This window comes from Chenopodium quinoa, unplaced genomic scaffold (assembly GCF_001683475.1).
Source record: "Chenopodium quinoa cultivar QQ74 unplaced genomic scaffold, ASM168347v1, whole genome shotgun sequence".
NCBI lineage: Eukaryota > Viridiplantae > Streptophyta > Magnoliopsida > Caryophyllales > Amaranthaceae > Chenopodium > Chenopodium quinoa.
Window position 1 is genome coordinate 662,978 of NW_018743649.1, and position 72,089 is coordinate 735,066.

The following is a 72,089-nucleotide window of genomic DNA, read 5'->3' on the forward strand; positions in this document are numbered from 1 at the left end:
TGATTATGATAAATATGATTATTTTATGATGATTATTATTATTACAATTATTATAATTGTTATAATTATTATAATGATTATGTTGCTTGATTATATATTGTTATTGCTTGATCACACCTTTTATGCATGTTTAATGGGAATTGGTACTTATAATAACGCTTAATAAGATAATTCATAATCTTGTTTAGGGTTAATTTGATTATAATTCAAGTGATCGCCAATAATAGTTTTATTTGTGCATTAATATTCAACCAACATAGATAAACAAGTTTAGGGTTAATCCTATTGATTGCATGTTAGTCAAAAAGCGCACATGAATACGATCAGAATAAAGTAGAGGCCTATTATTAGGGCAGATTCAATCTCTTTTAGGTTGGATTTGTACCTTCGTCCCCGAACTACCAATCATGGTTCCAGACCTATTAGAGTTAACGATCACTTGGATCGTTAAGGAGTGTAACCTTCACCTCGTCAACGGTTTACAAGTTCCTAAAACTTGTTGGCGACACTTTTTCTCTATCTTCTTTCCCTTTGGACGCCATCGTACTTTAGTGTATGATCACAGTGGGGTTCAAGCTAGGGATAATGCTTGAAATATTTCCTACAAGTACACGTACATGTTCGCAATTATTACGTTTCACATGCCCCTACTACATAAGTATACATGTTGCGTGCAGCGTCGCGGTTATAGTATATATATGTAGTGCATTCACCTATACACGTACGTGTATATGTGGTATACGTTAATAGAAATATGTAATATAAATTCAAGTTTATCCGAGACATGCATGTTATTGATTTTGTTACGGTGATAAAATATAAGTTACTGTTCTCATTCTCATTTGAATGACCACCACCACTAATATATTCTGGTAAGTACCACTTTTTCTTGTGGATAGTGCCTACATATTGTAAATTAGCAAAAGCCTTGTACGCTATTGGATATATCCACGTAGTTTATATATTCCCCTGCCCGCCCACCCAATCACATAGACCAATTTTTTGTTGGTGATGTACAAGTGTTTATGTGGCAATCACCGATTACAAAAGTTAATGCTCATCATCTTCTTCAACTTATTCGACCATCGTCACGACAATCTCTGAACCAAAAGTTCAATAAATACAAATAAAGTGACTCCATCATCACGACAATCTCCGTGGATGACTTCTTGAAATGGGATTTTTAAAAGAGAGAGAGAGGTAAAACAAACCCTAAAAAGAGAGATTCCATAAATTCGTCGGTGACTCCATGAGTACATACTCCATGTTCTCCGTTTATTGATGTGTCCAATTTATATAGTGTTTTACCCCCGTCTCTTGGTCATAATCAGTAGTGTTTTTAGCTCTTTAGAGCCACTTTTATTACTAATTGGTATTTTCTAGTGTTTTTGTAGTTTTGCTTGAGTTTTGTAGGAAATTGCACATTTGGAGCGTTTTCCAGGTTTTTCATGAAGCACGAACATTAAGAGGACACGACCATCTTTGAAGCCCAGGACCGGTTAGAGCCGGTGATTAAGGGCTCGATGTTTGATACCGGGGCATTTGGACCAAGTATTCAAGACCCGAAGAGGAAACCCGGATTGGGCCGAAGAATCAAGCCCAATCGAAGTCCAAGCCTCAAGGAGAAGACCGGGCCCGATCAGGCAAGCTTGCGCCCGATCAGGCGGGCGCGCAGAAGAGGGCACCAGCAAAAGGCGCGCCCGATCGGGTGAGCATTAGCTCGATCGGGCGCGGCTTCCCAGGAAGGCTATGAAGAAAATGGTGGGCCCGATCAGGCGCGTGTTTTTGGAGGCACCTGATTGCCGAGATTTCAGTTTTCAATTAGGATTTCTTTTAGGGATGTTTAAGTACGATTTTTGTACGTTAGTTTGATTACCTTCTCTTTTAGACTTTTTCTCTCTACCTAGAATATTTTCTCTCTCTAAAATTCTCTCAACTTTGTTCTTAATTCCATTCCTTAATCCAGATTACTTTTTGTAACAATTTCTTCTCTTTTAATTTCAGTTATTTTCTTTAATTCTTTCATCATGTCTTTTTTTTTATTAGTTTAGATTTAATTATGCGTGAGTAATTTAATTTCTAGGGTTTATGGGGATCCAATAAATAATATGAAGGGGTAATTTGTGATTGTTGATTATCAATGCTTGATTATTTTCCTATTGATTGATTTAATGCTATGCAATTAGGTTTGGCCAGATTTAATTGTATGAGTTTAGCAATATTGATTCGGGATTCGAGAGATAAGAATTGATGTTTAGGCTTAATTTCAATAGGCGAACTAATTTATAAATGGTTAAGTCGGGATTCGAGAGATGAGATTTAATACCGGTAAATTAACTCTGTGACTGTAATACGTAGCGAAAGCCCTTTATAATTTGATTAATTGATGCATTGTTGATTGCGTATTATGATTTACCCTGGAATATTGTTTATTGGTGAACCTATGCCCTAGGTTTTTCCTTCATTGATTTATCTCTTATTTTACTCCCTTCCTACTCTTACCTTTAGTAGTTTAATTACCTTTTTACAATAATTTGGTTACTTGATAATTTAGATTGCTTTTAATTAATTAGGAATAAATTGACTTGTTTCCCTGTGGTTCGACCCTTCTTCCCTATCTACATAGTTAGTGGATTTAGGTTTTATTTTTGATTAGGTGAATACGACTTGAGCCTGACAAATTTTGGCGCCGTTGCCGGGGAAACGGTTTTATTTTTATTTTTTGATTATTTTTTTGTAGTCTAGATTATCCCCTCTTGTCTTAGAGAACGTTATTTCTTTGAGGCAATTCTCATATTTGTCTTTTAGTTCCTTGTTTATGCCCAGGTGTTCCAGATCAGGTTACATTCAATTCGATCCTGAGATCGAGTGCTCGTTCCATAGGCAAAGGAATCTTTATAGACAAATCCTGGCGGGTTCTGAGGAAGACAATAATCGAAGAGACCCTCCAACTGATTCAAGTGACTCAGAAATTCCTTCATATCCAGAATCAGAGATGACGGCACAAAAGAAGCTCAGTGACTACTCGCACCCGAAGCTCACAGATTTCCCGCACCTTACTCCCACTCTGGCCCTTGATGGAGTGCAATTTGAAATCAAGCCCTAATTTATCACCATGATAGATAGAAAGCAATTTAGTGGAGCTAAGGGTGAAGATCCTAATCTTCACATTGCAGATTTCTGCCAATATTGCAACACCATTAGACAGGCCGGGGTCACGCAGGACCAAATCAGGGAGATTCTTTTTCCCTTTTCATTATGTGACAAAGCTAAAGTATGGTTTAATGGTTTGAATAGAACTACACTTGGTATTACTGACTGGGAAACTCTTGCCTTGAACTTTTATAATAAATATTACCCTGCAAAGAGAACAGTTGTACTAAGGAGTGCTACTCAGAACTTTGGTCAGAAGGCCGATGAAACTTGACATGAGGCTTGGGAGAGGTTCAAGGATCTACACAGAGAATGCCCCCACCATAATCTGGCACAATGACAATTGATCCAAGCTTTCTACAATGGACATGGAAATTCATCTAGATCAGTTCTAGATTCTACAGCTAGTGGAAGATTCATGAATTTTAAATGTGGACGATGCAGGACAGGTTATCGAAGATATGGCAATACACAATTCCCAATACGGGAATCCGAGGGGGTTTGCAAATAAAGGAAAACACAATGTTGATTCCGTATCCTTTTTGCAAGCTCAGTTAACATCTATTTGTCAGAAATTAGATAATCTTACTGCTACTCCTAACTCTGTAGCTAATGTTTCTACTGTTGCTAACAATGAATCTTTTTGTGAAAATTGTGAATTGTAGGGCATTGGGAGCAAGATTGTAGGAGTTCCATGGAACAAGTTAATGCCTTCCAAACCTATAGGTAAAATAACCCATATTCCAACTCTTATAATCCTAGTTACCGGAACCATCCATATCTTTCTTACCAGAGTACCAATGTACAAAAACCTCCACCTTCACAACAACCACAACAGTAACCTCCACCACAGCAGAAATATTACCATCCTAATTCTGGCAAGAAAAACCAAGCAGAACCCTCATCATCTTCTGACCCTGCTATGACAGAAATTAGAGCAATTCTTACCAACATGCAAAAGCATATGGAGAGTAGGGATGCGCAAATTGATTCAATTTTAGCTCATAATAAAATCATGGATAATCAAATTGCACAACTTTCATCCACCCTACAAACCCGTCAGCAGGGAGCTCTGCCATCACAACCAATCCATCCCACAGATCATGCCAATGCAATCACTCTAAGGAGTAGTTCACATTATGATGGACCTCCTATGCCAAAGGAAGATGGAACAGTTCCTGCTCCAGATTCCTCTATACCAAACGTTAATCCTGCTAACCTTGCAGGGCTACAAAAAGATACTAACCCTTCGAATGTTTTTTTGCAGGGTAAATCTCAGGATAAGGGAGGAGATGTGTAGAGCCCAGTTATCAAACTATCGTTCCCTAATAGACAATTGAAGAGTAAGTTTGATAAACAATTCGGTAAGTTCTTGAAGGTTATGAAAAACTTGCAGGTAACAGTTCCTTTCACTGATTTAATCACTCGGGTTCCTGCATATGCTAAATTTATGAAAGACATTCTGACTAGGAAAAGGGCCTTTAATGAGGTAGAAACTTTAGCTTTTTACAGAGGAATGTAGTGCCTTATTGCAAAATAAATCCCCTCCTAAATTAAAGGATCCTGGTAGTTTTTCTATCCCTTGTCATATAGGGAATGTTTTTATTGATAAAGCTTTGTGTGATTTGGGTGCCAGTGTCAGTGTTATGCCATCGTCTGTCTGTGCTAAACTTAATATGGGTGATTTAAAAGTTACTAATATAACTTTGCAAATGGCAGATCGTTCTGTAAAATACCCTCTAGGTATTTTAGAGGATGTCCCTGTCAGAGTTGGTAAATTTTTTATCCCTGTTGATTTTGTAGTTTTAAACATGGCTGAGGATACCTAAATTCCCATTATATTAGGTAGGCCTTTTTCCATACTGCAGGAGCCATTATTGATGTTAAAAATGGTAAACTAACCCTTTCTGTTGGTGATGATAATGTTACTTTTAATTTAGGGAAAGTTTTGAAAGGACCTATGCTAGAGGAAAATTGTTGTTTTATTGATATTATTGATATAATGGATGATATTTGTGTTGATAGCTTGCCACAGGTTCTTGTAAGGGATCCCCTGGAGGAAATTCTTTGTGGGAATTTATCTGCAGATAATGCAAGCGTCTGGGGTAATGAAGTACATGATATTGAAAGAGCTCTTTCCCTAAAAGAGTTAGACCCCAAGGAGACAATGAAGGTAGTAAATTTAGTTCAGGAATCGAAACCTGTGGAGGTCAAGAAACCTGAACTAAAACCTTTCCCTTCTCACTTAAAATATATTTTTCTAGGTGAGCAGGAGCTATACCCCGTGATCATCAATACTGCACTTGATGACCTACAAACTTCCCAACTTTTAGAGGTTCTTCAAACCCATAAGAGAGCAATTGGGTATAGTATTGATGATCTCAAGGGTATTAGCCCGGATTTTTGTATGCACAGGATACATCTAGAGGATAACTATAAGCCCTGCATTCAGCCCCACAGAAAAGAGGTTATGAAATTACGCGATGCATGTATTATCTATCCTATTTCTGACTCCAAGTGGGTAAGTCCTTTGCAGGTAGTGCCTAAAAAAGGTGGGATGACTATGATTACTAATGATAAAAATAAATTAATCCCCAATAGAACTGTTACAGGGTGGCGTATGTACATTGATTATCATAGATTAAATATCGCCACTAAAAAGGACCACTTCCCCTTCCCCTTTATAGATCAATTGATTGAGAGGTTAGCTAACCATAAGTTCTTTTGCTATTTGGATGGGTATTCGGGATTTTTCCAAATTCCAATTCACCCTAAAGATCAGGAAAAGACTACCTTTACATGCCCTTATAGTACTTTTGCATATCGTAGGATGCCCTTTGGTTTATGTAATGCCCCCGCTACCTTTCAACGTTGCATGATGAGCATTTTTTCTGACTTCATAGAGTCTATTATGGAAGTCTTTATGGATGATTTTAGCGTGTGTGGTTCTTCATTTGATGCATGCTTAATAAATCTCGCTAAAATTTTGAAAAGATGTGAGGAATGCAATTTGGTACTAAACTGGGAGAAATCTTTATGGTGACAGAGGGAGTAGTTCTAGGTCACATTGTATCTGATAAGGACATACAAGTAGATAAAGCTAAGATTTCAGTGATTGAGCAATTACCTCCCCCAGTTAATGTTAAGGGAGTCAGAAGTTTCTTAGGTCATGCGGGGTTTTATCGTCGCTTTATCAAAGACTTTTGTAAAATTGCTAAACCACTGACTCAGCTTTTACTCAAGGATGCCCCTTTCATTTTTACTGACGAGTGTCTTGAGGCTTTCAACAGGATTAAGCAGGCTTTGATATCGGCACCCATAATATGTGCTCCCGATTGGAATCTACCTTTCGAGATTACGTGTGATGCAAGTGACTTTGCACTAGGAGTCGTGCTCGGACAGAGAAAGAACAAAGTTTTGCATGCTATTTTTTATGCAAGAAAAACTTTGGATGAAGCCCAAGTCAACTATGCCACTATGGAGAAGGAGTTTCTTGTTGTCATATATGCTTTAGAAAAATTTGGATCATATCTTGTTGGTTCTAAAGTCATTGTTTTTACTGACCATGTAGCTTTGAAATACTTGATAGCCAAGGCGGAATCAAAGCCTAGGCTACTCCGTTGGGTTCTTTTGCTCCAAGATTTCAATATTGAGATAAAAGATAAAAAGGGGGCAGAGAACGTAGTGGCAGACCACTTGTCACGTATCAGGTATGATGAGGGTAAGGATTCTCTCCCTATAGATGATTATTTCCCTGATGACAACTTATATGCAGTTGTAGAGCAACACCCTTGGTATACTAACTTTGCTAATTATTTAGTGGGTGGTACTCTACCTCATGACTTGTCCAACCAACAAAAAAAAGAAATTCCTTTCTGATGTTAAACATTATTTTTGGGATGATCCTTTTTTGTTTCGTGAGTGTGCAGATGGATTATTTTGCAGGTGTGTTCCCGAATGGGGAGTCCACAGTGTGCTTACTAGTTGTCACACCTCACCATATAGAGGACATCATGGCCCCACCAAAACGGTGTCCAAGATTAATGAGTCAGGTTTCTATTGGCCTACCATGTTTAAGGATGCTAACATTTTTGTGCAGGCTTGTGATTCTTGCCAGAGGACTGGCAACATCTCGCGGCGGCATGAGATGCCCCAAATTGGAATCTTGGAAGTTGAAATTTTAGACGTTTGGGCGTTGATTACATGGGACCGTTCCCTTCTTCGAACGGGAACTGCTATATACTTGTCGCCGTTGATTATGTATCCAAGTGGGTTGAGGCCATTGCTACTCCTACTAATGATGCCAAGGTGGTCACAGACTTTTCAAGAATACTATCTTTCCAAGATTTGGAGTGCCTAGAGCTATAATCAGTGACGGAGGATCTCACTTTCATGAGCGAAAGTTAGACACCCTCCTCAAAAAGTATGGTGTCTACCGTAGGACAGGTTTAGCCTACCATCCCCAAACTAGTGGCCAAGTTGAAGTTTCCAACCGTGAGATCAAGGCCATTCTAGAAAAGGTGGTGGCAAAATCAAGGAAAGATTGGAGCGCTAAGTGTGATGACACCCTTTGGGCATACAGAACTGTGTTTAAGACCCCAATAGGTACTACTCCATATAGACTCGTGTACGGTAAAGCATGTCATCTTCCGGTGGAATTAGAATATAAGGAATATTGGGCTATTAAGGAGCTCAATTTGGATGCTAAATTAGAGGGAGAAAAGAGGTTACTTCAACTTAACCAACTCGATGAGTTTAGGTTGACGGCCTATGATAGTGCTCGTGTCTACAAGGAGAAGACAAAGAGATGGCACGACAAGATGATCCTTCCGAGAGAATTCAAAGAAGGTGATAAAGTGTTGTTGTTCAACTCTAGACTTAAACTTTTCCCAGGAAAGTTGAAGTCAAGGTGGTCAGGTCCTTTTACTGTCAAGAGGGCTAACAAATTTGGTTCTGTGGAGGTATTCGATGAACACGGTAATGAGTTCAAGGTTAATAGCCAGAGACTCAAGCTATATCATGAGGGGGCTACTATTGGTGCGGTTGAACTACTTCACCTAGCGGTTCCGGTTCATTTTGAGCTTCAATGTGGTAAGAGGGTCGTGCAGGACCTAGATAAACCAGCGCTTTGCGGGAGGCAACCCGTATTTCTTGCTTTCTAGACTAGCTTTTCCTTTATTTTATTTTTATTTTTATTTTTATTAGAGAGGTGAGGAGAGTGAAATTTTACCTTTCATAAGTGTTTTTGTACAGGTATTAGATCACAAAGTAAGGAGTTTTAAAGAGAAAAAGTTCGAAGAAAAGAACCATCCGATTTGGGTACGGGCCCGATCGGGCGCGCACCTAGGGGTCAAATTTGAGCCTGTCATTTATAAAGGCTATGGAGATGTTCAGCACGGCCGTTTCCGGGAAGCAGTGATAGGTCGATACAAGATTCCGGTTACCGTGAGAAGACAGATTAAGAGGAGAGAGAAATGGCGTTAAGCAAACCCTAAGAGAGAGAATATTTAGCATTACTCACCTTAATTTACTTAACTAATATGTAACAATTTTTAATCAATCTATTTTCTGATTTTCAGAAATTCTATTTTCTGATTTTTCTGAATTATAGAAATTAATTTTCTAATTTTCTAAAATGATTTAAATGATTTTTGGAAAAAAAAATAAGGTGGACCCACATTTTTTAATGGGTGGCTCATATGAAGCCATGCCATATGGCTTAAGGTGATCAAAAACTATTTGATCACCTTAGAATTTTCATTGACTCGGATCCCAAACTTCCAATGCGAACCCTTTTGACCTTGAAATATGTGCCTCTACTCGAACACATACCTATACAAACCAAGAAAACCGAGAGAAATTGGGATAAAAACTAAAATAATAAAATAAAACAAAGTAGAAGTAAAACGTATAAAACAAAATAAAGGACTTAATTAAAACAAATAAGAAAATGAGAAAAACTAGGAAATTATTAAATAACAAGAACTAAAAACTTAAAACATAAACATAGAAAATAAGAGAATTTAAATAAATTACGAAAATAAGCTAAAAACTATTAAAATACTACTAATTAAGAGGTAAATAAGGAAAGAGAGAAATAAAGCCTAAAACTAGGAAAATTATTAGAAAATAAACCAAAAAAATAAGCATAAAAGTACCCTTAAAGTGACATAAAAGTCACTTATCATGTAACTTTGATGTTGTCAAACATCATGCCATGAAAGGGGACAATAAAGGCAACACTCGGGTTGTGCTAAAAGTTAAGTGGGAGTTTTGGGTGCCACAAGATTGAATAGGTCCTCCTATATTAGATAGGATGGGTATCTTGGCCTTGAAGAGTAAGAATTGAAAATGCATGGTCGTGCTCAAATGGATCATAAGATGATCATTTGCTTAGCAATTCAAACTCGGATTTCAAGAAATAATTTGAAGGCTACTATGGATAACATAGAGATGTAATAATACTATCAAATTAGACACTACGAGACTTAAGAAATTTGAATATTGCAAACTTGTCTCGGACAAGTGGAGATTGAAGGAAATATGTCCTCGACTCTAGTGCAATTACTAAGTATAATTATGGATCGTATTATGGAGATAGTAATTCGTTTATTCGGATCGTCTATGCGTCTTGCTAGAGAATGTTATAGAAATTTGGATTAGTGAGTAACAAACCCGAAGCCTACCTAAACGGATCCTACAGGGTTACACATCAAGTTTGGATCAGTAAAGAAACCCGAGGCCCAAAGTGGGCCTTATGGTGACCGGCAAAGAAGGGAGAAGGGGAGAGGAAACCCTAACCTAATTAATGATAATGAAATTAGATTAATTAGAGGCTTAAGAAAATAAAATATACAACATTTAGTTTTCTAAAAACTACATAACTTTTTCCTCTCCGTAATTTCTCTCTAAACCAGTTCTATAACTCCAAGAAAGGTGAATGGTTTTCCAGTCCCACTAGCATTGATGGAGCATTAGTCCAAGCCGGTGGGCCAAATAGAGGAGTCGTGCTTGAGTCTTTTTATATCCCCTTGAGAAGAAGATTGCTAAGAGGATTCACGCTTCAAAGGTTAATTCTAAACTATTACTCGTATGTGATCTTTATTTGTATATGCGTAATATCCTGTGTTAGGTGCATATAAATGATATCCATGACATTCCGCTTCGAGTACTTAAACCCTACATCTAATATTTGAGTCTTTGAACATCCGATCCGTGAACAGGCATACATAATTATAATATTAATCAATCTGAGACCATTTCATTTATTGGAACCTGTGCATTCGCTTAGTCTGCACTAGGTAAGGATTGAGCCAGGCTCGGCAGCGATTAGACATTTTTACTCACACTTATGTTAAATTGTTGAAGTAGTAATATTTTTTTTTATTTATGTATACAGTAAAATAATGTCCAGATATGGACATTTGTAATTTTTTTTTAGGCAAATTACAGTAATGGCCCTGCTTTAGAGTATGTGATCGTCTGATTGACGTGGTTGGCGTGGAAATTCAAGTAATACAAATAATTGACATAGGTGATATAAGTCATGACGCATATCAGTATATCACCAAAATCTTTCAGGTTGGCACTAATCATAGAGCCAGCAGAAACTGTTAATCAATAATCTTAATTTATAGTTCATTCTTCTTTTGTTAAGAAAACTGATGTCCTACTCCTACATGTATAGCACTCCTTTGATCATATGAAAAACCGAAATGCTAGCAACGAAATTATATTGTGTACAATAATTAGGAAAAATTTACGGCAACAGCTCAATTATATGGCCGATCTTGTTTAAAAGATTTCAATTATTGATCAATTCAAGGCGATCCTAACTCCATAGAGTTCTTCTCAAAATGGTCTCGCTCTAATATATTTATAACCGATCAAATAGTGCTACGTGTTTTCTTTTCGTTAGTTGTAAAAAAAAAAAAAAAATTGATAATTACCACTAGTAGGCAAAATTGGAATTATCACCTTAATTTTTTTTAAAAAAATTACCACCTAGTTTTTTCCAAAACTTTTTAAACTCCCACCTGTTTGACGAATGACGTCATCATGGGGCTCAATTTCGCGTTTTCCCTCTCTCCTCCCTCGAATTCCCCTGTTTTCTTGCCTTCCTTCTCCCTTTTTCGAATCCTTCTTTGAAATTCGATTTCAATTACTCAAATTAGGTTTACATTTCTGCAATCTTACCTATTTCGAATTGAATTGTATTGAATAGTGTAATTAAGGTTTGGGGTAATCAATTTGGGGGTTTTGCTAAAATTGAAAAATTAGGGTTTATGAAATGAAAATTGGACAATTAAACAAGTAATTGGGATGAAAACACAATTAAATCATGTAATTTGGGCAAAGAAAACAGGGTAATTTGAGGTAGGAGAGAGGGAAAGAGAGGGAAAAAAAGATAAACGCGAAATTAGGGCCCATGATGACATCATTCGTCAAACAGGTGGGAGTTTAAAAAGTTTTGGAAAAAACTAGGTGGTAAAAAAAATTGAGGTGGTAATTCCAATTTTGCCTACTAAAATTTTCCAAAAACAAAAAAAAAAAAAAAAAATCCTCATCCACCCTAAACATCAATCCCTCTCTTTGGGCCTTGTTCACTTCACAATAAAACAATAACATTCAGTAAAATGAACCACTAAATATTCAATATTTGGCAAATTTAACATGTTTATCTATTGATAATATATTGGGAGCTATTTTAAGAAAGACCAAAAAGTTGAATAGTTATGAGTTAATCTATACTGGGAATCTTTGAAAGTAGAATGTCCACAACTCTACAATTAGGACTGGTACGTAGTGTCAATTTTCTTAATAATTATTGTACATCGGTTGTACATTTACCATACCTTAAATTATTAAATGTTACTACGATATAAATAAAGCTAGAGAATTCCCGAGCTATGGCTGTATTTTTAAATTAATAGAAACTTCCATTATAAAATTGAAGTGTCTAGAAAAATATGCATAACAATAAATAATAAAATAATAAAGTTCCTACACAAATTAATAAGTTTGTAAAAATCTTATATATATATAAAAAAAAAAAAAAAAAAAAAAAAAAGAAAGAAAGAAAGTAAAGTAGAGTTGGGAGGGAAAATTTCCTCCAAAAAAAATCTCTTCTTCAGTATAGGTATATAGATATACCTTTTTTTGATGCTACGTTTATAAAACTCATTTCATAAAATCAAATCTAGTTGTGGAAAGGTAATCAATAATCATATGTCCTTTATAAAACTTATTTTATGACCTATTTACATTAAAATTATATGAGGTAAAAAGTTACCATGAACTAAAGTGACAGTTACTTAAATTAATTAAATTATAAGTTACCTTAATTTGTTCGATTTACACTCGGAGTACAATTTTTTTTTTTGCAAGAATTAATGATAGTTATATAATATGCCATGCAATCAGTAGTGATTATTAATATCACATGTCATTTGTACAAGGTGACAAGCAAGGGCAGCCATAGACATTGACATGGCAGGCTGGCTTGTTGAGTTGGCTAACTGTCCAGTTGTCATTGATTTGATCACAGTTGTGCTATTTTCGTAATTACATTACAAAATAGGGTTATTTAAGTATTTAATTGTCTATATGTTTCTTAATATTTCTATTGGCAGTTGGCTAATTCCAATTGCTATCATGCATTCAAGTCTCTGATTTTGATTGGATATTCATATTCCAAAGGTAGTTTGATAAATTAAAGAGTGTTGTATTTGTGTTACATCTTGTAAGTCTCATCAAGTGTTGTGTTTGTTTTCTCTAGCTCCTTCTCTTTTTTCTCCATCCATCATTTGGTTCAGGTATAACTTTTATATTATCTTTATTTTTTACAAAGTTTTGTTCTTCATGTTTCATTTAATTATTATATGGTGTATAGAAAGCAGCGAATCAAACAAAGATGTAAGCCAAATTTAATAGTGTATTACTGTATAAAATCGGGTTTGATTCGTCATGGTAAATTTGTACTCCATGTGTATATAAAGAGTTGTTAAACAACATGCTTTAAAGGTATATTACTTACAATTCTTCTCATGTGTGTTTTGTCCGATTGGAAATTATTTGTTCATCACGAGGGGAATTTTGTTAGCTAAAAAGGTAAAAAATTAAGGGAGTATTTCCTGCTGTTAATGGGTTCTAATAGTTTGAAAATACGTTAATTGCTGGTAGAATTTAGAAACTTGGGATTCAACTTAGCATGTTACTCGCACATATATATACTCCCAAAAAATGACCAAATAAGATAATTGATAAGATAAGCTACTATGTTACATCATATTTTAGAAAATAAGCTACTTCATAAATCATAAGTTTTCTAACAAAAGGTTTGATTAGGAAGATAAGCTAATATGTTATATCATGCTTTAGAAAATAAGCTACATATTTCATACGTTTCGTAAGAAATTTAGGGAGGTCGACAATCACCTAACTTTATATACTGGGCACATGCTTCAGAAAATCGGTCAACGTACATATATAAGCTTTGGTTTCTTTTTAAAAATATAATGATGAAAAGTTATATTCGTTCTATTTTTTTATTTTCATTCCAATAATCATACAAGATAACTTTTATAGTATAGTTTTAATATAGGCTTTAATTTATAAGTTTGAGAATCAAAGTTACATCATGTTTTTACTAAGGATTTGGTCTTGTATGGACCCCGGTGTACAATAAATTATTGTAGATCCAAAATTTGACACTTTCAAATGATATAATCATATTCTGGATGATATAATCACTTTTTTTAGACGATATAATTATCTTTTTGTGAGTCATATTTTGAATTATATAATCTCATATTAAGCCATTTAATGAGATTATATAATTATTTTGAATGATGTAATTTACTATTTGATACTTTTATAATGATAAATTTACTTTTTGAGTGATACATTTGCATAACAGTTTCAGGATGATATAATCATTTTTGTAGTAATATAATCACATTTCGTATGATATAATCCCATTCGTATGGTATACTAAAAGGTTGGGTCTACAATAAGTTATTATAGACCGGGTCTATTCTAGTCTTTTATTTTACGCAATTGTTTCATATGTTTCTTAAAATTTAAAGTTGGAGCAATAAGAAGAAATAAGCTACTTTATACTATACTTTAAAGACAAGCTTTACATGTTAGTAATTTGATTTAAATACTTTGATTTTTTTTTCAAAATATATTGATAAATATTATACGAATAATGTTTATTTTTTCATTTCAAAATTTATACAAATATAACTTTTGTCTAATACATATAGAATAATTAAGAAAAGGAACTAGAAATGGAGGAAAGTTAAGCATTTACAAATGCATAACAAGGGGTATTCATGTAATTATACATATGTACAAACAAATTCATATTCTGATATCATTGGATAATCAAATGGTACCACTGAATATACAGTGTAACTATATATGCACATAATGGTATTATATATGCATTCAGTTGTACAAAATTTATGCAAAAATGGTACCACTGAGGATTCAATGGTAACATATAAACTTTCAGTGGAACAATCAACATGTGGTCCCCTATCACGTGATACAATCCGACCAAAAAAATAGGTAGGGTCCACCTACAGACCTCTCTTCCTATCTCTCTCCTCTTTTCTCTCTCTATCATGTATTTTAATAATATTTTAATCAATGTTATGCATTTACAAATGCCTAACTTTCCTCCCTTTAAAATTCCTCTTATAAGAATTAAAATGAGAGAGAGAGAGAGATGGTATATTACTCTTTTGACCTGTCATGTTAGAATACGAAACTTCCGTCAAAATTACACTACCAATGGTATCATCTATTGACACTAGAAGAAACAAAGTTCACTTTGAGAATTTCATTGTTGCTTATTAATCGTAATTATGTTGATTTGACTTGTAGGTTATATTAACGGATAAACATGGGATACTGGAAAACAAAGGTTCTTCCACAGATTAAGAAGGTTTTTGGAGTAGATGTGGCAAAAAAAGCTGCTGCTGTTGAAGCATGCAAGTCCTTTGATGACTCTAAGGTACCAATTTTAATTTATGCATGCATGCCTATTTCAACAAAAGTTTAGAAAGGAAAAAAAAATGATTATTATGAATAAAGAAATTTTAAATGGTTATCGTTAGTTATGATTTATTCATGTCGATAAAAGCATGATCATTTTTTTTTTTTGAAATAAAAAAGCATTATCATAATTAACAATAGGAAAAATTGATTCTAATAATCCCATCTTTAACCAGTTCGCTTTTAATAATCACGTCTTTCGATTATTATCTTATAATCCCACCTTTGGGGTGCATTCTCTTTTAATGGTCCCTAACCTGTTGGTAACCGGTATAATAAGTTAACATGCCATGTGGCACTTTGTAATTCGCCGAAATACATTTTTGTCATTTATTTTTTTTATCTTTAAATTTTTTGTCCCCCTTTCCTTTCTTCCTTGTCCTTTTCCCATCCTTCATCCATTATTCCCGACCCTGCAACCAGCCACCCACATCCACGACCCCGAAACACCAAATCCCAGCCATGCCCACCCTTGAAACTGTTGAATAATTTTGAGAATTGGAGACATAATTCATGTTAATTAATTATATTACTTAGGCAAAGGTGTTGTGTATAATTAATAAAGAATATTATAGCAATTAATCCATTGAAGGAAGCTTAGAGTTCTCAGCAACGAGAAACTCTGTTTATGGAAGACAAAGCTGCTGCCCCTGTTTTGTTGCCCGGTCAGCCGCCCGCTCAGGGTGGTGCTCGCCCGACCGGGCGCGAGGGTGGCTGAAAAATCTTCTTCTCCGCCGCCCGATCGAGCAGCCACCGCCAGATCGGGCGCGAGAATGATGAAATTCGTATTTTGGATTTTGGAGCAGCCGCCCGATCGGGCGCGAGAGGACTTGAAATCTGACGATCTAGTTTGCCCGATCGGGCGCGTGTCAGACCTGCTTGTATGGCTAACGGTTTTTCTTCCCTTCCTTGTTTTTGACGGTTACCATGTGGCTGTTGGAGTATTTTTTTGCTTCAATATATATATATGTTCTTGGAACATATGTTGATAGATACTTGAGAAAAATCAGAAATCTATTCTTGAAACCTTTTTGCAACTAATTATCATCATCATAAATCCAAAGGCTTATCTACATTGAATTGTAATCATCCTACTTGTGATTGCAATTGTTTCTTCGTTGTATCTCCTAAGTAAATTTCCGTGAAACCCGGTTGTAGTATAGGGTTGGAATTATACTTTTGGGAAAGTGATTCCGTTCACGCCTCGAAGTTTTTCCGTTCTAATTTGTTTGCTATTTTTTGTGACCCTTGTTCATACACAAATTCCCCAACAATCCAAAAGTATAATTGACAAAGATGGCAAATGTTAAGGAATTGATGGCCAACATTCAAAAGTTGGACAAATTCGAAGGTGTTGATTTCCGAAGGTGGCAGAGGAAGATGCATTTCTTCTTGACTACAGTTGGGGTGGCTTATGTTCTTGCTACTCCAAAACCCGAGGAAAAGGAGGAGGAAACAATTGATGAAGCAAGGAAACGCAACAAGTGGGAGAATGACAATTATATTTGTTGTGGTCATATTCTCAACGTTATGTCTGATGAACTCTTTGATATCTATCAGTTTAATGATTCTGCTAAGTCTCTATGGGATGATTTAGATGCTAAATATATGGCTGAAGATGCTTCTAGCAAGAAGTTTCTTGTTAGTAAATTTAATAATTATAAAATTATTGATAGTAGGTCTGTTATGGAGCAATTTCATGAGATACAAAGAATTTTAGAAAGTCTTAGACAGCATAACATAGTTCTTGATGAGACCTTTGTAGTGTCATCTATAATAGACAAATTACCTTTTTCTTGGAAAGACTTTAAAAGTGGTTTAAAGCATAGGAAGGATGATGTTAACCTTGAAGGTTTGGCTTCTCACATCCGGATTGAGGAAGAAATCCGGGTGCAAGAGGGAAATAAGGATGGAAATCCTAGCTCTACTACGGTAAATGTAGTGGAGGATGCCAAACAAAATGTGAGAAAAAGGGGTAATGACTCAAACAAAAATAAAGGCAAGAAGCCTAAGTTAAGCGGTGATGGTTCAAAGTCACGTGCTTGTTGTGTTTGTGGAAAAACCGTTCACTTCAAGAAAGATTGCACAATCTGGATTAAAAGGATGAGCAAGAAGGCTCAATATGGGAATGGAAATGCTAGCCAATCCCAAGACAAACAAGGTAAATCTTGTGCACAAATTTCATTTAATTCATTTATGAATTATATGTGTATGATTTCTGAAATCAATTGTGTACAGGATGATTGTTCGTGGTATATCGATTCGGGAGCATCGAGGCATGTGTGCAATGATAGATCATTGTTCAAGACCTTCTTGGAGGTTGATGATGGAGAAATTCTCTATATGGGCAATGACTCTACAGCTAAGGTGCTTGGCAAAGGACAAGTGGAGCTAGTCTTTAGTTCGGGAAAAACTCTTATTTTAAGAGATATGTTGTACTCTCCCGAACTTAGGAGGAATCTTGTATCCGATACGATCTTGAATCGATTAGGTTTTAAGATGGTGTTTGAGTCAGATAAATTTATTTTGTCTAAAGGAGGTCAATTTGTAGGACTTGGTTATTTGTGTAATGGTATGTTTAAATTAAGTATTTCAAATACTTTGAATGATGTTGTGTATGTTGTTAATGATAATTCTTCTCTATGGCATTTGTGACTTGGTCATGTTAATTATAAAAAGTTGTATTTTATGTCAAAGCATGATATGATACCTGTGTTTGATCCAAGAATAGAGAAGTGTAGGACATGCATGTTAACCAAAATCACAAGGAAACCATTTCCACAAGTTGTTGAGAAAAATAATTCATTGCTTGATTTAGTGCATAGTGATTTGTGTGATTTTCATAACACACCTTCTTTAGGGAATAAGAAATTTTGGTAACTTTTATTGATGATTATTCAAGGTTTTATTACATTTATTTGTTATTCTCTAAAGATGAAGCCTTTGATAAATTTAAAGTTTACAAAAGTGAAGTAGAATTGCAAACCAATGAAAAGATTAAAAAGCTAAGAACTGATAAAAGAGGTGAATACTATGACCCAAGTTATTTCCAATCATTAGGTTTAGTACATGAAACTGCCGCGGCATATACACCACAACAAAATGGTGTAGCGGAAAGGAAGAATAGGACACTAGAAGAAATGGTAAATTCTATGTTGTCATATTCAGGTTTAAGTGATGGATTTTGGGGTGAAGCCGTTTTAACGGCTTGTTACGTGTTAAATCGTGTTCCCATGAAAGGGAAAGATGTAACCCCGTATGAGCTTTGGTATAAAATAAAACCAAAATTGATTCATATCAAAGTTTGGGGTTGTAGGGCAATTGTAAAAGTGCCGGAACCTAAACGTAAAAAGTTAGGTGAAAGAGGAGTTGAATGCATTTTTATAGGATATGCGGATCATAGCAAATCCTATAGGTTGTACGTAATAGAACAAAATGACTTTTGGTCGGTTCACACCACCATTGAGTCAAGGGATGCATTGTTTAATGAAAATCGATTTTCTTCAATTCCTAGACCAAAGGATATAACTCCAAGTGCCAATGCTCAAAGTATTGATCAAATTGTCATTGATCAAGAGGTGGATGACCAAACTCATTTAGAGGAGGCATCTACATCATCATCACAACCTAGGAGAAGTAAGAGGGCAAGGAAAGAAAAATCTTTTGGCCCGGACTTTCATGTGTACTTAGTTGAAGGATCAAGGAAATCTGTTTCAACACAATTTCCATACATTTTTAATGTGGAAGATGATCCTTTGACCTATGATGAGGCTATGAGGTCTCGTGATGCTCCATTTTGGAAGGAAGCTATTAATGATGAGATGGAATCCATCATGGGAAACAATACTTGGGTTTTAGCTACTTTACCACCAAAATGTAAACCAATTGGGTGCAAATGGATCTTCAAAAGGAAATTGAGGATTGATTGAACGGTTGAAAAGTTCAAAGCCCGGTTAGTGGCACAAGGTTTTACACAAAAACCTGGTATCGATTATTTCGATACATATGCACCTGTTGCTAGAATCTCAACTATAAGATTGTTGATAGCACTTGCGACTATCCACAATCTTGTGATCCATCAAATGGATGTCAAGACAGCATTCTTGAATGGAGATCTAGAGGAAGAAGTTTACATGCGACAACCGGAAGGGTTTGTTATGGAAGGTCAGGAAGAGAAGGTTTGCAAGTTGATTAAGTCTTTGTATGGGCTAAAGCAATCACCTAAGCAATGGCATCAAAAATTTGATGAGGTTGTGTTGTCTAATGGTTTTAAGTTGAACAATTCAGACAAGTGTATTTATAGCAAATTTGATGACAGCGGTCAAGGTGTCATAATTTTTCTATATGTAGATGACATGTTTATCTTTGGAAGTGATTTGTCACAAGTTGAAAAGACAAAGTCATTCCTTAATTCAAAGTTTTCCATGAAAGCATGGGGGAAGCGGTGTCATCTTGGGCATAAGGATAAAGAGGGAAAAAGGAAAGTTGATCTTGTCACAATCTCATTACATTGAGAAAGTGCTCAAGAAATTCAATGTATGTGAAGACACTACTTCTCTTTATTCAACACCTATGGATCCTAGCATAAAGTTGATACCTAATGAAGGTTATGCGGTTTCACAACTTGAATATGCTAAAGTAATAGGTTGTTTGATGTATGCCATAACAAGTACTAGACCTGATATTGCTTATGCAGTTGGTCAATTGAGCAGGTACACTAGCAAGCCTAGTAAGCTACATTGGCAAGCGGTTCGACGCTTGTTGAAGCACTTGAAGAAAACCAAGGAATTCGGTTTGTCTTATAGTGGATATCCTTCGGTTGTACAAGGGTATTCGGATGCAAGTTGGATCTCTAACAAAGATCATTCCTCCACAAGTGGATGGGTTTTCCGATATGGGGGAGGTGCTATTTCATGGGCTTCAAAGAAACAAACTTGCATTGCGGACTCCACAATGACATCGGAGTTCATTGCTTTGCATTTGGCTGGTAAAGAAGCCGAATGGTTGAAGGATCTCATGTTTGAGATTCCTTTGTCACCAACAGTGATACATTGTGATAACAATGCTACCTTGGCAAGGGCTTATAGCCAAGTTTATAATGGTAAGTCAAGGCGCATTGGAGTACGACACAGTTACATCCAAGGACTTATCAAGGATAGTGTGATCACTATTGATTATGTTCGAACGGATCTTAATCTCGCCGATTTTTTTACAAAGGCATTGGCTAGAGATGTTAACAGTAGGATGGCAATCGGTTTAGGATTAGAACCCTAAATAATCACAATTAGGAGAATCTCAACTTAACGCCCAATAAGACGCTGGGTCTTAAGTTCAATGAGATTAACTCTCTTAATTGATGATTGGGAACTTGTTTATTCATCCAAGGTAAAGTTCCGGTTTTTCTGTGATGAAAAGAGGTTGTTTTAAACTTAATAGAATTCCTGATAAAAGTGCTTTGTCACAGGAGCATGTTGGAACTCTACCTATATAAGTACGAGGTTTAGCCGCTTCAAGAAGCTATTAGGGGTGTAGCTTTGATGTACTTATGAATAGATATGGACACATGGCTTATAGTGTCAAGCTAATATGTATTTAAGTAATTAATCTTGTGTGTGTAATATCTTCAAGTTTCCAGATGTGTTACTTTTGGTTTAAACGTTTTACGATACCAAATCGATCTGGATTCTTGAATTGTATATTGCACTAAGTGGGAGTTCAAGTCTATGTACACTTTCATTTATGCATAAGATTGTTTTGTGATGATGATGTTTTTGCAATGTGTCTAGTTTAAATTCTCAAAATGGGGGAGGATTGTTGAATAATTTTGAGAATTGGAGACATAATTCATGTTAATTAATTATATTACTTAGGCAAAGGTGTTGTGTATAATTAATAAAGAATATTATAGCAATTAATCCATTGAAGGAAGCTTAGAGTTCTCGGCAACGAGAAACTCTGTTTATGGAAGACAAAGTTGCTGCCCCTGTTTTGTTGCCCGGTCAGCCGCCCGCTCAGGGTGGTGCTCGCCCGACCGGGCGCGAGGGTGGCTGAAAAATCTTCTTCTCCACCGCCTGATCGGGCAGCCACCGCCAGATCGGGCGCGAGAAGGATGAAATTCGTATTTTGGATTTTGGGGCAGCCGCCCGATCGGGTCACCACCGCCCGATCGGGCGCGAGAGGAATTGAAATCTGACAATCCAGTTGGCCCGATCAGGCGGTGGCAAGCCCGATCGTGCGCGTGTCAGACCTGCTTGTATGGCTAACGGTTTTTCTTCCCTTCCTTGTTTTTGACGGTTACATGTGGCTGTTGGAGTATTTTTTGCTTCAATATATATATGTTCTTGGAACATATGTTGATAGATACTTGAGAAAAATCAGAAATTTATTTTTCTTGAAACCTTTTTGCAACTAATTATCATCATCATAAATCCAAAGGCTTATCTACATTGAATTGTAATCATCCTACTTGTGATTGCAATTGTGGAAACCCGATTGTAGTATAGGGTCGGAATTATACTTTTGGGAAAGTGATTCCGTTCACGCCTCGAAGTTTTTCCATTCTAATTTGTTTGCTATTTTTTGTGACCCTTGTTCATACACAAATTCCCCAATAGAAACAGCCCATCCGAGCCACTTTCACCCCCGAAACACCCTACCCCAACCTATCCCCATTCTGAAACTCTTCATTTCAGCCCTCCCACGCACACACCGAAACACCCAATTGGGTGTTCAAATTGGAGCATCGAATGAAAATTGTAGGTGTCAAATTGCTCGACTAGAGGTTGGAATTGTGATTGTAGGTGGTCGAATTGTTGATTGAGGGTGGTTTGGAGGTAAAATTGTTGTTGCTTAGTGGCTAACGGAGTACTGTAGGGACTACGAGGTGGCTTGCTGCTGTGTTGTGGAACGTGGAGATTGTTGGTTGTTGTTGCGTTGTTGAGTGACGGTGGCTGGTGAAAAAGAGGTGTCGTGACTGTTGGTGAGTGAGCAAGGAGCAACGAGGGCAAAGGTGGTCGGAATTGTATGTTGTTGTTGGTGCTTGGTGGTCGGAATTGTAAGGGGGATTTTCAAACCGGTGGTTAGGGAAGGGAAGCTGCTACCGCCAAGGAGTAAATTTAAAAAAAAAAAAAAAAAAAAAAAAAAAAAAAAAAAAAAAAAAAACTTTAACTTACCCAAAGAATAGGTTACCGGTCATGAAGGACCATTAGAAGAGAATGTCCATCAAAGGTGGGATTATTAGCAGTGAACCGATAAAAGGTGCGATTATTATAATCAATTTTCCTTAACAATAATCGTTTAGAATTTCTTAATTTAATCAAAGGAAAATTTGACGGCTACTATCAAAATTGTTGCTATTTTACAGTAGCAATTACCACCTACAGGTTTTTTTATTTATTTTTTTTTTTAATTTTACCACTAACTATTTTTCAAAATATTAAAATTTCCCACCTACTTGGCTTTCAACTCAAATGTGACGTCATGTGGGGCCCACTAATTACCTTTTTCCTCCCTTTCTTTCTCACTCGATTTCTCATTCCCGTGTATTGTATTCCTCTCAAAATTGGGAAAACACTTCAATTCATCAAATAATTAACATGAATTTATTATTTAATTTGAAATTTTTCCTCGATTTTGAGAGGAATACAATATAGGGGAATGAGAAATCGAGTGAGAAAGGAAGAAAGGGAGGGGAAAAGGGTGGGAAGGTAGTTAGTCCCCACATAACATCACATTTCTGTTGAGAGCCAACAAGGTGGGAAGTTCTAAAATTTTAAAAAATAGTTGGTAGTAAAATTCAAAAAAAAATGTAGGTGATAATTACTAAAATAGTAATAATTGTAGGTGGTAATTGTCAAAAAAAATTCTTAATCATATTGTGTGTATGGTTAATGTTGATCTGAAATGCCTAAAGATAATAGTGGATGCCAATTATATCAAGTGAATATAGTTGGGACCTCACCCAATTAAGATTATTTGATTAGTTCAAGTGCTGGGCATAATAGGTGATACCTAAGACGACCCTTAAAAATAAATGTCGTTTACATCATTGTTCATCTTGCCTCTGTCAACACTTAAAAAAGTATTAACGATATGGTTAAAAGACCATGAAGTTACCGTCCGACTATCTATTGTTGGGAGATCACAAATTATTTAACTTGTTTATAGGAGGAATTATCCAAGGAATTTGAGGAGAAGAAAGCTGAGCTGCAGCCCAAAGTACTCGAGATTTATGAAGCTTCATCAGCTGAAATCAAGGTCAGTGTGTAAGGAAACAAAATTATGATCAAAAGAATTTTCAAGTGACTTAATTAGGAATTTAAAGGATATTATTTTATGAATATTTTTACAGACTTTGGTAAAAGATCCTAAAGAAGCTGGCCTTAAGAAACATTCGGGTGATGTTCAGAGCTTTCTTGACAAACTTAATAAAATTGGTAAGTCATTTCTTCACATTTTTCTTACATAGTTAATTAAATTAATACTACTAAACATTTGTTTGAAGGTCAAATCTCATTTACATTATATTCTTTTCGTGGCTCTTTTCTTCAGAAGTTGGGTTGGTTTCATTGCTTGGTTAATTGGTTGCACTATATAATAGATTGGTTATTGTATATGCAGAATTCCCAGGTTCCAAAGTAGCCCTTGAAGCATGTTCAAAGTTCGGACCAGCACTGGCTCCAGGTCCGGTTATATTCGTGTTCGAAAAGGTCTCAACATTTGTGGTCACAGAAGAGAACCCCAGGGAGATAGAAGCCCCAGCAGCAGCAGTAACAGAAGAAGCAACCACCACGAAAGAAACAAGCGAGGTAGAGAAGGAGATAGCCACTGTCTCAGAGGAAAAACCTTGTGAAGTTGCAGCCACAGTTGCAGCCGATGCCACTACAGCTGAGACAGCAGCCCCTCCCAAGGTGGAGCAGCCACAAGCTGAGGAACCACCTAAAAAAGCTTGAGCAACCAATTGCATGATTCATCAACATTCAACAACGTGCTATTAAGAATGAACTCTTCCTCTCCTGCTTCTTTTTGTACATTTGTGAAGAATTGTAAAAGTGTAATTTGTTATATACTCATTTTGTTTTTTTAGTTTCCTGCTTCTTATAAACCTTGTGAAATTGCAAAGGTTCTTGTTATGGTTTTTATGTAACATTTGTTTAATTTTTTGAGGGGATATTATGTTATTGTAACTTCTTTTACTTTCTTATGCAGAATATCAAAATATGTAATTAATACAGTATTTTATATATATATCAGTGTACATTCAGTGAATTGTGGAAAAAATGTAAACTAATCGTCACAATTTCTCAAAGTAAATACTTTGATTTAGGCCAAAATCATGGAAAATCTCAAAGTAATATCCAGTCGAACACCAAAAAAAATACCCATATCAAATGCAAACAATTAATACCCGAGTATGAGTAACACAAATAATTTTTTTTTTTTTTTGAGGGAACTTTGTTGAGTAACACAAATAATTAATAGAATGCTACTCCTAACTATTTCCAATTTGCAAATGCCACACAGGTTACAGAGAGACTGTTTTGTACTTTTGTCTATCATTAATGAGTTATATTGATACTCTTAGTCAATTGTTAGAAGCAAGTGGAGGAAAATGTTGAAGAGTACCCCATGTTTTTCACGACAAAAAAAAGATGTTAGCTGTTCCAAAATCTAAAGAAGAAAGGTGATATGATATGATAAATTAGCTCAAAAGAGTTTTTTGAAAGTCTAATAACCATAATTAGCAAATTTGTCAGTATTTTATCTCAAGACTTTATATTACATGAGCTCCTTGGATTTTATTTTTTTTTATTATTATTTTTTTTTTTATATTCTTTTTCCCTTTTTGGGGACAGGGAACAAAGGTAAATAAATGTATGAACATAAAAACAATAATAACAAGAGGGTATGCTGAGGAAGCAAATAAATAACACTTGCATAGTAATTGATATGGACACCACTTTTACATGGAATTACACTTTATGTATTAAAAAAAATAATAATTAAAAAAATATAAGCCTGCTCAGCTACCAGCTCGAAAACTACTTCAAAGCCAAAAGAGTTCAATAAAATTACTCCGAATAGTTGATACAGAGTAACTCTTATGCCTGTTTTCCAAGAGACTATCTTATACTGTATTTATGATGACTACCCGCAAGAAGCCATTGTCCTAGAATGTTTTGTTCAACATATAAGCCCACTGTACTATAACAAAAGGCAAGAAGCGCCATAAGCTTCTTACTGATGAACTTTCGATTGGGTTGTTTCTTGTACACTTGAATCAGTACAGCAGAGTTTCTTTAATACTGTTTCAGTTCCAGGGTGGGCCGGTGGGCAACATTTTTAGTCAAGGAATGTCCCCCACAATAGCTAGGACTACAACAGGTTGGAAGAACGGCTATTTGGGAGAACGGCTATGGATTACCAGACCGATATTGCCCAATTCCTATCAGGTCCTGCAATAACATAATAAGTAAATTAGCTCTTTGGTAAGCATGTTATTAAAGCATTTTTTTAAATACAGAACCCAGAACAACAGAGCATTTCATTTATAGGGGACAATTGACCATATACAAATCTCTCATCCCATCCAACCCTACTTTTTATCTTTTCTCCAAAGAATATAGAACAATGTTATATCTACTCAATCGACAAAAATATCAACAATTAGAATTTTAGTAGTGCTTGACTGCCTGTATATTATAAGCTAAAAAACCTTTAGCATACAGTCTTTGCTGACTACTATAAGATAAACACACGTCAATAATTAAGATGGGATATCCTCCACAAGCATATGGTAATAACATATACTTCATCCATTTCATATTAGTTGACACATTTCTTTTAAACACGTTTGCTAACGCATAATTTATTTTAACATTCTTCGGTTATCAATAACAAATATAGTAAAAATTGGTATTTTTGAAAATAGTAGTCAAGACAAATCTAACAAAACCTCACTTGACTATGATATTTCTCAAATATAAATCGCAAATTGAAGTCAAAAGTAACTTAAGTGATTAGTCCCTAAAGTCAAAACATGTCCATTAAAAAGAAACCAAAGAAGTATAGACCAAGAAAGGCAAGAATTACTTGGGCTGAAGCGTATCTAGCATTCATGGCCATTAGTCTAAATTCTACGCAGAGACAGTAATCAAAAAATATTTTTACCTTTGAGCATAGACATTTTATAAGAATGGCTCAATGTAGTTCATTCATTTAGAGCCAAATGATTTCCAAAAGCCAGCTCCAAAGCAGTAATGTGGTTCAAAGTCCCAAACAAATATCTAGCTATATGCTCCAACCCCTATCCCCTCCTATCACTAATTCAATATATACTCCTAACTAGTTTTTACCTTCTGCATTAAAAAAAAAAACACACATATGTTAATGGATAAAATTATGTACTTTGAAAGTTATATACTACCTCCTTTACATGTTATGTGCAACGATTAGACATTTTCCCTTTCTGCTTTATGTCAAATCGTTACATATAACCTGTAACGGAGGTAGTATGTCACCTTTTTATTACCAAAACTATCATTTTAGAATATGGTAGATAAATAGTTGACAAAAGTAAGCAGGATTGATTTTTTTTGCTCCAAAAACATAGTTTGAAACATCATATTTATTGTTACTACTTACTTAAAAAGTTAACTCGCAGAGAGAGCAAGATGTTGGTTATCAATAAAGAGAAAGATAATCTCATCTCATAAGACATTGATTGATTGAAGATACAGGCACTTTATCCAAAGTACAGGCACCAAAGTGGAGCCCTTGGTGCTTGGATTCCACCAATGCTATTTTAAGTCTTAAACCTAAGGTCAAAATCTACAGATTCTAATGTAACTCATCACTCAAGCCGTGAAACAGAGAGGAAGATTAGAACGGGTTTCGTAAAGCTAGTGGGTGGGGGAATTTCGACTCTTCAGGAATTCAGGGTGGGTGAAGGACTGAAGGTGTGAGACAATAGGTCGTGGTGGAGCTTATATGAGGGGAAAGGGGGAGGACACTAGTAGTGCTAGCGATGATGTTGGGGTGAAAACGAGGGCAAGTTTGGTTATAATTGTTGGCAGCCATGGCAGAAGAGAATGGATAGAATGAAGAAAGATAAAGTAAAGACAGTAATTTATTGAAATGAAAAGAGGAGGCGAGGAGCAACATGGTCTATTTGCCAAGCCGAACCATGTTTATCACCTTGCTAAACATTTGATGTTCAATAAAGAGGTAAGTGCATAATTTCTTGTATAAATTGAAGGACGCTTTTGTAACGAAAATTTCACCAAATGCCCCTGAGTTATTTTTTTATTCACCATATACCCATAAAAATTTTCAAATTCACCGTATACACTTGAGTTTCTCAAAAATGTCACCAAATGCCCTTAATGATTAACGGCAGTTAATTCCGTTAGTCATTAAGGTTAATTATGCCACATGGCAGCATTTGGTTGGTTGTTTATTTTAATAGATTAAATTACTTAATTAAGTAAACAAACTATATAAAAAAAAAAAAAACCACCCCAGCCCCCCACCAAACCAACCACCTGCCAGCGTCCGCCGGCGAGGCCACCCCCCCCCCCACCCTCGACTCAATTCCCAAACCCCACGACAACCTTTCTCTTCCCCTAAAACCACCCCCATCCACATACTTCTTCCCAAAAACAACCCTCGTCCCCTATCCCCCACCCTAAATCGACCCCCCTCCCCTTCCCCCACCCTTAATTGGCCTACCTGAAGCGCCCTTAAGCCCGGAAACACAACCCGAAAACCTAACCACCCATTTGAAACCCTAAATTTTCGATTTGGGGGTTTTTCCATTTGGGGTTTTTTGGGTTTCTAGGTGGCCGATTAAGGGTGGGGGAAGGGGAAGGGGAGGGGGATCGATTTAGGGTGGGGGATATGGAACGAGGGTTGTTTCCGGGAAGACGTTGGCGGATAGGGCTGGTTTTAGGGGAGGAGAAAGGGTGTCGTGGGGTTAGGGAATTGAGGAGGGGATGTCAAGGGTGGGGGTTGGCCTCGCCGGCGGATATGGACCACCGGCGCCGATTCCGGCTTGGGGTGGGGGACCACCGGTGCCGACGACCACTATTGGTTGGTAGGGGGTGGGGTGGGTTTAATTTTTTTTATATTAATTACGTAATTAATTAAATTAATTTAGTAATTGATTAAAATACAACCAATTGCAGCATGACACATGGCACAATTAAACTTAATGACTAATGGAGTTAACCGTCGTTAGTCATTAAGGGCATTTGGTGACATTTTTGTGAAACTCAAGTGTATACGGTGAATTTGAAAATTTTTATAGGTATATGGTGAACAAAAAAAATAACTCAGGGGCATTTAGTGAAATTTCCGTTTTTGTGATTCGCCTTATCACCGTCTACCATCAGCTAATGGCCATCTTCTTCATCCTTCTTTCACCCACCTTCATCTTTTTCATCTTCTTCTTCACCTTCATCTTCTTTGTCACCTTCTTCAAGTTGCTGCAATGGAGACTTCACTAACACCAACGAATGAAAAGTTGAAAACCTTAAGAAAAAAGGAAGAATTAAAGGGCATGGCTAAGTAGCTAACCCCAATGGGTAGGTGAGCTTTCCTTCCTCCATTGTAAGAAAATCAAAGCTTCATGTGTAAAAGAAGGATACCAAATGGCCCTAACTTTCTTACACGAATGTTGATTTTTGCACGGTGTACAAGAGTGAGATATTTGGGTTTTATTAAAGTTGCATGGATATTAAAGCAACTTATCTACCTAATTGCCACTAGATAATGCAATAGAATATCAGAGCAATATTAATCTAGGTGATAAGCTTGTATTTTCTCCTTTTTGCTACAGTAAGCTTACCACATAAGGAAATGGCGGAATTTTGTTTATACTTTCAAAAACAAAATATGGTGAAACAATTTTAAATTAGTACCACCTCCGTTACAAATTATTTGCAACGATTCGACATAAAGTAGAGAGGTAAAATGTCTAATCGTTGCAAATACTATGTAACGAAGGTAGTAATAAGAATTCACATTGTCTCCTAGTCTTTTCTTGTTGTTAATAACTTCATTGCAATAGAATTACAACTTCCTAAGTCCCGGCTATTGAACTACTATAGATAATTTGATTAAAAAAATACTTCAAAGAAGTAGCTTTACTTTAACCTATAAATATAAGTGCCCCTTATTCTAACTTTACAAGAAAAAACAAGACATCCCCCTACAAAAAATCAAAAATAAATTAATTGATTACTCCATTTGGTAGTACATGTAATAAAATAATACAACTAAGGCTCCAGTGCATAGTTTAGTATGTACTTGTATTGCAATGCAGAACATAAAAGAATCAAATAAGGTTGTATGTGTGTGATCTATTCAGTTACTAAATGCATAGCTTAAGGCCATGTTCACTTCACTGTAAAAAAAATAATATTAAAATAATTTCAGTTTAGTGAAATTAAGTTACATTTAGTAAAAATAATTTCAGTTCGATAAAAATTATTTTAGTTCAATAAACTCCAATAACTATAGAGAAGAACTACAGTTGAAAATAAGTAAAAATAATTTCAATTCAGCAAAATTAATTTCAATTCAGTAAAAATGATTTCAATTCAACATAAATAATTTCAGTCAATAAAAGATCATATCAGTTGAGCAAAAATAAGGTGAAGTGAACGGGGCCTAGGTAAAATAATTTCTTTTTTCATAAAGAATGGTAAGTGGTTATTAGTTGATTGTATACAATAAATATTTAGATATATTCAATAACATTAAAAATAATAATATTAGTTTATATATTCATCAAAATTCTACACTTAGGGCCTGTTCTATTCAGCTTAATTTCAATACAGTTCAGTTGAGGTCAACTCAGTTTAGCTCCAATCAGTTCAATTCTGTTCAATTCCTAATTTTCTTCTCTCATAAACAATTCATTTTAGTTCTATTCAGTTCAATTCAGCTCCAATCAGTTAAGTTCAATTCAACTCCAATCAGTTCAGTTCACGTATTTTCAGTAAATTGGAACAGGTCCTTAGTCTTTTCCTTTTGCTATAGTCATGGACGAATTGACGAGTTCAATTCAAGATTATATCCCATGGTGCATGATGTTTCCAGGCGATATTGTGTTGATTAATAAGAAAAATAAATAAATAAATAAAAAAACATGGAAAGTAAGTTGAATTGTGGAGACAGACTTTGAGGTCTTGTGACTCAGGTGAGCGAAAGTAAGAAAAAGTATTTGGAATGTAAGTTAAGCGATTTGAGAAACAGTGAGAGGGGGCTGATCACCTTGGATGGGAAGATTGTCCAAGTTTCTAAGGTCTTTCAATATCTAGTACCTATTATTCAAAAGAATGGAGAATTGGATGGAGATGTAGCTCATAGGATTAAAGTAGGTTGGTTATAGGGGAAGAGTGAGACAAGGTTTTAATATGATCCCGACGTGCCCCATAAATTAAAAAGGAAATTTTACTGAACGGCAATAAGGCTTGCTTTGTTATATGGTACAGAAAGTTAAGTCGTAAAGCATTACCATGTGCATAAGTCAAATGTAGTGGAGATGCGTATGTTGCGATGGAAGTGTGGCCATACAAGAAATGGTCGGCTAAGGAATGAGATAATTAGGAAGAGAGTAGGGGTTTCATAGATTGACTACAAGATGAAGGAGAATTGCTTAAGATGGTTTGGCAATGTAAAAAAGAGACCAAACAACACTCCGTTTACGCGGCTTATAGAATCGCAAAGTTTCGCTAGAATTGCAAAGTTTCGCTAAAGGTAGGAAAAGACCTAAGAAAACTTGGATGAGTGACATGAGCGCTTTAGGGATTGAGTGACATGAGCGCTTTAGGGATTGAGTGACATGAGTGCTTTGGGGATTGAGTGACACGAGTGCTTTGGGGATTGAGTGACACGAGTGCTTTTATTATTTTATCCTACTAGTGTTTTATGGAATGTATTGATTCCTTTAAGTTTTCTCAAACCTTTATGTTTTTTATATCCCACCGCTTTAACCATTCCTTTAAAACTTTCTTGAATTTAATTCTAGGTTCTCTTTAAAACTCCCTAATTATTTCTTCAATCTTTTTCTCACTTCACTCATTGATTTTCAAACTCTTTCAACTGATTATCTTGTTATGTCCTTTTCTTGGCATCTTACAGTTCCTTATAACGATTCATGTTAGCCAACCCAAAATCATTTCTGGAATAAGGCTTAGTTGTTGTTGTTGTAGTATTAATTAAAATATGTAACAACTAGATTAAGTTTGTAAATAAAGCCAAAATTTTAATCAGAACAGCTAAAAGGGATCATATTACGAGTATATCAAATTTAGTCCATTTGAGAGTAGTAAAGGCAAGAAGTTGATTTAGAATGGAGACTTAGATAAATGAACATCACTTATGGCCTAGACCCTATTAATTATCATTAGCAATGAAAAAATTACACTTTTAATATTCCAATGGTAGTATAGAAAATAATTTATTTTTTTTTAAAAAAACATAAAATTAGTGTTTACTTATATATTTCATTCGTTTCATTTTTATGTTACTATATTGATTGTGCGGGTTTACCATTTGACCTATAACATCTCTCATTACATTTTAGTAACTACAATTCAAAATCTAATATTCTTAAAGCACAAGACCCCGCATTACTATTCTTTCCCTTATATCATGGGAATAATTTAGAAGAATCTCTTAGAAGGCTTATTTTGAGTAGGTATAAGATCTTAAAACTAAATTTTCATGTAATTTTTCAAACACTTACTTAAATTTTCAAAAGAAAAGTTAATATAAATTCAAGAACTCACAAAATTGATGAACAATTCTTTAGATGCTATGGTTACCTTGTGTTTATATAGGATATTTGGATACTTTTTACAAGTTACATAGGTCAAGGTGCTTTTAAGGCACGTATTCAAAGCCAAATACTAGTATGATATTTGTACCATGGAATGCTTGGAATCAAGTCTCTAATTTACTAACTTTCCAAGGAACATTTAATGTAGAGAATACGAAATCCAGAATGGAATCATGTCACTTACCCAGTTGTCTTCAAAAAAGTTTGAAGCAAGATAAAAGGCCGTTAGTAGCTTAACTATATTTGAAAAAGGTAAGGAGAAGAACTTGTTAATTTCCCTCCTCAAAAAAGAGAATTATTGATGAAAATCGATTTGTAGACTGGTAGCTTAATGGTTAATCAGATAAGGCCTATTGATATTGAATAGGTAAGAGTAATCTCTTGTATAGAGCAATACAAATGAGAAACCGTTTTTCTTTACCTTTAGGCAAGATGTTTTTAAAAGCAATATACAATAGAAATTTAAATCATTTCCCTAGTTCAAAAGCATTGTCAACCTAACTCCTGCTCCTCCAACACAAAGAAATTTAAAAAGGTCTAAAGCAGGGATGCATTTTTAAAGAATCAATGGAATAAGTCAGCAAGTCAAGCCTCCTACCCTAGCCCTTGGAATTAACTTTTTGACAAAATATCACTTTCTTTAAATTATCTTCATTGAGTATATTTAGGTTATAGGGTTCATTAGCAAGCTAGGCTGTAAAAGTAACATTTTTCTATCCCAATTTTGTCTTAATTGCCTCTCACTTGTACATCACAATCATGTGGACGTTATGTTGCAAAAGATTATAAACTTATATATTTTGACTTTTGATACTGTTCACAAACTTTAATTTAATTACCTTTTGTGATTTATAGCTATGATAAAACATAATCATGTGAGATCTTATTTGAATTTTCTTAATGTATATAATGTTAATATCAACTTTTTATTATTTTAACATATTGATAATTAGAGATATTATTCGTTAAAGTTTAGAGTTAGCAAACATGATATAAGAAACGTCTCAACGTAAAAAAATAAAAAATAAAAAAATAAATAAAGTAATGGAGGAAGTACTACACATGGAACCGACAGAAAAATCGTAAGTATTGAATTACTGGAATTACTGAAATCCCTATTCCATGGCTTTAGCCAAAGAGGCTTCAAAGTGGAGCAAAATCCATCTTAGAAGTAGTATTATTGGCATGTAGGAGAAGCTTTTTCTTTGTTCTGTTTTGTAATCCTTTCGGGCCTTAATGTTTGCCTCATAGATCATTTTATTACAACGACTGGACATCCATAAAAGTACGCTACTCAAGCCCCGTTTGGTTTAATGTAAAACATTTTCAATGGAAAATTAGTTTTCATGGAAAACATATTTTCAAGGAAAAACACAATTACAAATTAGTTTTTCTTTGTTTGGTTGCATACAAGAAAAGTCCAAGAAAAATAAAAAATAAGAGTGGAAATGTAAGAATGAATGAGAGTTAACCCTTAACAAACCAAACAAAGGAGAATGGGAAAAAATGGAAAATTCATTTTCCATGAAAACCTTTTACATCAAACCAAACAGGGCCGCAATGTTAGAAGTGTTGATGTCCCTAACTGCCTGTAGCCTAACACTCAAAGCACTAAAGGTCCATATCATGCGAGGATCGACACAACATCATTACTTAAAAAGAGGAAAACACCTTTTATAAAAATTCAACAGCCACACACATACTTGATGGATAAACCATAGGGGGCTCAACCACCTTAAGATAGATGTATCCATCTATCTGTGAAGCATAAGCAGCCACAAGGGGTATGAGTGTATGACCCAGGGAAGTGGAAGTGACACTGTTGACATACAGAAGTAAATCTATGTTGCTACACAAATCACAGGGTATGAAAGCGCTAAGAGAATACAGTAAGCACAATGCATCCAGTGAGGCTGTCTAAAAGTCATGAAATATGGTTAAAAAAAAAAAAAGGCAACCATGTAATAGATCATCTACACCCCATTCAACCACCAAAGTAGGAACAAGAGGGGGAAATGAGAAAAGGAAAGGCAAATGACAATCTCTATACACAAGACTACACTATAGACAGGTCATAATTTGTTGGAATTACGAAAAGAAACAGTAAGAGAGCTGAAGGCATACCTGGCAAGCCTTATTTTTGGCTCTGGTTTCTGCAGTACTAGGTATGTCATTATTGGGTTTCATAAACTTCTTCTCCCGCCATTCACAAGAACCCCACCCATCAGAAAACCTACCTCCCCTTGTACAGATCAAAATTGGTTGTAAGATTGACTATTAATATATAAGTCAAAGAGTCACTGCAGCTCCTCAAACACATGAAATTTGAGTATACTTACTGCATATAAGCACGAACTACAAATTCAGCACGCTGAACATTACGATTCTCATCAAATTCAATGTTCTTATCTCTTATTTCGAATGAGACATTAAAGTAAAATGCTATCTTCCTCCAACCTACACACAACAGAGGTCCATACTCTCACAAACTACTCATATGGGATTATAAAAAGGTTGTAGAAAATTATTTTTTAATCCGATACCTGACTTTTTGATAAAAGGACTTCCGGATATAATAGTATAATCTGACTTCTCAAGAACCTGGTCATTACCAAAAACAGATCAGAAGCATAAAGACCGAAAAAATATTTCCATCTACATTGTAAGAGCACTGCCTTAATCAAAGGTTTAAGGGCAAGAGAGATAACAGTTAGAAATTAGCATGTAACATGTTCCATGCTATTCAAGGAAATTTTCGTATATTACATGACGTAAATGAATCAAAACCAATTATCAAAAGTTGAAAAGTATGACATGCTCAACTCCCTGATGCTCTTTTGTGTATGCAATATTTAGTTGGCTTTTGTAGAATTGAGGTTCGTATGAACTTGATTTCTCTAAGAAAAATAAGAGTAATAGGATAGTCAGGAGCTGCAATTAGATTCTGATAGGGGGATACAGACAGACCATAACGCACACATCAATAGAAATGATTTAATGCAACATTCACCAATACACCCCGGTTTGGTGATATAAGAAGATACACAAAAGTTCTCTGGTCTAAACTTTTCCCATGTCTAAAATAAGTTACAACTCCATAACATGCCCTTGTCACTATGATAATCATGCTGAATTTATTAATAAAACAAAACAAAGATGTCCGTCACTCAATCAAATCAGGTATACAAAATCTATTCAAAATGATGATTCTCAAGAGCCAAATATTTCTCTAAGATTGCTCAAGGTGGCCGATTAGATCACAAAAGTATTACTTCCTCCAATTATATTTACTTGCAACACAGTCTTGTGGCATGCACTTCGGAATCAAGATGGTATAATTTAAACGGATAAATTATTCAAAAACATGTTAGACATGATACCTAACTTTTCTCTAATTTTTGTGTAAAAATTATTTTGATAAAATCGCTCATTTACCATCAATTATCTCTTCCTAAAACTACATGCCTAAGATGTGTGTAGCAAGTAAAAAAAAAAAAAAAGGAAGTTGTTGGGGATTGAGCAACAGATAAACACAATATGGGGAAGGGAAGAATAATAAAATATAGGACAACAAAAGCAACACACAAGATTTTTATGTGGAAAACCCCTCCTCAACAATATAGGGAAAACCCACAATCCTGATCTCCAGGGACCAAAACAAAATTTGTTATTTCCTCCATTTCGTAATAATTGCAACACTTTCCTATTAATTATGTTTCATAATTATTGCAACACCTCCATATTTGAAAAGGACTCACTATTATTTTATAATTTCTCTCTCCCACTAAATCCACTTTAACAAATATTTTATTAAGTCTCTCTCCTACCAACCCCACTTACACTATTTTTTTATTATTTATCTTTCCTACTAATTACACTTTATATTATAAAAAAAATAAATAAATAAATAAATAATCCATTTTTGGCCCTCACCCTATAACTTCCCTAAGACTTTGTGCAAACCCTGGAGTTGCGATTACTAGAAAACGGGGGAGCATCAATAATTTCGGGAGTACAGTGACCACCACCACAATTACAATATTATATTCAATGTATTTTTAGGAGTTTACACTAGTACCCTCAACTTGGTACTTGTACTAGTCCTAAAAAAACCCCTCACACAAATATTGTGTTTGCCTCTTGATCAATATTTGAAAAAGCGTCGATCGGGGGTGTGCGCTTATTTTTGTCTAGGCGGGGCGTTTTGGGTTAGGCGCACAAAAAGCGCACAAGGCGCACCTGAGACGCACCCCAAGCACACTTCACCCAAATTTTTTTAACTGTCCATATAGTGCGCCTCACTTCAAAGAGGCGTACCTAGGCACAGCAGAACCCCTCACGCTTCCTGTAAGCTTTTTTATACATTGCTCTTGGTCACTTCCTCCCTCACTCCTCTTTGAGGAGTTTTGCTACTAACTTCTTGCTAGTAGATTTCCTGTACTTTTTACCCTTGCATAAACTCTATATATATATATATATATATATATATATATATATATATATATTTTTTTTTTTTTTTTTTTTTATTATTATATATTATATATATATATATATATAAAATAGAGATTATGTGAAAATCAAGGTCTATAATAGAAACTAGGAACCAATCTTAGCCTGTAATCGCGCTCTATCTAACAGCTCATGTTTCACCCGCATTCATTAATAGCATTTTTGCAATTTCACGGCTTTTCAAACTTTTTTCGGTTTTTTAACTCTTAAGTCAATTTCATTTATTTCATGATTGATTTCATTTACTTTTACCAACTTTCAATCTACTTTTTAGAAATGAAACTGAAAATCACTTTGTATTTATGTAATATTACGAAAATGTCATTAATGACACAGGAAACATGTGGACCATCCGACTAACATTATCTAAGGCCTAGATTAGTTTCTAGTTCTTATTTTAGCTTTGGTTCTCATTATAACTTGGCTTTATATGTGAGAACCCAAACTTATATGAGAAATGAACTATAATTTAAAACATGTGAGTAAAAATTTAGAACATGCGAGTAAAAATTTATAACATGTAACTCAAATTAAAATTTAGAACATACGAGTAAAAACTTAAAACATCTGTGTAAGTAATAATTTAGAACATCTGATTTAAGAATTAGAGAAATGAACTAAAATTAGAACATGTGAGTAAAAATTTAGAACATACAAGTAAAAATTTAGAACATCTGTGTGAGTAATAATTCTAAACATCTGATTTAAGAATTAGAACATATGAGTAAAAACATAAAAAAATATACTTTATGTATGAGTAAAATTTAAAGCATTTGATTTAAGATTTAGAACATGTGAATAAAAATTTAGAACACCGGGTATAAAATATAGAAAATGTGAGTAAAAATGTAGAACATAGAAGTAAATTTGCTTTAAATTCTAAAACATATGATCATTAATCTTATAATACACGTCTTAAAATTTAGGACATATAAGTTAAAATTTTGGAACAGGTTATTTAAATTTTATAACATCTACTAATTTATTGTTTAGAACATGTGAGTACTAATTTAGAGCATCTTACTTAATTTAGAACACCTGAGTAAATATTTAAAACATTAGATTTAAAATTAGAATATACGAGCAAAAATTTAGAATATACAAAGTGTTCTCACATAAGAAATTATTCTCACATAAAGGAATATATATATATATATATATATATATATATATATATATATATATATAAATTCAATGTAAAGCTTCTCCAACAAGCTTTAACATCTACATGTACCCCAAAGTCAACACCTAATGTCTAACACAAGTAGACTAGGCATATGACACTAACATCATAGCTTCACTAACTTAGACTTTCAAGTCCAAACGAATTTTTCTTTCATTTTTTTTCTTTATATTTTTAATTACAAAATTATTGTTAATGTTTATCATACAACTACTTAATTAATTGAAATATAGGGAGATTAACCAACGTTACATGGAACGCGGGACATTTCAGAACTTGGTACGGGAACGGGAACGTGGAACGTAGCCTTTAAAGTTCCCAGAACGTATGGTCATTTATTTTAATAGTGTTTTTGTATTTTATTATTGATATTTACCGTAAATAAATACACAAACAAAAAAACAACAAAAATTTAAAGGTGGAAATTGTAATTAATAAGTAGTAGCATTGATTCCCATGTAGGCAATTTAACATTAGTACAATACTGATTGTGTAGGCATTCTAGGCAATTTAATACCACGTAAATAGAAAGAAAAGGGGACATAGGGGTCCACAATAGTACTGTGTAGTGAGTAGGCAATTTTTTTAAAAAAAAAAAGAAAGAAAAGGGGACATGGGGACATGGGGTCCACAATCTAAACTCATTTATTTACACGTTTCTTCATCTCCCTCCTCCATAGATAACCATTTTTTTAAAACACCATTGGCGAAACCTTTAAAGTTTTTTAAGCTTTCAATTATACCTGAATATATAAACAAATAATAACCAAATTGTCACTCATGCTACTTAGAATCTTACTACAATCGGGTTCTCCGTCATCGACGAACCAGAACGCGAACCAGAACGCGTCAGATCCGCGTTTCGGTACGGACGTTGCAGTATGGGGAACGCTATACCGTCTCGTGTTCCGGGAAACACTGAGATTAACCCTACAAATTCATCCCTCGAACCAAATTACCAAACACTTCTACTACATCACAAAGTCGAACCCTCTTCTCGAAATATTTCACGACCATGATTTTGTGGTCTTAAATTACTCGACCCTCCAAATAACAAATATTGTTATTGGCCTTCTTGCCTTGCAACACCAAGCAGTTGTCTCGTCGCCTCCGTACACCTTACACCACCGTCCACTACCAACATACCTATGTCCGTGCTTTGTCAACTCTTCCAACGATATCACGTTAGCACGTGCACTAGATACAAACCTCACATTTGGAATGCCTGAATGGTACGACCTAACCATCATGGATCCTTAAACACACACTACCTAATTACCTATGCCTTCAAAATTAAGGTTATGTCCCATGTTGATGTTCCCAAACTCACCTTATTGCGTTGTCTCGATATCGAAGCGGATGAATCAAGCGCCCATTTGTATTGACTCACATTCTCCTTATCATTGTGAGTGAACAACAACTCCTCATAATCTCCGCATAAAACATTAGAGGAACCACCTTCATTATCCACTTTCATTTTGCCCATCTTTCCAAGCGACTACCTCAAGATCTTCAAATCTTCTTTCACCTTTTGACAATTAAATTGTAGATAACCCTTCCCATGAAAATAATAGCACTTAACATTACTATAATCTCTCGGCCGACATTTCGATCCACTCCGTTGGTCATCTCTCCTTGACTTGTTCCTCCCTCTCTCGGAACCCTCCACAATCGTCATGATTGTATAAGACACCTCCATCAATTTGTGTCATCATACGCTCATTCTCCCTCACAATAGTTATTTCTTCATTTACAGTAATCTTCTCCCTTCCCACAAGTAATGTATGCACAATCAGCTTATAGAACTTCGATAGTAAAGTCAATAATAAGAGGGCTTGCTCCTGACGAGGAATTTTCTATAATTATCAATGTAGTTTTGCAAATTTGTACCATTCTAGCGTAAATGCTCAACAACTTTTCTAACAAGACCTTCACACGTCTCAGTTAGAAAATTATACTTAATCTCCAAAACAATCGCCAACAAAATCGTACTGACCGCCTTCTTTTTCTTAGATGCCCACTAGACATCATCCAAATTTGCGGGTTTTTTAGTCTCCAAAGCTAAATCTGCATCAATATATTTTCAAAGGTGTTCTTTTACACCACAAAATTGATTTTCCCATCAAACATTGGAATTTCATATTTTTGGTGTACTTGCCGCCATCGTAACTTATCAGATTCTTCCTCTAAGTGTCGTACTTCCCCCTACGATTAATCCTCTACCCTAGGCCCACCTTATCGGGTCGCACGCACATTTCACTTTGCATTAGTATGTTATTGTCTTCTTTAGGCCTAGCCCGCAAAGATTTATTTTTGAGCACTTTCCCAAAAAGCCTTATATTAATTAAAGTGTGCACTCACTTATAAGGAATTATTTTCTTCCTTATTTCTTCCATGTGGGACTAAGGATAAATAAGGTGTTATTATTAGTCGGGTTAATCTCCCCAAACCCCAATTAATTATGTTGTTTTATTATTTATTATTAATACTAAATATGTTGCAATAGACAATAGGCATTGACTTTGTGGTACATATAAGAGCAACTTCAATGGCAAGCTAATTGTCAATTTAGCTTGCCATGCCACCTAAGATTGCAAAGTTGTTATTCCTGCTAGCTAATTCATACCACAATGGTTAGGCTAATTAATATTTATATTTTTCAGCTTTATTTTTTAAATAATTAGTATTTTATTAGAGACAATTAATTTCTAAGCTAATTAGCTTAGCTAAGCTAATTTGCTTGGCATTAGCTTGACCAAGCTAATTATTAAATATACTCCAATGGTTGGGCTATTAGCTTGAAAATTATTAAAATTGCAAGCTAGTCCTTGAAAGCAACCATTCGAGTTGCTCTCATTATCCATATAAGTGTTAAAGCTTGCTGACAAAACTTTACATTGTTTGCATATATATATGTAACATGAGTTTATGCAAGGGTAAGAAAAAGAGGAAATTTACTAGCAAGAAGTTAGCAAGAAAACACCTCAAAGACAAGGAGAGCTAAAGTCAGAGGCAAACACAACATTAGTGTGAGGGGTATCTTTAGGATTAGTATAAGTACCATGTTGAGGGTACTAGTTTAGACTCCTCCTAAATATACATTATATGATTGTATCTAATATTTAATTACAATGGCGGTTATTGTACTCCCGAAATTATTGTTAGTAAAGTTGTTTTTGTCCTTAGAAATTGGGACCGTGGTTTTTCCCTTTATTGTAGTCCACGTAAAAATCTTGTCTATTGTTTTTGTTGTTCCGTATTTTATTATTCTTCCTGATATTGTGTTTATTAATTGTTCCGTCCCAAACAACTGGTATCAGATTTGTGTGGGACGCTCCCTCAAATGTTTGAACTCGCGATTGAAAATTTGTGGTGCCTTGTATCAAAAGTCCACTTGATATTGAGGTCAAATGGCACGTTCCATGGTGGTAACGGCAATACATGATGGGAGTTTTGTGCTAGCCATGTAGCGAAAGTCCTCCCGTGGTGATACAGGCGATGCAAGGCAAGATGGTTTAGGTGGAGGGGAGGCCGTAAGTTATGTCGTCCTTGGTGTAAGGGGAGGTTTGTTAGGGTTGTTCATCCCAAGTCCCACATTAATGAAATAAGGAAAAAAGGACTTTCTTATAGGAAAATTTAGTAAAAATAATCCAACCTTTGCCTCGCTCCCCCAAAATAATCCAACATTTCGTTTAACTCTGAATAATCCTAAGTTTACTACTTATTTTCTCCCAACAATCCTAACAGGCTACCCAGCCCTTCACTATCAGTTCCTATCCACGTAGTACTTCCTTATTGGCAATTTTTATTTTTAATTTTTAAAAAAAGCATTTTTAATTCTTAAAATTGGAAGGAAAAAAAACTTTTTCTCTCCCTCCCAGCCTGCTTGTTTCTCTCTCCTCTCCCAACCACACCACTCAACACACCATCCATGACCACCACCAACACTACCACCTACAACCACCTCAACACGTAAACATAACCACTCAATGCAACAACCACGACCAACCCACAACATCAATGACTTACAACCACCGACAACCCACGACAGCACGCGCCGCAAGCAAAACCAACCAAAAAATAACCCCCCGGCCCATTCCAACCCATATTTGAAGACGCATGCCCCAATTTAGCCCAAATTCAATTGAAAGAGAGAGAATAGAAGAAATAATAAGGTTTGAAAGGGAAGTGTATGTAGTAAGTGGAGTTTGATAAGGGAGGGGTGGCGGGAAGGTTTAGGGAGGTGACGTTGGGATTTATGGGGTTGGGGTTTTAGCGTATGGGTGGTATGGGTAGGGCTGGTCGTTTCAGCTTGGTGGTTTTGAGTCTGGTAGGAGTGGGAAAAAGGTTTCGCATCTGGGTTTGGGTGGGGTAAGTGGTGGCAGATGTCGTGCTCACTAACTGTAACGGAGTTGAAGGAGGGGGAAAAATAATAATTTACCTGAAGTTAAGTTCCCGATCAAATAGGTTTGGTATAAGAAAATAAGAAGTAAACTTAGGATTATTCATGATTAATCAAAAGGTTAGATTATTTTGGGAAAATGAGACAAAGGTTGGATTATTCTTGTTCAATTTTCCTTCCTTATAAGTGAGTGCACATTCTAATTAGTATGAATCCTTTTGGAAAGGTCCCAAAAACAAATTCGTGTGAGATAATGTCATACTAATGTGAAATGGAGTGTGTGAGCGGCCCAACAAGATGGATGCCTTGGCCATCAGAAATATATGCTATCCCATTATAGACTTCTGAAATTACAAGTCTGGCCCATTTAAAAAAATTACTGAGTGACCAAGATAGTGGAATTCAAAAAAGAACAAAATGTCCCAACTAAAACGAAAAATTTGAAAGACAATAGTAGTTGTCTGGTCACATATCCATACAAAGACAGCAAACAAGAATTTAGCAACTACTTGTATCCACATTTCTCACTCCACTCTACCCGAAATAGTGCCACCACCCAAAAATCATCCTTTTTTTGCCATAGGTTAGTAACAACAGTAACAAAGCTACTAATATAACCAATTACTGCATCTATAATCCTTCAGAATCGTTTCATTGCCTCAACATAATTTTCCTTGTACTTATAAAGAGACTTTGCAGCCCTTAACTTAATAGATTCACTTAAATTGTAGTGAAACGTCAACCAAACAAAACCTATAACTTTAGGTGACATCCTGACTTTCAAGTAAATTTGAAATAGGAAAACCACATGGAGAGGAAATTGCAAGGATTCACACAACTTAACTCTATTTCAAAGTATGCTTTCCGCTTCCAAACAATTTTTCATACAGCCTAAAACTCTACTTGCTCGCCCAGTTGTGTTTATATCTTATATTAGCTGGATCAAACACTATTCTCTAACAGCATACTTTCTCGCCTCAGTTGTGTTTATATCATATATTAGCTGGATTAAACCACTACTCTGACAGCATACTTGCTCGCCTCAGTTGTGTTTATACTGGTATCTTATATTAGCTGGATCAAACCACGATTTTCTAACAGTATAAATGATACACAAAAATAAAGTCCGTCTGCAAATATATTGAATACACCAAATTAGCTCGAGAAAAACCCGGAGTACTTTGTAATCTGTTGAAGTGTTGATACACACAACCAGTTCTAAGAAACATTGTCTGTAAGCTTACATTAAAATAACTACACTCGGACAATATGTTCATACTTTCAAGTGAATAAATAATCATCTTATTTTCACATAAACCATTAATTATAATGCATCAAAAACGCGCTAGAACCTTAATATGACTGAACAAATACTAGCTCATTAATTCCAGAAATTATAATTAAACATAGAACACATAAAATGGAAAATGCTCAATCACCTAATTTCATACAAATTCCAACTATGCTGAAGAAATCCAATAACTTGATCAAATCATTAGTAAAAAGCCACAACAATGGCAGCAAAAAAAAGTTTGAAATAGACTAACCGACATAGCAGCATCTTGATAATCCTTAAAGAGAGAAACAGTAGGAAAACGACCACTCAAACAATGCGAAAAATTCTCCTTATCTTCGCAAACTCTATACTCAACTTGCGGAGAAATCTGCTGCTTTGGCGAAGTAAAAAGCTGATGATTAACCGGAAAATGCTTAACAAGCATCAAATCAGGGCTACTCTCAGTAATCTCAGAAACACAAGGGGAGGAAATCCTCGACATCTTTTGCGGGCGACGAAAATGGCAATGATCATCATCGGAAGGAACCCTAATTGAGCCATTAATGGCGTAATTTGGGGGAGATTTGGCGATAGATGGAGGAGAATTAGGGTTATTGATGAATCGAGGTTTAGGTGGAGATTTGAAATTGGGAATGTGATTTAGGGTTAATGATGGTTTACGGAAAACGGTTGGGGCGGTGGTGGTGGGAGAGGAGGAAGAGTAAGAAGCTGCGGCAGCGGAGTCGATGACTGCCCACAATGCGGCGTCGTCGAGGTCTCTGTCGTCCACTGGAAGTGAGGCCATCAAACTCAAAGTTTCAAATGTGAGGGTTTGAGTATTTTAGGAGTGAAATGGTTTCAATTTTGAAAATGGTGAGGTAATTGGCGCTATTGTTGGTTTTAAGACACCAGATAAACAACCAAGAGTGAGTGAACACGGAAGAGTCGAAGAGATGGAAACGCTAATACGATATCGTGTGCCTTGGCTAACCAAAAATTCAAGTTAGGAAGTTTGATGTATCGGTTGGGATTCACTTCTCAAAAATAACGGAATTCAGTTGCCAAAAGTAAAACTAATCTATTAACTATTAGTAAAACAGAAGTTGTTGACATTATCATTGTCCACGTGTCACTTTCTTTAAAAAACTTTTTTCCGTTTATATGCAATGATGATGTCATCTTTTATTTATTTATTTATTATAGAGCTATTATATTTAACATTTTTTAAATTTAAATATTTGAACCTTCTATATTACAACTAAAACATATCAATTTATCGTAGGAAATTGAAATAATTTTAAATAGTTACTAAATGACCTTCTACATTGAATTATGAATTAGACAATGTTGAACAAATAATACATCATAATTTTGATGAAAATAAAAAAAAATTAAAAAATATACATAATTCTTATTTATATTCATGTATAGCGATTTATTTTTAAAATGTACAAATTTAAAATAGGTTTTATATAAATCGTGTATCGCACAGGTTCTAACCTAGTGTTGACTAAACAAAAAGCCTACAATCACACAAATCCCTAAACAAAAGCCGCCATTAACATCTAAAAATTTACAGATCAAATTTACACAAATTCTAATACTTTCTTCCAGATCAAAAAATAATTTTTTCTTCCAGATCTTTAAACTCGAAGCTTCAATGGCTGAAGGATCAGAAATTTTTCCACCTGAAAAATCTGAAAATTTTCAACCTATATTAGAAATTTTTCCAGATTCTATAGAGATCAAAGAAATAAGTGATTCATTAATGAATCTGGACATAGATAACAAAAACAACAATGAATTACCAGGTAACAATCATCTGTTTTTATAAGTAATCATCTATTGAATACAAGTGATACCCATACAAGTAATCGCTACTTTGTAAATAAAATAGCCCCCATTAAGTAACCATTGTTATATATAAAAGTAACCCCTTTTTTCCTTAAAATTAACTACCGGTAACACTTACTATACTATGCAACTAACCCCAATAGAAACCAAGTAATACAGGTAACACCTACTATACTATGCAAGTAACCCCAATTGAAACAAGTAACACCTAGTATACTATTCAAGTAACCTCTATTACACAATAAGGTAATCCTCTTACATATAAAAGTAACCCCTATAAAAAGTACCCCACTATTGTAGTATCCAAGTAACCCCTATAGTGAAAACAAGTAATACAGGTAACACATACTATACTATGCTAGTAACTCTAGTTATACAGGTAACACCTACTATACTATGCAAGTAACCCCAATAGAAACCAAGTAACACCCAGTAATTGCAGGGAATATTTCAAGCACCCTATACTTGAGCCCCACTGTGTTCATGTTGGGGTTTGGTGAGTCCGACTCACCGCGGAAACAAACCCGATCCAAGGAACCACTCGTAATTAATAAAACCATAAAGCATAAATAAATAAACACAAGAAAAAGGAAAAACAAATCATACCCTTGAAGCGAGCTTCGCCCTCTCAAAACGAGCTCTTACTTGAAAGCCTTGAGCACCGCAAATGCCGTGCCTCCAACGGTATCCACCCACAAAGGACGAACACGACTTTTTAGGTCCGCTACCTTGGAGTTAGCAAGGTCCGACCAAAACCCAAGCGTTAATGGAGTTTAAGAGTTTTTCCCAAAATATGGAATTCTCTTTCTAACTCCCACTCAAGCACTTTACTCCAAATCCCAATGTTGGTATTTATAGAGGAAAGTATGAGTGGGAATTTCTATCCCATCAATGTGGGATCATGAAATTCCACAAATTAATTTAAAGCTAAATTAAATTAAAATTGCAAACTAATAATAAATCTACAAGTGGCATTACCATGTGAAATGGGTTGGTGAGGACCACATGGAGAGTAGGGGACCATACTTGCTCCCCACTCAATACTCTCCTTGTGCCACATGTCCTTACCCACTTGCTCCCATATTCCTCAAGCTTCCCCATAGTGACCGGCCCTATGGCCCAGCCACGAGCCCAGCCACAAGCCCAGCCCGAGCCCAGCCCCGCACCAAGATGCGGGTTGCTGCTGTGCGCGCAAGCCACGCACTTGGTGTGGGCTTGCTGCTGAGCGTGGCTGCTAGTGCGTGCGCTGCTAGCACGCCTAGCTTGCGGCAGCTAGCTGCTGCACGCACCACGTGCACGCGGCTGCTAGCTGCTGCTGTGCGTGGCTGCTAGCACGCACCTAGCCATCCATGCTAGGCTCAGCTTGGTGCGCTTGCTAGCCACCTATGCTTGGACATTTTTGCCCCTAACATTCGGATGTTCGGCGAATTCCGATGCTAGGGGTATTTTGGGAATATGGTCGATTTATTATTATTTTGCGCGTCTCGTCTTTTTATTATTTTTGACTCGACTTCCGACGATCGGTTTCAACGCTCCAAGCTCGAATTACCGACGTCTAAATATTTAATACTCGGGCGACGAATTAATTTCTTCCGAATTAATTCGTCAAGTCGGTTCGTATATTTTGCTTGGGTGTAACCTAAAGGGTCCAGTCAAGATTAAGCTGTAATATTAATTATATTATTATTACTGATCGGAAGCGGCCTCCACCCAGGCATTTCGATCACTTGGCCTTACTGAATATATTAGCTTTCTAATAATTCTGAACCCGCTATCAGAATAATACACTTGTTCAAAGGACAACATTCCTTTCAGTTCATGCATTTAAGCATGGTGGCGTCCAAAGGGAAGGAAGCTAGAGTAAAAGAGTCACCAACAAGTTTTAGGAACTTGTAAACCATTCACAATCACAGAGATCTCTAACTCCATAGTGATCCTGAACCATGACTGGATATTCGGGGATGAAGGTACAAATTCAACCTAAAAGAGATTGAACCTGCCCTAAATAGGCCTCTACTTTGTTCTTCTAATATTCATGTGCGCTTTCCAATTAACATACAATTAATATATTAACCCTAAATATGTTTAATCTATGTTGGTTGAATATTAATGCACAAACAAATCTATTATTGGCGATCACTTGAATTAAAATCATATTAGCCTAAATAAAATTATTAATTATCTTATTAAGCATAATTTCAAACTTTCCTTTAATTCTGCAAAAGAGGGCGTGATCAAGCAACAATAATAATATCAAGCAACATAATAATATTGATACAACAATCATCATCATGTGATCAAGCAACAACAATAATATTAAACAACATAATAATATTGATACGACAATCATCATCATAACGATAATCTCATCAAAGCATAATAATATTAGCAAGATCTCAGACATAATACTAACAAAATTAATAACAAATCATAACATGTCACTAAACAATAAAGATCAAAGCTTTAGCCCAAACATGATACTATCATGATACAATAAATAAGAAGCAACCTAATCATGATACTAGATTGCAATAAATAACATCCTAACATGATAATATGAATTAAAATAATCTAAGCATGCCTTCTATAGAAATAGAGCAATTGAATTACTCACTTTGTTGCCTTGTATCTCTTTCTATCAAAACAATACACATGTTAGTAACTTCAAGGAAAATATTAAATCAAACAATTAATTTAAATAAATGAAATAAGGATTTGGGATCAAACCCTCAGAAATTATCAACCTTTCACGTCGAGGTCTAAGGAAACTTCGAGCTTAGCTAGGTGTATTCAAATCTTGTGAATGAGGAATGTGTTGGGGTTTGGTGAGTCCGACTCACCGTGAAAACAAACCCAAAACAAGACCGCACTCGCAATAAATAAAACCATAAACATAATTAAATTAATCACAAGATTAAGATAAAACAATTACCTTTGGAGCGTGCTTCGCCCGACCGCTTGGGCTCTTACTTGAAAGCTAGCTTCGAAATTACGAAGCCTCCGACGATGATCCACCCGCAACAATGATCACCGACAAGGTCCAATGTCTTGGGGTTAGCAAGACCCGACTGATAAACCCGAGTAATTGAGTTCAAAGACTTTCATTAAATGTGATACATTTTCCAACTATTGAGTTAAAGGGTTTTCACTTACTTGTGATCCCCTTTCCAACTCTTACACAAGCATCATTTCTAATGCCCTTAATTGGGTATTTATAGGAAATGATGAGAGTATGATTGTTTCTCCCATGTGGGATAGTGAGATTTTCACATTTTATTTTAAAGGTAAAATAAAATTATTTAAGCAAGCTAGTAATAAATCAACAAGTGTCAACTATACATGAGAGAGCAAGTATAGACCACTTGGAGAGGAAAGGGGACCAAACTTGCTCCCCACTCTCTCCCTCTCCATGCGCCACATGTCCTCCCATTTGGGTATCAAGGCTTTCCCATTTATTCCTCCCTTTGGACTCGGCCCAGCCACCCGCACAATGGAGTTGCGGGCTGTTGCTGCTTGCGACCAGCAAGCCTCGCACTCCAAGTGCGGGCTGCTGCTGCTTGAGGCCAGCATGTCGAGGCTTGCCTTGGCTGCTAGCAATGGTGCGCTAGCACGCACCAGCCAGCCAAGGTTTGGCTTGGTGTGCATGCTAGACACCATGTTACGCATTATGCCCCTAACACTCGGATTGCTCGGGGCACTCCGATGCTAGGGGTATTTTGTGAAATATGTTGATTTATTACTATTTGCACGTCTCGTCTTTTATTATTTTTGACTCGACTTCCGACGCTCGGTTTCGACGCTCTAAGCTCGAATTTCCGACATCTAAATAAATATTACTCGGTCGACTCATTAATTCCTTCCGAATTAGTTCGTCGCTTCGGCTCGTTTATTGCTTGGGTGTGACCCGAAGGGTTCAGTCAAGATTAAGCTTTAATATTAATTATGCATTAATATTACTGATCGAAAGCGGCCTCCACCCAGGCATTCGGATCACTTGACCTTACTGAATATATTAGCTTTATAATAATTCTGAACCCACTATCATAATAATACACTTGTTCGAAGGACACTATTCCTTTCAGAATGGTGATCAAATCAAGAAAAATCAAAGGGATGTGTTTAATGTGTTTAGACTAGGCATAGAAAATTAAAAGAGAGAAAGAAAGAATAAGCTTTAGCTTAGAGAGGGAGAAGAGATGATGATTGTGGGTGATAAAGCTTGTTGATGATTGTTGAAAGGGGTGATATGACCTCTATTTATAGGGGAAAAAAGGGTCGAAGGAATAGAAAAGAATCTGAATTAGAATCGGGATAAAACTCTTTCGATTGACAACATTTTTTGCTATTTTTGTTTTTATCATATCTTTTGATCCAGAAATCAGAATAAGACAAATAATATGTCGTTGGAAAACTCTTGAAGTCTAAATTCTAACCCAATTTGAATCAGATTAAAATATTTTTTAGTATCAAATATATGGCTGAAATAGTGGAAGGGTGTCAGTTTTGGATATAGTTTTGTATTTCTTTTATATCTTTTTTGTTATAACTCGGAATTAATATTATAATATATCATTGGAAAGATAATTTCAAGGAATATCCAAACATAAAAATATTTGGATAAAATTATGAGGCACAAAAATAATATCTGTCTGTCTTTGAACGTCATTCAATTCGAATAGAATCAGGACTTTCAAAAAAGAGAAGTTTCATTCAATTTCAAATTATTTAATCTTATCTTTTCAAAAAGGATAATTAAGATATGGCAAATTTTATATGCAACCCTCATTAATTAGATACAGGATTCCCTTATATTTCCAATAATATAAATACAGTTCTCAATTAACTCATTTTATGATTCTAAGTAAAATATTTAACCACATTAAGTTTTGGCTAAAAAGGGGGAAAATTTGGCGCCATATTTTATTAAAATTTTGCATCCCTTCAATTTCCATTATAGGGTCTCGTCAAAAATAAAATTCCATTACTTGATATCAATCAACATTCCATCAAACTTTCTTTTGACAAATAGATCCTATCAAAAGTTACTGTTTTCGTAGTTTTGGTTAAGTTTTATAGGGAATTGCACTTTTGGAACATTTTCCCGGGATTTTATGGAGCGACTACGAGCATTGGAGGAGCACGACCATCTTTTATAGCCCAAGGTCGGTTAGAGTCATTGAATCGGTGATTAAGGGCTCAACATATGTGATATCGGGGCGTTTGGACCAAGTATTCAAGACCCAAAGAGGAAATCTTGATTGGGTCGAAGGATCGGAGCCCAATCAAGAGTCTAAGATAGCCCATGAGCTTCGCCCGGCCAAATATGGCTATGCCCGAAGGCGCGCCGGGCCGGGCGGGGCGAAAGAAGAATAAAGAAGCCCTTCGCCTGATCTCGCGCTCGGCCGGGCGCGAGAGATGCACCTGATGGAAAAAAGGCGAGCCCGATCGGGCGATGCCTCGCCCGATCGGGCGCGTGTTTTAGAGAGCTTGTTTCCGGCGATTTACTTAGTTTGAATTAGGATTATTTAAGAGTTTGGTATAAATACATTTTAGAGTTATTAGTTTAGTACCTCTTCTCTTATACTTTCTCTCTCTACTTAGTATTATTTTCTCTCTATACAACTATATACTTTATTCTTGATTCAACTCTTCATTTACGTTAATTTCGGTAACGATTTCTTCTTTATTAATTTCAGTAATTCTTTTTCTTTTATTAATCATGTCTTCCTTAATTGGTTTGTTTAGTTTAGTTTTAATTATGCGTGAGTAGTTTTCTTTCTTGGATTTATGGGGATCCATAATTAATATGAAGGGGTAATTTATTGTTGTTGATTATCAATGCTTGATTAATTTCCTATTGATTAATTTAATGCTATGCAACTAGATTTGCGCAGATCTTTTATGTATGAGTTTAGCAATATTAATTCGAGATTCGAGGGATGAGAATTGATATTTAAGCTTAGTTTCAATAGGCAGGTTAATTTATAAATGGTTAAGTCGAGATTCGAGAGATGAGATTTAATACCGGTAGAATAATTCAGTGATTGTAATACGTAGCAAAAGCCCTTTATGATCTGGTTCATTGATGCATTGATGATTGATTTTCATGTTTTACCGTGGAGTATTATTTATTGGTGAACCTATGCCATAGGTCCTTTATTCATTGGCTTCTCTTTACCTTTAATCTTCGTAGTTTAGTTTCCCTTTCATAATATTAATTTGTTACTTAATAATTTAGATTGCTTTAATTAATTAGGAATAGAAAGACCAGTTTCCCTGTGGATTCAATCCTACTTCCCTATCTGCATTAGTTAGAGGATTTAGGAATTACTTTTTATTGGGTGATACAACTTTAGCCTGTCAACGCATCGCGTTGGAAAGCAAACTCGATGAAGTAGAATGGACTAGAGCAAGAAATGAAGAGCTAATTCTACTTGACGAAAAACGACTACATGCTCTACATCATACTCAATTCTATCAAACTCGTATGGCTAGACACTTCAACAAGAAAGTCAAGACAAGAAACATCAAAGTAGGAGACTTGGTATTAAAGGCATTAAGGAAAAATGTTTTGGATCTAAGAGGCATGTTTAGGCCTAACTGGTCTGGACCATATATTGTCAAAACTATCTTATTAGGAGGTGCTGCAAAACTAACTGATATGGATGGCAATGAGTTCTCAAACATGACAAATCTTGACCAACTTAAGAAGAACTACCCATAATTACTTGAGTAGGATACTCAAGAGAGCTACGTTTAGCCTGATTACTTAGGAAAGGATACGTAGGCAATCCTTATAGGGTGCGACCACTTTAATTTTTACAAATCTCGCATTCCGGCATCGACAAGTCAACTTGGAACGATCAGCGCGCCGAATTCAAAACCAATGCATCCCAGAAAAGTCGTCACCTGACGACAGACATCAGTGTCGACCGACAGCCTCAGCGTCTAGCGACAAGGTGTAGCGCTAGGCGACAGTCAACAACGTCTAGCCGGTGTGGTGCCAATTTTTCTGCGATAAATGGGCAAATTTCGGTGTATTTCGGAAATTTTCGACTTCCTTACTCGAATACTTTTCAGAGAAATAATTAAAGTGTTTTCATTGCTTTGATGGAAATTAAATGTAAATGTTGATTTAATTTTAAAAGCTAAAAATTGCATTAATAAAAATAAAGTAAAAATTATATTATTGATGGAATTTAAATATAGCTTAAAAATAAATTAACTTAAAAATTAAAATTGTCTAATAAATTGAAAGTAAAGCAATGCTCTAATCTTTCTTCTCTTTCTTTGCCCTCTTCCAATTCTTGTCAGCTTCTTCTTCTTCATCCATCACTTTTGCTAACAAGCATCCTTTAGAAGATTTGCATTCAATCTTGGTGTTGACAGTTTCCCCTTTAGCCATCACACCATGTTTCTTCATTACCCACACTTTCTTTTCTGTAGAGTCAGCTTTTCTTTTCTCTTTGCCTTTAGTAGTGTTTTTCTTCTTAGGCATAACATGAGTTTTAAATTCAACCTTTTCACCTAGGCGCTTCTTAACAGGATCTTTCTTTTCTCCTAGACAATTCTTCACATTGGTTTTATTTTGAACTCTGTTCTTGTCCTTTTTAGGTCAATCAAGTAGTCAATCCTTCACATCTTTAGACAAAGAAGGAGGAACCTTTTGAATAACAACTTCCCATAAAGGCCTAGCACTCCAGTAATTATCAAACCTCTCTATATCTTGTGAAATAGGGAATTCATAAGGGCGACAAAGATCACCAGAAGGAATGGTTTGAGCAAGGACATACTGTCTTTTTACTCTACAAGGGTAATAAAAGGTCAACTTTGATATTCTAGGAAGGCGGCAAAAGGGTTTTTTTGTTGACACCAACCATCTTCTCAATTTTTCACCAAGGAATGACCCACTTAATGGTAAAATAACAAGAAGCAAATATTTTGCTCCACTCCCAGCAACCCATCATTATGAAAAGCGTTTCTTTCGCCTTAAAAAGCAATTTGGTGTATATTTGTCAATATTGTCAAGAGGACTAAACAATTCTAGCCTTTCCATTAGTCACATCTACAAAAATTCAATGCAAATAATTAGAGTTACTATACAAAAATATATATTTTTTGATTTATGTAATTAAGAATATTATTTTTCTACCTGTAATAAAATTGGAGAGTCTCAAAGAGGGGCTTTTGGATTTTTCTTTAATTCATCCAAACTAAGCATAGTTTCTCCAACAATTAATGGCATTAGATTCCTCCCTGATTCAATTTGTTCTATGACAAATACTAAAATTGTTTGACCCTCACGATTATCACCACTAGTGAGAAGATATTGGCTAAACATGCAAAAGAGGAAAGCTCTCCTCCTATAAACATGAAAAGATTCGGAATGTGGTCTATCAAAATAATGGCGTGTAAATTCTTTCAGATTAACAACATTCCCATCTACAATATTTGTTAGATACCTGTCTTTAAGATTAAAGAAACTCTCAAAATCTTTATAATAATATTCGCTCACATTAGGATTGTTGGGGTTTGGTGAGTCCGACTCACCGCGGAAACAAACCAAAAACAAGATCGCACTCGTAATAAATAAAATCATAAAGCATAATTAACTTGATGACAAGATTAGGATAGTAATTATACTTTGACGCGTGCTTCACCCGACCTCAAGGGGCTCTTATTTCGAAAGCAAGTCTCGAAAGTACGACGACCTCCAACAGAAGTCCACCCACAACTCGACCACCGACAAGGGTCCAATGCCTTGGAGTTAGCAAGGCCCGACCTAAACCTGAGTAATTAATGAGTTCAAAGGTTTTCACAATGGTGATGCCTTTTTCAACTCTTACTCAAGTGCTCTTCCCAATACCCCAAGTTGGGTATTTATAGGGAAATGCAAGAGTGTGAAAAGCTCTCCCATCAACGTGTGAGAATTTGATTTTTCCCATTTTATTTTAAAGCTAAAATAAAATTAATAATCAAACAAGATAAGTAATAAATCAACAAGGGGCAAGCTCATAAGAAGGAGTAGGTGAGGACCATTTGGAGGAGGGGGGACCAAACTTGCTCCCCACTCCTTCTCCCATAACCGGCCACCTCAAACCCAAAAGCCCCAATTAATTCGCGCCACGTGGAAGCTCACTTGGGCACCAAGGCACCCTTGTGGGCTGCCATGGTGCTGCTGAGGAGGGGTGGAACTAGGTCGTTGAAACTAATCCTCCCTCGATCAAACTAAATTTATAAACACTTAACAAACCTATGTACAAGTATAGAGGCAAGTCAAGGGTCAAACCCAAAGGAACGGTAATGTTAAAGCACTCTTAATTATGCGCCTAAGCTAGGTCGAAGTCTAAGGATAAAAGGTAAACACTATAACCAACTAACAAAATGAAGAACCAAACAAATAAACACTAGGAACGAGGATCAACAAGTAATCATGACAATTGTAGCAACTTGGGAACAATATTCAAATCAATGGTTGTGAAGACTAATGGCAAGCTTAATCAAAATAGTCAACAAGCTATTTCCTAGAGGTCAAACTAGCGCCAACTACGAGATACTCTAACTAGGAGCATCACTAATCAAGCTCAATCAACAATTGCAATTCCTAAATCAATGGTCCGTATCACTACAATGCAATCTAGCATAATTCTCAAGGCCTAATCGAATTACACACATGCAAACTTCCATTAATCACTTTAATCTCAACAATTAATCAATAAAATCCCCAAAGTAAGCACAATCAATCAATCATACAAGTTTTACCCTATCCCTAGCCAAACAACTACTCTAACATCATCATCTAATCAACTAACAACTAAAGAAATCAAGAATCAACAATATATGAAGAACAACTACACTAATCAACAATCAAACATCAAAACCAAACAAACAAATATGAAATCAAACAAAGCAATAAAATGAGATAGAGTTAAGAATGCTCATTGATAATAGAGAAGATCTTTAACACAATTGTCACCATTGAATCTTCAATCTCTCAATCACCATTGAAATTCCACACACTCTCTCTCTAAAATCTACTCCTAAAACTAACCCTAAACCTAGAGAGTGAAGCTCTCAACTAAGCTAATATTATGATCTAAATCTAAAATGAAACTTTCTCTCAAACTTACCCTAAAATTCGGGTTACAATGATATTTATAAAGGACGCGAAAACAAAAACTGAGCAAGCAAATACCCAGGAAGGCGCGCCCGCACTACAGGGGTGGCGCGCCTGCGCCCTTGCTTTGCGCGCCCACGTCTTTCTGGGTTTCTTCGATCTTTTCGCGGTTTCGTGCGTTCGCTAAGGTCGCACGATTATGATGATGATGAACACTAAGAGAGGCAGTCCCAAAAGCACTTGATTATGGGTTCAACACCCCATCTTAATGAGAGCACGGCTTGAGAGCGCAAGAGCTAAAACTAGGAGAATCCATTTCCTTGCATCTTGAGCTTTCCTATTGCCATGAGCTTGCTCCAAAAGCTTCCTCCACCTTAGTAAATCATCAATATCAAGACCCGAACCTTTTACAATACCTACAACAACGAAAATAGAGCAAATAAAGGAGAAAAGACTAGAAAAAACCATAGAAATGCACAAAAGCTACAAAATAAGAGAGGAAAGGTAAAACTAAGACCAAAAACATAAAACTAAGCATTTATTAAGCATGAAAGCCATAAAAGAAGGTGAAAACAACATAAATTCTCATCAAATGGGTGCCATTTATGACACCCATCAAATACCCCCAAGCTTACCTTTTGCTCGTCCTCGAGCAAAACAAAACCAAGGGAGAAATGATGAGCTTATTCAAACAAAAAAAAGAAGAGAAGAGATAAGAATATACACTAACTCACTTTCGTAGGAATCACGGTCAATTTTAGCAATTAAAGACAAGCCATTTAAACCCCTAGTTCGCCCTAGAGGACGAGTGATGCTCTCGTAAAGGTTTCCTAAGAGATTAACCTATAACTCTTGTAATAATACAAACAAGGCAAAGCATGAAAAAGAAACCAAAATACAAGAAAAGCAAACAAATGTTCATGAAAGGAATTTTCCAAATGTACAAGCATAAATGAATGCAAATCTTTCTAAACAAGTAAGGGAGTGCACGTTTCAAGATACCCGAGGTTGATTGAAACATAAATATGCTAAGCATACGAACTAGAGAAACGCAATCCACTTTCATCCCAAACGGTCTTACCGCGTTCTCCTTACTAGTCTTATATCTTCCCCTAGTGAGAATCTTAAAAGTTCCACGAAGGAACCGAAAAAAGAGATAATTTTGGGCTACTCGACGTCTTGACAATGCATCCCCTCTCCTTAGGCTTTAACTCATAATGCCCTCCCTCGGTATGTGACTCAACCTCTAGGTCAAAAGGACTTTCCCAAAGGTTGTAATGCAAGGATAAAAGGTTGAGGGCAGGCTTAAAATTTAGAATTTGGCGGTATTCCTAATTAGTGAAGCAAAGGGTGATCAAACCTTCTCCTTATAACCAAGCAATCGCCAAACAAAAACAAACTAACTCCCCCAAGCTTATTCAAAGCTATAACCACAATCATATATAAAAAAAGCGTAAACGCTTCTCCCCAAGCTTAAAGGAAGCATTGTCCTCAATGCTTGAAAAGGGGAAAATAATCACATCAAAATATTTTTGATTTTTCTTATTTTAACTTTTTTTGTATTTTCATTTCTTTCAAAGCAATTGTCCATGCCTCTTTAACTTAGGACGGCTTTTACAATGTTTGAATTTGCATTATCCTTGCCTTTTTTACTTTGGACGGCTTTTTTCATTCATTCATTCATTTTCCATTATTCACACAAATATCACAACATAAAATTGCTTTCAAGAGAACCAAATATCCAAACTCCTCCACCACAAACTCCAACAATAATGATCAATTGCTTCACTAAAACCAAGAATGGAAATGAAAATGAAACAAAAGGCTCAAGATCTAAGGATGTGGCTTGAAAAGAAGGGAAAAGGCTCAAATGGTTAGCAAGAAGGCAAATGTAAACCCAATGAACTAAAAAGAAAGAAAATTAACGTAGAAAAGAAAAATTACCACCTCGAAAAGATGCCTTTGTCCTCCCTAGATGGCTCGGTCTCGAGTTTGAGAATTATGAGTTAAGATTCTAGATTAGGTCTGCAATAGTCAAGGATCCATGCCGCTCATGCAAATATATGTTGAAGGCTTGAAAAATAATGAACCTCACATGGCTGTAGCAAAAACTCACAATTGGTGTCAATTCGACTATAGGAAACAACTACCAACATGCCACAAACAAGTAGAATCCGGTTTCATGGTCCCACTAGTTCTAACCAACTACCTTAGCATGCTTTATCCTAGAACCAGCCAAGCGTACTCTCAAACCGTGCACACCGTTACCACTTAGGAAGAAAAACATTCAACTATACAAGTCCAAAAGTATTATGTCCAAAGCAAGAACAAAACAAAGATACATTGCAGAATTGCCTTGATAGAAACAAAAATCTTTTTGGGATTTTTCAAAATAAAGAACATGGAAATGCATATACAAATGTGCATGGCATACATGAATCAACATTCCACCAAACATGATAGGATACCCTCCCCCAAGCTTGAATGAGACAACATGCTCAAACGTAAATCAAATATTCCACTAGAGGGGAAAACAAAGAGATTAATCCAATAATACCAACACATGTCCAACAAGGCATCAACCATTTGAGAGAGAGCAAGGAAAGATATTACCGGATTTAGGTGGATGTAAATACCCGCAAATGACCCAATTCAACCTTTCAAAGCCAATTTCTTCAAGAATTGAAACTTGCTTTCTATATGCTAGCAAAATAGGAGTCAATCTTCCTTGATTCTTGATTCAAGCCAATGCACCAAAGTATATCAAGTCATGTACCAAGAAAAAGGCACATAAACATTTCCATGAGAGAAAATCTATTCTAAAAAGAAAAGAAAATGAAAGCAATAAATCACGGATTACTTCCCGAGAAAGGCTTGCTTAAGGTCCAAGCTTGACCGCTCTAGAAAATAATAATTCAACGCATGCAAGAGCTTGTCAAATGCACTACTAAACATTTCATATGAAAGCAAGTATGCACATGACAAAAATAAGGCATGCAACAAGCTTAGTGCACACCTATGAGGAGAAAGATGCCAAGAAAAGGAAGAAGAAGAATCAAAAGAAAATTCAACAAAATATGAAGAAAAAGAAGGCAAACTCTCCTCAAAATATTTTTGGGTGGCAACATCACCCTTTTCCTCAATTGGGGACAAATGAGCCTCATACAGATCATCATAGACAAGGGGTCCCCAATAGGCTTATGAACAAAAGAAGGGAGGGAAATAGGAATGTAAGGGATATGGTTGAACCTCCTTGAAAAAGGGACATGAGAAGAATGAATGGGGGCTATGGTCTCACAAATGAACTCTTTATCACCACCATGCCTCAAATCACCAATAAGAGCATGGAAATCAATCATAGAGTCCTCAAAATAAGAACACTCATGATCACCATCTCCCTCAAACATCCAACTCCCAAGTGGAACCATATAATCTCCTCCACTACATTCATGAACAAAAACTCCCTCAACTTCCTTAAAGCCTAAAGTCTCGAAACCATGCATGAATGGATGCAAATTCATTTAAAAATCATCTCTTTCCCATGAAGCCATTCTCAATGAGCTCATTTAAAAGGCTATGGGTTTTCTTTTGACTCTCAAAAAACGCATTGGACATAACCTCAAATGAGTCTAGATACTCATGGGTAGAAGAATCACAATCATGGACAAGAGACTCATCAAGACGGGAAGGAGGGTTGGGATAATCTAGTTCAACTCTCTCTTGGTTTTCAACTCCTTCACCATCACTAAAATGCTCACCAAAGGGATCCTCACCCTCTCTTAGTTGCTCAAAATCATCATCATTATCCTCAACATACACATTGGATGGGGATTTTTCACATACAAGCATCAAGAATGACAATTCATTTTCCAACTCTCCTTTTCTTTTCAATTCTTCATTAAAAAGATCCTCACCCTCTCTAATCATCTCCAATTGGATCCTTAAAGTTTCCATCATTTGTATCTCTAAGGGCCTAAGATTAAGATTCATCTCTAACTCCCTCAAAGATTCATCAATTTGGCTATAGGGGACTAGAGACTCATCACAAGAGTTTGGAGAATGAAAAATCAAAGAGGGTTGACCAATAGTAAAAGAAGAGTCACAACCAAGGGTAGGACCATGCACATTAAAATCACGAGCATTTTCATTAAATAGGGGAGAGGGGGCACAATTAAGCATATGAGATTCATTATTAAGGGAATGAACTACATCACAAGAAGACATGGCAAATAATGAAGAAAATTGAAACACACCATTAGCATCCATTTGAGCATGTACTTCATCATCATGAACAAAAGAGGAAATAGAATCGAAAACACTTGTTCTAGGTTCACTCATGGGATCATTTGACAATTCATGGGAATTCATGCTAATATAAGAAGAATTAAGACATTGCACATCAATATTAGGATCATGAATACCCCTATTATAAACATCCCTAGCAAACCAAACATAAAAATCCCAAGCATCATCAATTGTCAATGCTCTAAATCTACCATTATGCATGCATTCAATTTTATTCCTAGTTTGTTCATTTAAACCAAAATAACAAATCTCACAAGCCTCCCAAAGACTACAACAATGATAGTCAAGAAATCCCACTAGTCTATATAAATATTCACAAAAGGCTCATTGTTATATTGATGAAAAGATAGACATGCCATTTTTTTTTCACAAAACAAAAAAAAATAAAATAAAAGAAAAGTATATAAAAAGACCTAGACTCAAGCAATAAAAAACACTCAAAACATAGATACCGTTCCCCGGCAACAACGCCATTTTGATGTGGGGAGGAACTAGGTAGTTGAAACTAATCCTCCCTCGATCAAACTAAATTTATAAACACTTAACAAACCTATATACAAGTATTGAGGCAAGTCAAGGGTCGAACCCAAAGGAACGCTAATGTTCAAGCACTCTTAATTATGCGCCTAAGCTAGGTCGAAGTGTAGGGATAAAAGGTAAACACTATAACCAACTAACAAAATGAAGAACCAAACAAATAAACACTAGGAACGAGAATCAACAAGTAATCATGACAATTGTAGAAACTCGGGAACAATATGCAAATCAATGGTTGTGAAGACTAATGGCAAGCTCAATCAAAAGAGTCAACAAGCTATCTCCTAGAGGTCAAATTAGCGCCAACTACGAGAGACTCCAACTAGGAGCATCACTAATCAAGCTCAATCGACAATTGCAATTCCTAAATCAATGGTCCGTATTACTACAATGCAATCTAGCATAATTCTCAAGGCCTAATCGAATTACACACATGTAAACTTCCATTAATCACTTTAATCTCAACAATTAATCAGCACAATCCCCAAATTAAGCACAATCAATCAATCATACAAGTTTTACCCTATCCCTAGCCAAAAAACTACTTTAACATCATCATCTAATCAACTAACAATTAAAGAAATCAAGAATCAACAATATATGAAGAACAACTACACTAATCAACAATCAAACATCAAAATCAAACCAACAAATATGAAATCAAACAAAGCAATAAAATGAGATAGAGTTAAGAATGCTCATTGATAATAGAGAAGATCTTCAACATAATTGTCACCATTGAATCTTCAATCTCTCAATCACCATTGAAATTCCACACACTCTCTCTAAAATCTACTCCTAAAACTAACCCTAAACCTAGAGAGTGAAGCTCTTAACTAAGCTAAGATTATGATCTAAATCTAAAATGAAACTTTCTCTCCAACTTACCCCAAAAATCGGGTTACAATGATATTTATAGAGGGCGCGAAAATAAAAACCGAGCAAGCAAATACCCAGGAAGGTGCGCCCGCGTTGCAGGGGCGGCACGCCCGCGCTACAGGGATGGCGCGCCCGTGCTGCAGGGGTGGCACGCCCGCGCCTGCAGGTTGCGCGCCCGCGTCTTTCTGGGTTTCTTCGATATTTTTGCGGCTTTATGCATTCGCTAGGGTCGCACGATTATGATGATGATGAACACTAAGAGAGGCAGTCCCAAAAGCACTTGATTGTTGGTTCAACACCCCATCTTCATGAGAGCACGACTTAAGAGCGCAAGAGCTAGAACTTGGAGAATCCACTTCCTTGCATCTTGAGCTTTCCTATTGCCATGAGCTTGCTCCAAAGGCTTCCTCCACCTTAGTAAATCATCAATATCTAGACCCGATCCTCGTACAATACCTACAACCACGAAAATAGAGCAAATAAAGGAGAAAAGACTAGAAAAAACCATAGAAATGCACAAAAGCTACAAAATAAGAGAGGAAAGGTAAAAGTAAGACCAAAAACATAAAACTAAGCATTTATTAAGCATGAAAGCCATGAAAAGAAGGTGAAAAAAACCTAAATGCTCATCAAATGGGTGTCATTTATGACACCCATCAACTGCTTGTGCGTGCCTCGGCCCAGCACGCCACACACCAAATGGCGCGGGCTGCTAGTTCCTCGGCCCAGCACGCCACGCACCAAATGGTGCGGGCTGCTAGCTGTCGTATGCTAGCATGCCACACACATTAGTGCGGGCTGCTAGTTGTGGCATGCTAGCCAAGCCTCACACTTGGTGCGGGCTGCTAGCATGGCTGCGCCCCTAGCACTCGGTATTCCGGTGCTAGGGGTATTATAGTCATTGTTGATTTATTATTATTTTCATGTCTTGTCTTTTACTATTTCCGTCTCGACTTCCGACGCTCGGTTTCAACACTCCAAGGTCGAATTTCTGACATTTAAATATTAATTGCTCGGTCGACTCATTCATTAATTCCTAATTAATTCGTCGCTTCGGCTCGTTTGTTGCTTGGGTGTGACCCGAAGGGTTCAGTCAAGATTAAAATATAATATTAATTATATATTAATATTACTGATCGGAAGAGGCCACCGCCCAGGCATTCAGATCACTTGACCTCACTGAATAATTAGCTTTCTAATAATTCTGAACCCCCTATTGGAATAATATACTTGTTCGAAGGACACCATTCCTTTTAATCTCTAACTTGTCCTTCTGGAAAATGAGATTTTAGTGTATAGCCCTTTTCCTATGTCTCTTAATAATTCCTCTTCATAAACTATAAGGTGAGATTTATTTGTCATCCTTAATACGTCCAGAAGTGTTTCTCGATTCCGAGTTCGACTGCCAATAAACAGATGATTTCTAAAATCCATCCGAGCACAGCCATGCATTTTACAGTCTCGCTCTTCGAGAGGCCTTGTAAACAACAAAGACATCTTCCCTATTTAAATAGGGAGGCATTTCCAGTCTTGTAATGTAGAATCTCTTACTGAGAAGACCTAGCCGCCCGAGTATTGCTGTTATAATCCCCTATTACGGCAGACGTTTTACAATCATCAAAGCGAACTAGTACTCAAACAAGAAAGCTCACAATACTCATGGTTGAGGAAAAAGGTTCCGATAGCAATAATGAGAAGTATACTTATGACTATTTTTAATCTCTTAAAGTATTCTCATAGGACGATCAAGTACGGTTCTAAACCAATACCTATGTAAATGATTTATGACGATCATGTCCTTGTAGCACAAGAAACGGTGCTATAAATCAAACTACACACTAATCTCAAATGGGCATTAATCTTCCATTGATTAAAAGACCTCGATTAGGGATAATTTTTGACTATAATATTCAATGTTCACTTAATATGTGATTCCTTATCCAAAACATGTCTTGATACCCTATTTTGAATATTCCCAAAATCGAATGGACTCAATATTTAATACTAAACCACAATTAAATAGTCAATGGAGTGATTTAAATTGCATGAAAAATTTAAGGAAAATTTGCAAATTACCACCCAAAAAAATTATCAATTTCTAAATAACCACCCATTTAAAATTTTATTTTAAATTACCACCCACTAAAATAATTTTTTATGCAGATTACCACCTTTTTTCAAAATCTAGTGGAATTCATATGAGTGGGGCCCTCCTAACGGCTACTAACGACTAGTTTCTCCTTTCCAAATGAATTCCCCCCGATTTTCCCCTATTTAACATTTTTCCTACCCTAATTTGCGATTTGTACTTCAAAATTTCCCCAAATTCCTCAAATTTCACCCCTTGTAATTGCTGTAGCATCTTGAAGAAACCTCAGAGGTGAATTCGCATCAGGTAACCTCTGACATTCTTTAAATTTAGGGTTATTATTGTACTTTAATTGGGGAAAACTTGTTGATTAGTTGATTAGGGTTTACTTTCTTCGCAAATTAGGATTCTTTTCCTATTTAATTGGGGGAAACTGAGTGTTTAGTTAATTAGGGTTCATGTTCTTTGCCCAATTTTGGTTTTTTGTCATTGAATTGCTGTTAGTACTGGGTAAGTTGTGTTTGCAATTTGTGCACTTAATTAAGTACTGTTAGCATTGGTTGAAGCATGTTTTAAGCTTTTATGTTCATTTTTTGTTGGAATTATTGTGGTAGAAATGGAAGAGAATAAGGTGGTTCTCAGATTTAAGTATTTGAGTATAGTTATTGACCTTGAATATGAGATTGGCAAAAGTAACTTACAAGATACTACAATAGCATTTAAAGATCAACTTCGTGATATGGATGATCCTATAGAAGGATCAATTGACCTTTTGTACCCCATATTCCAGTACTTATATAAAGGAAAGTATAGGACTTTAGAAGATGATGGAGATTTGTTCAAGATAATTAGGAGGTTACCTAATCAGGAGTTTTACACCATACATGTTGGAAGCACAGATGACCCTGGTTTCTTGGCTGACCGTATCCTTGAGTACAGGATGAAGCAAAATGGGACTTGACCACCCCCTAGTTATCCTAATTATGGTGGCCAACCACCACAGTGAATAGGTGTGATTAAGTAGTGTTGTATACTTGGTTGGTTGTTGTTATTGTTGCTTTATCTGACTTGTTTTATGCTCATTTTAGGTCTGATAATGTCTTGGAATAACACATCTCCCACAAACCAGAAGAAATGCAACTATGGCTTGCCTTTTGCAAAGTTGACATCATGGACTACTTCTAACCCAGGCAGGAAATTCAAGGCTTGCAAGTTCTATGACCCTAACACTGAAACTAGGGGGTGTAAGTCTTTTGAATGGGTTGACAGTGAAGGGACTGAGTGGTAGAGAGAGGTGATTAACCAGTTGGTGCTTGACAAAAAGTTGATGAAGGGTGAAGTGAACACACTCAAAGTTCAGGTTGATGATCTCACTGCCCAAAGAAGATGCTTGCTTAATGAGATTAATACTCTGACATTGAAATGCAAGGCCCTAAATGGTGATAGGAAGAAGATGCTCCATAGCAATAATGGTTCTGACAGCAGGCTTTTGGTTGTTGTAGTTCTTATGTGTTTAGTATTTTTAGTTTTAGGTAGTGTTTTACTTAATAAGTTGGTTTAAGTGGGAGGTGGAGTGATTTAAGTGATGATTTATAGTGTTATTTGTATGTAGTAATGAATGAAACAAGTAATTTTGGTATCAATTTTTTTATTGGTATGAGTTGTGATTTGATTGGTATGAGTTGTATTAATTTTGGCATCAATGACACACTCACATAATCATTGAACTAAAACAACAAAAAGTAGCACAGAAAAATTCAAATAATTATCTTGCCAATGCATTCAACAACTTGTCATTCACAAATTCAAAACATAATCCAAAATATTGAAACAAAGGCAGTCATCATTGTACAACTAATTAAAAAAAGACTTAACATTGTTCAAATACTTAAAAAAAGACTTGTCATTTTCAACTAAGATTGTTTCAAAGTACTCTATTTACTAGTCATTCTAATAGTGTGCAACTTGCTTCTTGGTGCTTCAGAATCTTGTACATAGGTTGTGGCAGCTGTTGTAGTAGAAGCCTGGCTCTGCTGAATTTGCTGCTGAGTCTGCTGTTGACTTTGATGCTGACTCTGCTGTTGACCACTCTGCTGCTGCTTCTTCTTATGCTCTTCTTGGGGGAACTTCTTGCTGGCTATACTATGTGGTCTAGGTGTACCACCAAGAGCACTCTGCAGAACAAGAAATAAAACATTTATGGCTAAAAAACTTTAACCTACACTAAAATTAACATAAAGACACTCTAATTTACCTTCTTGATGCCCTTTCTGCTTTCATATTTCTTTGGTCATTCACCGACTCAGTATTCAAAATGTGGTCTACCACCTTCTTTCTTAGGGGATGATACAACCACTGGTGTCATAGATGGGTTTTTGCTGGTCTTAGCATAGTGTCCAAGCTGACCACAATTCTTACATGTTGCCCTTCTCTTGACTGGTTTCTCTTCTTGCTGGCTCTGCCCCACAATTTCTCCCTGTTCCAGCTTCCTTTTCTTACTCTTAGGCCTCCCAGGTTGTAATTTGATGGCTAGTGGTAGTGGCTCCCTTAGCTTTACCTTCTCCCAATGGTTTGGACCAGGCATAGGTGCTACCTCATACCTGTATGCTAACATGTATGTGGACACAAAGTAAGCACTGTCCACATACTCTTCAAGGTCTGCCCTTTTGTCCATGATGCATGCATATGCATGGACACAAGGGATACCAGTTAGCTCCCAATGGTAGCAAGTGCATGTACCTTTGCTTAGGTCCACTTTGACTATGTCAGAGTTAAGCTCTGATTCATAAGTGTCACCTCTAAAAACTTGCACAATGCAATGCCTAGCTGCTGGTTCTATCCTTTGGAATGCTTTTCTTACATATGGAACTAATTTTCTCTCAATTTTTTGATAACTTTCCCATTTATCATTGTTTCTTTTCATCATATACCTCCTAAGCCACTCCATCTGAGTCAATATGGGCTTATCCCTAGCTTCTTTGATCACAACATTGAAAGTCTCACAAACATTGTTAAGCAACATGTTTGACTTTGGGAATGAACTAAAAGCATGTCTAGACCAATGCTCAGCCGGGATGTCAGCGAGGTATTCAAATGCATCCTCAGACAAGAACCTTATTGACTCCATTGCCACTTCAAAATCAAACTACAAAAAGGACAAGAACATATACATAGACAGATTCAACAACACATTTTCAACCACACTTACACACACAACTACATAGATAGATTCAGCAACACAAATAGTCACACAAACTCCCATACAGTGTAGCACACTCATAAACAATCATAGAGATTTTGTCACAGTCATAGAGATTCACTCACAGTCACATACAGTCACATTCAGTTACAGTCATAGTGATTCACACACAATCACATACAGTCACAGAGAGCCAATTTCAACTTAATGTATACCTGTGTTGTGCCCTGGCTGCTGCCCAGAATAGCTCTTTGAATGTTGCTCCACTAATTGCAACTTGAAGTTGGCCCAAATGTGTCTGACACAATATCTTGTGTTTGCATTAGGGACTACCTGCTGGAAAGCTTCTAACAACCCCTGTTTTAAAATCAAAAGTAATGCATTAGAGAAAAAAAAATGTAGAAACTTTGAAAAAAAAAATAGTAGCAAGTAATGCATCACCTTTTATCTGTATGACATAAAGGTGAATCCTGGCCCTTCATTTTCATCTTTTAAGGACTTCATTAGGCTCTCTAGGAACCACACCCATGTCTCTATGTTCTCTATTTCACAGGTAGCCCATGCAATGGGAAAAATGTTGTTGTTGCCATCCTTCCCTACTACAACAAGTATCTGCCCTGGGTATGGACCCTTGAGATATCATCCATCAACCCCTATTAAGGGTCTACAGCTAGACAAAAAGCCCTTTTCCATAGGTGCTAGGCAAACAAACATCCTAAGGAATAATGGGGGCTCAGGCTGCTCAATCCCATCAATAACAACATTGCATTGTGTCCCAGGGTTATACTTCATGAGAGCCTTGCCATAGTCCCAAACTCTGGCATACTGTTATGCTACTAATCCATAGATCATTAGCTAAGCTCTTACCCTTGACATCCAAGCTTTGCTATAAGTAATTTCTATGCCAAGATCAGCCAACACCCTCCTAATGAATCCCTTTAGCTTCCACCCTGGATCATTTCTCCAATCCTCAATGTACTTTTCAGCTTGAAACTCAGCAGTAAGATTGAGATTTCTTTTTACCCTTACACACTTGTGCTTCAAATTCACATTCTTAATATGCCAAAAATCTTAGTTAACAGATCAACCACCTTAAAATGGCATCTCCTCCCACCAACACAGGTACACTTAGGTAGCCTACACTTTTTTGCATTCCATTTGCACTAACATCTCCTCCTGCAATGGATGGTTAACTTGCTGCTATCATTGTGAAAATACCAATATTCATATCTATTCTTCACTGCATGAACCATCAATTCTCTCCTAAGCAGTTTACTGTTGATAAACTTCTGTCCTTTCAGCAAGATTATTGGTTTCTTGAAGTCTGTTGAGGCATGAAACCATGGGTACTTGTCTTCTTCATCATCATAACACTTAGGGCTATCCAACTCCTCTGAATCAGAACTAAACTCTCTCTGCAGATTTACTTCTTTGCTCAACAATTCACTTTCAATGATCAACTCCTTGTTCTGCAACTCATCCTCTCTCTTATCTTTCACACACTCCAAACTTGCATTGATATCTTAAATTATGTTCTGAACAGTGTTGTCCAGATTTCCTTCAAGTTCAGCATCCTCATCTAACCCCTTCTCTTCCCCTATATCCCAATCAGGGTCAGTGTCATAGCAGTCAGAGTTGAAGGAGCCAGATCCAGCTTCTGGTTCCAACGCAACCTCCCACACTGTCTTTTTCTTCCTCCTACCCTTGGTTGTAAACTTTCCCTTTCCCTTGACTGTATTTCTCCCAAAACTACCTTCATGTTCCCTTGCTTCTTCTTACCTTTGACACTTTCAAAGAACAATCTCTTCCTTGATGATTTCTTCCCTTTCACAGTCTCATATGGACCTCCCTCTTCAGTCCGATCTATAACCTTATCTGTATTTTCCACATTCACCTTAAAATTAGGGCTTCTCCTAAGTTCAGTGGGCTTATTAGCTTTGGTTTTTCTGTTTTGGGTGGGTTGTACAGTCCTGGGTACTTGGCTAGTATAATACATTACAACAAACCCATTCTTTGTCTTTGTCTCCAAAAAGCCTTTTACATCATCTTCACTCAGAATTTCTTTTTTACCATTTGACCAAATCTGGTGCCGAGGTATCGATCGCTCAATAAAGCACTGATCCGGAGGAGCCAGGGGAATCATCTCCTCAACTGGACCATACATCCCCTAATAGGTGATAGATATGGGTGGAGCAACGAACTCCGTATCTGCATCCTGGCAAAATAAATATAAGTACTCAGTATCTACTTGGGAGCTATACAAAATGCAAACACAGAAAATGAGGAATACCTCCTCCGCTCCCTCTAGTAAAACAAGTGGTGGAGCCAAAAGCGGCAACAATTCTCCGCATAGCATAGCTCTGAATGGGCATGAGTCCGCCAATGTGTGACCACTGGTGACCTACTCGCCAAGGACCTTAAGCTTGCCTTGTCAAGCATATGCCGAGGAGGACGAGCAAGAACAACAAAAGCCTCCGAGGAGTGCTAAGTAGCCACTCTTTCGCCTAGATACACCATAGCGTCATACGTCCCCTGAAAGTACCGACACTGAGCAGTGTATTGCGCATCAAGCGCAGGAATGTCGTGATCGGCCCACGACCGAAACACTATGGCAGGCTCCTACAAAATTCATATTCATAAGATAAAATCCTACTAAAGGTACCAAAAGGCATGTATTCGAGAAACATACCGAGCGGATCAACTCTCGAACGCGAGCAGTAGTAGCCTGATCACTGTGACGGCCTCCCCAACAGGAAGCAACGTGGAGATCGTGAGTTGAAGGTCTCGCCGACCAGATCTACAAGAATAAAGAAGTGTCAATGAATGCTAATATAGATCTAGAGCTACTTTAAAGAAAGGAATTAGTGTATACCTCTACGAGTCTCCAAAAGCTGGAGAGCGCGATGTCTCCCTCGAAGGAACCATGACGACTAGAGAGTCGTAATTCGACTAGGAAGTCCGCATATGCCAAGCTGGCCTAATCATACGAACCGACCATATGAAGGTCACGAAGAGAAGGCAAGTAATAGAGTAGGACTCGACTACCTCTGTCAGGAGAAAAGGTCCCTCACAACAAGATAAGAGCAAAGATGCGCACCCGCTGCTCTGAGGTGGTCGCACCATCCTGAAAAGCCGCCACGAGCGTGGACCGGCGGACACATCGAGAGCTGAGATGCGTCGGCCTAGCCTCACTACGAGCTAGAATAGTAATAGGGCCCAACAACTCCAGTACCTCTAGAGAAAATACTAAGATCTTGCTATCAAATGGAAGCACGACCAAACGAAACTCCAATCCCGCAATGATACTATGTTCGCAACCAAGGCTCGGACCACGTAATAACTCTGCCTGGAAGAATACAAAGCTCGAGTGGCTCGGTGTAGAGGAGTCAAACCACAAGACTCCCACAGGTTACGGAGACCGTCGTGGTCGCGAAAGTAAGTGTCGTACAAAGAGCCGATAATCTCGTTGCCAGAACCATGGCTACAAACTCTCCTACTTTGGATCCCACACCGAACACGCTCTGAGATGTGAAACTCAGGCACAAAGTACAGAGTGCGCTTGTCCCACTCTGGGAACGCCCCTAGAGAAGAAGAGGTCCTTACGCCGGCATTAACATGATCTTCCTCCCGATGAGACACCCTACAACGAGAGCGGGAAACGCGTCGTCTAGCCATGCTATATTATGCAAAATAATAGTAAATTAACGTTCTATATTATCTAAGGTTCACCTAGCCGCATGATACTATGTTCGCAAAAAAAAAAAAAAAAAAATAGAGTACGTAGTACTAAAACAGAGTATAATTTTAATACATGCATAAATAACAATTTTTAGCAATCAAACAATTTCTTGCAATACTATGACAAATTGGGCAAGAATGGCTAGCAAAAACATAGAGAACAAGCCGCACTGTTCTCACGAGCTCAAGAGATTCAACAATGGCAATTCGCTCATTTCTTCACCAAATTGAGTAAAAACAATTCTCAAAATACTCTAAAGGCAATATATAATCATAATTAAGCAATTTCAAGGCATAAGATTCAAAAAACAAAGCAAATTAAGCATAATTGGGTTCAAAATTTTCAAAAACCCACAGACAAATTATGCGTAAATTCAGCAAAAATCGAGAAAAGTTTGAGTAAAACTTACATGGATCGAGAAAACTAGATGAAATAAGCTTCGATTTGCAAGAAGTTTGGGCGAATTTTGTTGAAAAAAGCGAGAACAAGCAATTTGAAGTTTCGAGCGAAATCGCAAACACAATAGCAACAGCCACGACAAAATAAAGAAGAAAGGGGTTTTATTCGAAAACCTCGACATCAACGCCGGGACGACAAGCTTGTCGCCGGGCGCTAATGCCTATTGCCTTGCGACAAGGTGAAATCCTTGCGACAACACGTATCAGCGTGTGCTGGTGCGGCGACAGGATGCATGGCCCCCATAAATAATTATGTGGACCTTATACAACAATTTTGGGTTCCTTGGTACGCTAGTTATCCCCTATAAGCAATTTGACATGATTAAGTAATCGACTCAATTTTAATTGCAGTAAGTGTGATAAATGATCGTTTCACTTAGCTTAAAGCGCCTAAGTATTGGCTCATCACAAGCACCAAAGTAATGGTTCACAAAGAAGCACAAGCGCCAAGGTACCAGCTCATTTAAAAAATGTGCCAAGGTACAGGCACAACATCAAATATTCAAGCAAAGCACTGAGGATTAACAAGCGATGGTCTTCGATAATTTTCCTCGGAAGATTATCACTATGAAATTGAAAATAGCTACAAACAATGGTCTTCGACGATGTCCCAAAGTAGAGAGGAGATTGTCTATAGCGGCGAGGCACATTTGTGGCGAGGTATTGCCACAAACCCTGAAGATGGCGAAGCACGATCACCTTCGACGATGTCTCGAAGTAGAGAGGAGATTGTCTATAGCGGCAAGGCACAACCGTGGCAAGGTATTGCCACAACTTTGAAGATGGCGAGGCACAGTCACCTTCGACGATGTTCCCGAGGCACTGTGGAGGATTTTCACAAGCAAGTGAAGATAGCGAGGCACTGTTACCTTCAGATGGAGTTCACGAGGCACTGTGGAGGTCCTCACCAACGAAAGCAGCAATGAAATCAATTATTTCAGAGACGTGTGCTCGACGGTACAAGATACGCGTTTCTTAACTTTCTTACCTTTTTAACTAACGCTAGTTTGCAGGTATCGGAGTTACAAGAATGATTTAGGATTGCAAAACGTTCAGAATCATTCTTCGTCCCTATCGGTACTTTGACTTTTGTTTTCGAAACTTGCGTTTCTCCAAACTCAGTCAAAGTGGGGGCTTCTATAGATACCCAAATGTGTCTCTCTAAAACCAAACCCAGTGATGAATACCTTTCACGTCATTTTATTATCAAAAGAAGTGAAAGTGTGAAAATTCTAGTGATATGGATTTTTTTATTAAAATATCTCTCTTTCTGTTTTCAAAAATGTTTCTTCTTTCACTCTATTTATGAAAATAGCCAGTCCAGTTTAGTTTGGTCCATGATAAAGGTCCAATAATAGTGTAGTTGGATTGGGTTTGAAAATATATTTCCAACGATATATTATAAGCCCAATTTTGATGATTAAAGAGGAAGTTATGGATTAAATTAGATTTGACCCAAAATGATTTTACATGTGGC

General features: G+C 36.4%; 2 protein-coding genes across 2 annotated transcripts; one reads left to right on the plus strand and one right to left on the minus strand.

Moving 5' to 3' along the window:
• The first annotated feature begins 12,785 nt into the window (after positions 1-12,785).
• On the plus strand, positions 12,786-24,486 carry LOC110683259 (plasma membrane-associated cation-binding protein 1-like). Its single transcript, XM_021859602.1, has 5 exons — positions 12,786-12,968; positions 15,049-15,178; positions 23,386-23,475; positions 23,570-23,654; positions 23,839-24,486. The coding sequence occupies exons 2-5, from the start codon at positions 15,068-15,070 to the stop codon at positions 24,168-24,170; spliced, it is 618 nt and encodes a 205-aa protein (XP_021715294.1). The 5' UTR covers positions 12,786-12,968; positions 15,049-15,067; the 3' UTR covers positions 24,171-24,486.
• Positions 24,487-25,126: 640 nt separating this feature from the next.
• Positions 25,127-44,420, minus strand: LOC110683257. Its single transcript, XM_021859601.1, has 5 exons — positions 43,707-44,420; positions 34,609-34,666; positions 34,405-34,522; positions 34,190-34,307; positions 25,127-25,673 (listed from the first exon to the last, which is right to left on the minus strand). Exons 1-5 carry the CDS (start codon positions 44,238-44,240, stop codon positions 25,632-25,634), a joined length of 870 nt encoding a protein of 289 aa, XP_021715293.1. The 5' UTR covers positions 44,241-44,420; the 3' UTR covers positions 25,127-25,631.
• Positions 44,421-72,089: the final 27,669 nt, after the last annotated feature.

What these genes read in the sequence shown, in the direction of transcription:
- LOC110683259 (XM_021859602.1), top strand. Translation starts at nt 15,068, where the DNA reads ATGGGATACTGGAAAACAAAGGTTCTTCCACAGATTAAGAAGGTTTTT. An exon ending in AGTCCTTTGATGACTCTAAG is followed by an intron (nt 15,179 to 23,385) that starts GTACCAATTTTA and finishes ACTTGTTTATAG; the next exon opens with GAGGAATTATCCAAGGAATT. An exon ending in TGACAAACTTAATAAAATTG is followed by an intron (nt 23,655 to 23,838) that starts GTAAGTCATTTC and finishes TTGTATATGCAG; the next exon opens with AATTCCCAGGTTCCAAAGTA.
- LOC110683257 (XM_021859601.1), bottom strand. Translation starts at nt 44,240, where the DNA reads ATGGCCTCACTTCCAGTGGACGACAGAGACCTCGACGACGCCGCATTG. An exon ending in TCCTTTTATCAAAAAGTCAG is followed by an intron (nt 34,523 to 34,608) that starts GTATCGGATTAA and finishes TGTTGTGTGTAG; the next exon opens with GTTGGAGGAAGATAGCATTT. An exon ending in GTAGTTCGTGCTTATATGCA is followed by an intron (nt 34,308 to 34,404) that starts GTAAGTATACTC and finishes GATCTGTACAAG; the next exon opens with GGGAGGTAGGTTTTCTGATG.